At 34.7% G+C, this 72,089-nt stretch overlaps 2 protein-coding genes, 1 long non-coding RNA gene and 1 other non-coding gene across 5 annotated transcripts; 1 reads left to right on the forward strand and 3 right to left on the reverse strand.

The window, feature by feature from the left end:
• Nucleotides 1–5,082: 5,082 nt before the first annotated feature.
• On the reverse strand, nucleotides 5,083–6,500 carry LOC140014656 (uncharacterized). Its single transcript, XM_072065739.1, has 2 exons — nucleotides 6,092–6,500; nucleotides 5,083–5,978 (listed from the first exon to the last, which is right to left on the reverse strand). Exons 1-2 carry the CDS (start codon nucleotides 6,498–6,500, stop codon nucleotides 5,083–5,085), a joined length of 1,305 nt encoding a protein of 434 aa, XP_071921840.1.
• A 21,939-nt stretch (nucleotides 6,501–28,439) lies between these two features.
• LOC113710824 (small nucleolar RNA R71) lies at nucleotides 28,440–28,546 on the forward strand. The gene has a single exon (XR_003453004.1). It is a non-coding gene; the product is annotated as a small nucleolar RNA R71 (small nucleolar RNA).
• A 13,149-nt stretch (nucleotides 28,547–41,695) lies between these two features.
• LOC113709901 (uncharacterized) lies at nucleotides 41,696–43,056 on the reverse strand. Of its 2 annotated transcripts, XM_072066474.1 has the most exons (5): nucleotides 42,816–43,056; nucleotides 42,580–42,731; nucleotides 42,355–42,475; nucleotides 42,027–42,255; nucleotides 41,696–41,955 (listed from the first exon to the last, which is right to left on the reverse strand). In XM_072066474.1, exons 2-5 carry the CDS (start codon nucleotides 42,672–42,674, stop codon nucleotides 41,885–41,887), a joined length of 516 nt encoding a protein of 171 aa, XP_071922575.1. In that variant the 5' UTR covers nucleotides 42,675–42,731; nucleotides 42,816–43,056; the 3' UTR covers nucleotides 41,696–41,884. The 2 variants fall into 2 exon arrangements, with proteins under 2 accessions (XP_071922575.1, XP_027088547.1); XM_027232746.2 differs by lacking the exon at nucleotides 42,580–42,731.
• Nucleotides 43,057–44,101: 1,045 nt separating this feature from the next.
• LOC140014532 (uncharacterized) lies at nucleotides 44,102–52,250 on the reverse strand. Its single transcript, XR_011821301.1, has 3 exons — nucleotides 52,192–52,250; nucleotides 50,905–50,985; nucleotides 44,102–44,249 (listed from the first exon to the last, which is right to left on the reverse strand). It is a non-coding gene; the product is annotated as an uncharacterized lncRNA (long non-coding RNA).
• Nucleotides 52,251–72,089: the final 19,839 nt, after the last annotated feature.

Genomic DNA, 72,089 nt, shown 5'->3' on the forward strand with positions numbered 1-72,089 from the left:
AAGGTAGAAAGTCCAGGCTCATCATCGGCTACTCTCGAAGTAGATGAGGTACTAGCACGCATAGAAGGATGTCGAACAGGTACACGAGTAGGCCCCGGTGGAGTAAACTGCTAGATGTCATCGATCTGCTCCACGACACCCATTTTTTCTAGGCAAACCACATCTAAAGGATCCATTTAACTAGCTACATGCAAATCATGGTCAGAGAGACCAGGAACCTCTAAGTGAACTACCAAATGGGTGATATACGAGTCAAGGATCAAAGGTTTGTTTTTCTTAATTAAAATTGTTTTAAATTGAGACGCCAACCAACACTCCAAATTAACTTTGACATTGTTTTGCATACACCAAATGAAGAAGAACTCAAGTTTAGAAAAGGTCTCTGAACTATCCTTCCTATTTGAATAACTATAAGTCAAGAAATGTTGAACATAACGGGAACTGGAATTCCTGAGATATGAACTCTTTGATTGGCTAGGGTCATAACAATCCCCGTCAACAGACACATCCTTCCATATGTCGATGTGAAAGAAGAAGATGCGCTCGACGTAATCACAAGCACTCTTAGTATACTCCCTAGAATTGGCATACTCACTATCGATGAATTCAAAAGCCAAGTTGAACTGGGTAATTGAAAAGTTAAATTGCTGACTCATAAGTCTAAACCAAATCACATTTGGAGTGGTGACAGAGTATCCCGTAGGAAGATCAAATTCGAAAGTGACATAAAACTCCCTAACTAACTCAACAAATGCAGGACAGTGAATTGCAGCATAAGAGCGCCACCCTATGGCATTGAACATCCTCTCAACATCATCCTTGATGCCCAAAGCAGCCATGGTGAGAGGATCAAGATATTTGCAAGGAATAATCTACCGTTCACAAGATGTTGAATATCGTTGCTTGTCAGCGGTTCCAGTGAAATTCAAATGACCCCAAAGTGAGAGGGTAAGAAGATGTGGACACCCTTGGCCCTACCAAGGCATGTCCGTTTACCTGAAGAAGAAGGGTGGTGGGCAGGGTTAATCATGGGTATAGTAGGTTGAGATGTAGTGGCCTTGGCCATAGGGGATTTGTTCTTAGAGACTAGCTTTTTCTTAACCATGGGGACAACCAATCTAAAAATAACAATAAGCAACGATCGAGAACGAGTGCCCCGAATGAGCAACTAAGGATTAAGGACAGCCAAGCAATCTCAAAGCAATAGTGAACCAAGAACTTGACCCTAGCAAATAATAGAAATTGAAACTCCAGCAGCAATACTCAAGTGCAATAGCAAAAGTGAACAAAGAGTTCTCAATGTCGCTGTCAATTTCCCAGATCAACAAGTAAACATAGAAGGTCCAATTTAGGCAACCCACCAAGCATCACAGTTAACGAGTTTGAGGCAACAAATAGTAATGTTAGTAGGCAAGTAACCACAATTAGCAACTTCAGATGGACGAATAGCAAAGAATCCCCCCAAGCAACAATTTGAAACAACCCAGTAAAAAGAAACTCTAATTAAATTTTCGAGTAGCAACCCAACAATATGAAAAAGAAAGGAACAATTGTACCAACAAGTAGGGTTAGTAGGAATAGAGTAGTGGGGAAAATGGTCACAGCAACGATCGATGATTGAGAGTTGTCAACAACAACGACAAAAAGAACAGACGATCGGCAACGTAGAAGAGAAGGCAACAGTGATAGGGAATTTAACAAGCGGCAGCTACAGCAACGGCAATGAACGACGAGGAAAAGAAATAGGCAATGGTGACGGAGAGGACTAGCGAATGGCAAATGGAGACATGCGGCACAGTTGTCGGCGATTAAAGAAAATGATCGGTGGTGATGAGCGACCAGCAACACGGGCAACGAGTGGCAATTGGTGGTAGACTAGGGCTGCAACGTATGGCAAGCGACAGCAGTAGATGATGGTTTCGGGTGCACAGCGGGGAAGAACAAGAAAAAGGGGAGAAGGAAAGAAAAGAAAGAAAACAGAAAGAGAGAAAGAAAGAAAAGAAGAAGAAAAGGAAAAATGAATTTTTTTTGTTGTCGATTTTTTTGTCCCCCTTGGTTGAGCAAGACATGGGCACGTCTCGTGGATCTAGAGTCTTCTGATTGTGAGATTGAGTAATTTCACATTAGTACGTGCCCTCAAGACGCGGCATGTCATATCACCTGGTCATCTGCTGAAAGTGTTAAAAGAGGAATATGAGCTCTCCATCAACAATACATGGGCACGTCATGTTGATCCATAACCTTCTGAAGGTGGAGTTGGGTAATTCCACATTAGCACTTGTTGGAAGGAAGTTTTTGAACTAATAAAACATCAAAAACAAAAATTAAACACATCAAATTTGAAAAACTTAACATAAACATAATGAAACACATAATAATAATGAACAAACAAATTAACAAAATGAATTGGATTGCTTCCCAATAAGCGCTTTTCTTTAACATTTTTTATTAGATATGATCGAATATTGTTCGAACAATATAAGTGGATCTTCAAGATGTATGATCTCCACCCTCTCCATTGAAACACCTTCATAGTAGGGTTTAAGATGATGGCCATTGACCACGAATTTTTTATCCGTCTGTAAATTCTGAATTTCCACTACACCATAGTGAAAGATATTAGTCACAACAAACGGACCAACCTAATGAAAATGCAACTTGCCAGGAAAGAGTATTAGATGAGATTGATAGAGAAGCAATTTTTGCCCAATTACAAATGATTTCCTAGCAACTTGTTGGTCATGAAAAACCTTAGTCTGCTCCTTATATATTGTTGCATTCTCGTAAGCCTTATTTCTCAACTCTTCCAACTCTTACAATTGAAGTTTTCTGTGCACTCTACCCTCGTCAAGATCCATATTGCACTTCTTTATCATCCACTATGCCTTGTGCTGGAGTTCAACTGGCAAGTGACATTGTTTTTCAAATACCAATCTATAGGTAGACATTCCAATAGATGTCTTGTAGGTGGTCTTATAAGCCCATAATGCATTTTTTAATCTCATACTCCAGTCTTTCCGATTAGGACGAATCATTTTCTCCAAAATTGGTTTAATTTCTCCGTTCGAAATCTCTGCTTGGCCATTCGTTTGGGGGTGATATGATGTAGACACCTTATGAGTCATTCCATATTTTCGAAATAGAGCCGTCATCAATTTATTGTAGAAGTGTTTTCCTTTATCACTGACCATAACTCGTGGTAACCCAAAACGAACAAAATATATAATCGAATGAATTCTGCAATCACTTTATAATCATTAGTTCGGGTGGTTTTTGTTTCCACTCATTTTGACACATAATCTACGACCAATAAGATATAAAAGAAACAAAAAGATGGAGGGAATGTACCCATGAAATTAATGCCTCAAACATAAAAAATTTCACAAAAAATCATAGAAATTTGTAGCATTTGATTTTTAAAAGAAATATTTCCAACCTTGGACATCTATCACATGACTTATAGAACAAGTATACATCCTTGAAGATGGTGGGCCTGTAAAAACCTCTTTCCAATGCTTTACAAGCTGTCCTTTGCGGTCCAAAATGGCCTCCACAGTTATAAGAGTGAAAAAAATATTAAATAGAATTAAATTCACTCTCATTTACGCATCTACGTAATACTTGACCCGCACATTGCCTCCATAAGTAGGGGTCATCCCATAAGTAATATTTAGCATTACTTTTGAGTTTATCTCGCTTTTCCTTTGACCAACCTGCAAGCGATTGATTAGTGACCAAATAATTAATAATATCCGCATACCAAAGAAGAGGAGGATTAGCCAAAAATAGCTGTTTATCAGGGAAACTTTCCCTTAATATAAAATCATCCTTGACAATAGGCAATTGACTCAAATGGTTGCAACTAAATTCTCTGCTCCCTTTTTATCACAAATTTTCAAATTGAACTCCTGTAGAAGCAAAATCTATCTGATTAACCTTGGTTTAGCATCCTTCTTGATTATCAAGTACCGCAGCGTTGCATGGTCAAAATACACAATCACTTTAGATCTTAGCAAATAAAAATGAATTCTAAAGCAAAAATAACTGCTAATAGCTCCATTTCCGTGGTAGTGTAATTTACTTGAACTCTATTCAAAGTCTTAGAGGTATAATAGATCGCATGTGCAGCCTTTCCGGTCCTTTGGCTCAGCACTGCTCCTACTGCGTTGTCACTGGCATCACATATGATTTTGAACAAGAGATTTCAATCCGGAAGTTATATGATGGGTGGAAAAATCAACAACTCCTTCAAGTAATCGAACGCCTTCTGGCATTCCTCATCAAAATTGAATGTTATGTCTTTTTGCAGGAGTCTTAACAATAGCGCTCCAATTCTTGAGAAATCTTTGATGAATCTATGATAAAAACCTACATGTCCCAAAAAGACCTATGATAAAAAATAGCACTCCAATACTATGATAAAAACCTACATGTCCCAAAAAGAAGAGCACTTTTCTCATACTAGTGGGGTATGGTAAGGAAGATATAAGATTTATTTTTGCTTTATCGACTTCAATGCCCTTAGATGATACTATGTGGCCTAGAACTATCCCGTACTCAATCATAAAATGATATTTTTTCAATTAAATACAAGGTTAGTTTCAATGCATCTTTGACGAATTAGAGTTAAATTCTCAAGGCATTCATCGAAAGTATCACCATAGACACTAAAATCATCCCTAAAAACTGCTATTATTTTCTCAATATATTCAGAGAAAATACTTAACATACACCTTTGAAAAGTCACAAGAGCGTTACACAACCCAAAGGACATTCTTCTATACGGAAAGGTACCGAATGGGCACATGAAATTAGTTTTCTTCTGGTCCTCCAGCACTATTGCAATTTGGAAATAGCTTGAAAAACCATCCAAAAAGCAGTAGTAAGCACGACACGCCAATCGTTCAATCGTTTGATCAATGAAAGAAAGAGGATAATGGTCCTTTTTAGTGACTGCATTTAACTTCCGATAATCAATGCACTGGTGCCATCCCATTGGTTTGCAAATAGGAACAAGCTCCCGTCATGATTAGCTTCAATTGTGATCCCTGTCTTCTTTGGAACAATTTGCACTGGATTTATTCATGGGCTATTAGAAATGGTATAAATGATCCCCACATCGAGCAATTTGAGTATTTCCTTTTTTACTATTTCTATCATTAGGGGATTTAGCCTTCTCTGCATTTGTCTGACAGGTTTCGCACCTTCTTCAAGCCGTATTGTATGCATGCAGAAAGAGGGGATTATATCTTTAATGTCAACTATTATCCATCCTATCGTCTCTTTATGGTCCCTAAGGACTCGGATCAACCTGTCCTCTTGACTAGGGTCCAGTTTGGCAAAAATGATGACTGGGAGAGTGTTTTTATCGTCCAAGAATGCATACTTCAAATGATTTGATAGGGATTTCAACTCCACTTCAGGTGCTTGCATCACCGAACGCAACATCTTTGGATGAGAATCGGGTATAAAGAGTGGTGCAAGTTCATACCTTATTGCAGTAGGTGCCATTGACTGTAGCGCTCCAACTATGCATTTCAACTCTGCACCCAATTCCATATCACAGGTTAACCCCAACTCAAAATGTTTGGTGAGAACATTTTGTAGTTCATCCCTACCATCAATCTCAAAAATTTCATGAATCACAGGGTCAATCACACTCATTGCAAAAGCATTATGAGAGTCTAATGGGTATTTCATAGTTTTAAATATATTGAAATGGATCACTTCTCCATCAAATTCCATTGTGAGTGTACCCTGTTTAACATCTATTTTTGTTTCAATTGTGCTAAAAAAAAGTCTCCCTAGTATCACGTGTGATGGATTTAGTGAACACTCATCATTCATGTCAAGCACATAAAAGTCAGTTGGAAACACCAATTCATTAATCTTGAACAAAACATCTTTAAGTAACCCATCGACATATGCATTAATCCGATCAGCTAGTTGAATTATAATACTTGTTTCCTTCAAGAGTCCTAATTTAAAGAAGCATAGATACTCTGCGGCATCACATTAATGGAAGCTCCTAGATCTTGCATAGTCTTTCTGATCTTAGTATTTCCAATACGACAAGGGATAGAAAACATACTTGAGTCTCCACACTTGGGTGAGAGTTTCTTTTGTAACACTGTTGAAACAGTCTCCCCCACCATAATTCTTTCATCACCTCTCAATTTCTTGCGGTTGATGCACAAATCCTTCAGAAATTTGGCATACTTGGGTACTTGCTTAATTGCATCCAATAGAGGGATGTTTATCTCCACCTTCCTAAAAACTTCTAGGATCTCGTTCTCCTTGTTTTGCCTTTTTGGATTCTCTAACCTACTAGAAAAATGTGGTGGGTTAGTATTAGCTTTAAATGAAGAGTTCGAAGTTGCTTCAGGAGTGAGCTTGCTTATTCCTTCTTCTTCCAACTCCTTCTCAATTTGATCTTTGCTCTTGTCCTTCGAATCTACAGGTTTTGACCCTTCAACTCCCTTTCCACTTCTGAGGGTCATGGCACTTACATTCTTTGGATTCACTTCAGGTTAAGAAGTTAGTTTTCCTTCCCTTGAAACTCCAAGCAATTCATCACAGAGGCTATCTGACTTATTTGGTTTTGTAGATCTTGTATAGTTGCCTCTGTCTTTTGCTAGAATTTTACGGTATTAGCAGCCAGTGTCTTGACAAGATCCTCGAGAGATGCTTTTGGAGTAGACAAAGAGGGTTGAGGTCTTTGACGGGTTTTTACTTTAAGTGCAAGTTTAATTCCGAATTATACCCGTTTTACTGCAAGTATACAGGCCAAAATCGTAATATTGGGTATGTATCGGGTCGATCCCATGAGGAGCAATTAAAACAATTATTAGATACTAATTTACTCTATTATCTAGACTCACAATAAATTTTAGCAGAAAATTCAGAATTTAATCCAACTACAAAAATTCTTAACTAGATAAATGCAATTTCACAAAAGGAGTAGAATTCACTAAATATTAAGATCTAGGGATGTAGATTCCACTTATGACACAAAAGATCTAAAACGAATGAATTTAACACTTGTTACTACTCTTGTTTAACCAAGGATCCATTTCCAACAATACCAAAATCACATTCTCATGATAATAATGGGTTAAAACAGATTAGTTTTTCCTAATCTCTTGGTAAATACTAAATCTGTTTTGTGCATACATGAAATGTAGATTTCATCCACTTGAATGTATTTCTACTCTCATGAATATACTACTCAAGTTCTACTTATGTCATTCCATTATTTTTACCATTTCTCAATGAGTAAAAACAACTATAAACCTGCTATTGGTGATCAAACAACAACAAGTAATCCAACATACACAAGTAGATAAGTTAAAACAAGATATAACAAGTATAAATCACAATCACTTCATATCATTTGGCCATAAGGTTCATCTACTCCCTAGATAAAGGAAATTAGCTACTCATGAATGATAAAACACTCATAACTTCATTAATGTAAATCATCATGAATTACAAATACAAAAAGAGTAAAGAAAGTCTTAGCCAAGATATGGTGAAGCCTTCCAAAAATCTCCTTTGTCTTGAACTTAGATGATTACAAGATGAAACCTCAATTGCCCCTTTGCAAGTTTCTAGCTAGAGAGAATATGTTTTTTAGTAAGAATACTAGCTACGTCTGGATGTCCAGACCTCACTCAATGTCTCTGCATAAAAACTACTCAAAGGCTCCATTTTTCCAAGTCAAATTCCAACCCTTGATTCCCAAATCTCCACTTTGTTATCATAGTCAATCACCAATGTTTTTGACTTGAAAATAAGCCACCTTTCTTGCCCTTTTGTCTTCTGAAGCATGTGCACCGAATTCCCTTGCATCTTATAACTGGAAAGTGGTATGAATACAAGAGAAATGGCTGAGCAAATTGCAGAATTTCGGCTACAAAATGCGCCTACACAAAACGCGGCATAAAATCGCGTTTTTAATACTCACGTTTTCACTCTGGCCTTATTTCAACTGCGATTTGCTCCATGATAAAGGCCGAACTAGCTTTTGTACAAAACACAAAAGTTGTATCCCTTTGAGTTAGCTTTCCAATTCTTCAAGAATCATCTCAATCGGAGCTTTGTAACCTGAGATATGATCGAAATACTATCACCTGGTCAAACCTCTGTTTTAACTTCCGACCACAGAATGTAGCTTCTGTATTCCGACTTTTTGTCCATGAAAATGGCAGAATTGGATTTCGATGTCTTCATATGAATTGTAGCTCTCTTTCTTAGCTTTAAAATGATGTAAATATCACCTCAATCCGATAAGTGTAGCTCCAGATATGGTCAAAATACCGAAGAGTGTCAAAACTGACTTGTATTGCATTTCCTCACTTGAACGTTTTTCACTTCATTCTTCTTGTTACCACTTAAATTCATCACCAAATATCTATTTTTCACCTCATTTGACATCCTTTGGTGATTGAATCATCATTCCTGCATAAAAATGAAGTTTTTACAATTAAAATCAATAGAAATGCAATATTACCCACTTTAACCAAAAATATATAGTTTTACCAAAAACCTCTTTATTTTAATTATAAAACTAAATAATCAACTCAAAATTAACTAATAAAATGCGCTTAAAAATACGTAAAATAAACTCTTATCAGTCTTGATAGATGCTATGGTTGGAACCCTTGCTATTTATTAACGGCCAAATTTTGCTTACTTTTCCCATAACTAAAGTTTGGGTGGTCCTTGCAACTCGGATTATACATATTGGAGTAAGGATCATAGTACCTACGGGGCGTGAGTGCATATCCAGCTATGTTCACTTGTTTCGAGCTATCATCTTGCAGCATTGGGCATCCATCGGTAGGGTGGCTAACATCCTTACAAATTTCGCATGTCTTAACTTGCTGCATATTCCCCATTGCTATCTAGTGCCTCATAGAAATTAACTCAGCCAATTGTTCTTGCATCGATGAAATGTTCACCTCATTCACACTAGGAGTTGGAATGTCCTCCCTTGTACCAAATTGCTGGGAGTTTTCAGCCATCCCTTCAATTAGCTCCCATGCCTCTCAAGGGGTTTTTTTTGTTCACTAATGCACCTCTACTGGCAGCGTCAATGATACTTCTATCTCTGTAAAGCAGGCTTTCATTGAAGTACTGAATGAGAAGTTGTTCACTAATATGATGTTGGGGGCAACTGGTATACAACTTTTTGAATCTCTCCCAATATTCATAGAGAGAGTCCCTAGAACTTTGAATGCCACAGATCTCTTTTTGTAAACTGACAACCCGGGATGCAAGGAAGTATTTTTCCAAAAATTTCCTTTTCATCTCTGTTCATGTTGTGATACTCCCTACCGGCAAGTAGTATACCCAGTCCTTGGCATCCCCTTTCAATGTAAAAGGGAATACTATCATCTTATTTTGCTTCTCAGTGACCCAAGGTGGTTTCATACTTGTGCAGACTATTGCGAACTCCTACAGGTGCTTGTGGGGTTCTTCACCTGGCAAACCATGAAAATTGGGGAGAAGGTGTATTAGTCCTGATTTCAATTCAAATGTTATATTTTCAGCAAAATTAGGAAAAGTAATGCATAAAGACTGCTGGTTTAAATCCGGAGCAGCCAACTCCCTCAAGATTCGATTATTATTTGCCATGATAGCTTCCTCTTGCTTAGAATCACTTGAGTAGTCACTTGAAGATTCCAATAAATTCACTGCCAAATTAAGCCCTGGAGAAGCAGTAGATGACTGCTCTCTCTTTCGTATCTTGATTTCTCTTCGTAGCCTACGCGCTATCTTCTCAACCTCAGGATCAAAGATTAAATCACCTGTACAGGAAGAACAAGGCATAAACTAACAAAAATATCAGAAAATAAAATAAAATAAACAAAGAAAAGAAACAAATATTCTACTGCCAATCCCGGGCAACAATGCCAAAAATTTACAGGTATCGAACCTGTGCAATAATAAATTCTTATTCACAAAGATATAAATGAGTATAATAGCAAGTAGGGTCGTCTTCACAGGAATTAGGAAGAAAATTTGCTTCTTTCCAAGTGAAAATTTATTGGGGAGAGTTTGGAAAATTGCAATTAAAAATAAATAATCAATGCAAATTAAAAATAATTGAACTAAAGCAAATTAAGCTTAAATCAAGGATAAATGAACTCTAGCCAAGGAATTAACTTCGAAAGTGGTTCAAACAACTGCTCATTGATGTAAGAATTATTTTATTTGTTCGTTAATAAACAAGTTATAAGTGCCAAACACGCGATAACAACCAATTTTTCCTTATTGTCTCGATAGTTAAGGTACGCCCATCAACTACTTCTCTAATCAAGAAACAACTCTACATATGCCTATAGAATTTAATTCCATTGCATTAGAAATTAGAAAACCCTGTTTTAACCAATAAACACACTACTAGAGTTTATTTAAATTAGATCATATGTCTCCTTAACATGAAACCAATCACGCTAGTTGCCAATAATTCAAAACAATTAAATGATTACAGATTTAACTAATTTAACTGGCATCAATTTGTCAGGTTGAATCAAATATCAGGCACCTTTGATATTCAAACAACTAACAACCATAAATAATTAAATCAGAAAACATACGAATACTAACGAATGAAGAAATTAATAAAAACAGTTAGATCTCACAGTTATTGATGAACCAAATCCTTTGTTATTTCTCGACTAGAAAATAAAAGTTAAGCTACACATCATGGAGAAAAATCACCAAGAGTTTCTTGATAATAATTACATAGGGTTTTTTCCAAATGTGAACAATCAAGAAGAAAAGAGAGAACCAAGCGGTGAGTCACACCTAAAAATTGTTTCTGGCTGAACTACTAATCAAACGGTTTCCGGCTTTTTCTCTGTTTTTTTTTTTTTTTTGTTTCCTACTTGATATCTACTACTACTAAAAAAACGTCTATATTTAATAAAGGAAAGAAACTACAAAATGTACTATCTCATGTTTCCTCCTATAACTAATAGAAATAATTTCCAAATCTTCCACCAAAGGCTCTTCAATATTTGACTCGAATTAGGCAATCTCTGCTACAAATCCCAAATCATCTGGATTCGATGGCAATTGTTGAAAAATCACCCCTTTTGTTACTTTTTTCTCAACTTCCCTACAATTAATATCAAATACCAAATATAAGTAGAATCCGACAATTAAAACAATATTTGGTTAGAATAAAGGGAAAATTAATCATAAATTTTCAACGTATTATACACTTCTTGTAGACATGCATTATTATTTTTTATCAAAAAAAGTATGAAAATAAAGAAATTTACATGTAATTATTTTTATGTAATAACTTAATTTGACTCTTATCTTTATTGAAGTTTTTTAAATTCTGTAGTTATGATTAAGTTGGCTTTTAGGGCACAAGAGTAACACTACCCATGAAACCCAATTAAAAATTGAGATGTTATACATATTGCTTGAGGCTATTATTTGTTATCTCTCTCAATGGTTAATCGATGCCTCCCAAAATTATTACCAACTTGCAATTTGCCTCATAAACCATCAATTACAGTATATTGTTAACTTATTATATCATTCTTTTGCCCGTTTCTAAAGTAAATGTATGCCCAAAGTGCATTACTACCCTCATGCAAGTTTGCTCTTTTTTTGGCGAAATCTTCTTATTCATTTAGGGTTTCTAAAGAGTCTATATTCAGGGGAGGTGAAGCAACGCATCCTTGCCCTCCCAGTTCTACCCCTGCAAGGCAAGGACCGTGTCATATGGCAACCTTCACCAGCTGGATCTTTCACGGTTTCATCCACACTAGAGACGCTTCGGCCTCTCTCCAATCCTCTAATTTCCCGCAAGCTTATATGGGACAAGCGGTTGCTGCTCAAGGTCTCGATCTTCATGTGGCGCTTGCTAAATGACCTACTCCCATTCCCTGACATACTGAGGAGGTTTGGGCTGCACCTGCCTTCCAAGTGCCCCTTCTGCCCTAACGAAGACTCATTGACACATTGTTTTGTAGAATGTCAAGCGGCAAGCCAAGTCTGGGGCTGGTTTGAGCAGGGTCTTGAGTTACACGTAGGCACCTCAGATTCCCTTATGGTTAAGTTGCAAGGTTGGTGGATGCACTCTTCGAGGAGATCGCTAAGGGCCACTTGTACACACTTACTGCCCATGCTCATCTGCTGGGAGCTATGGAAGGCTCGGTACAAAACAGTGCACGAGAACATTGTGTCTTCACCTGCTCAAGTTCGTCGCCAGGTACTAGGGTTACTGAACGGAATTGGAGCTGCTTACCTCTTTCCGCCCTCAGCATCCCAGGAGTCTACATGGCAGCAATTGGGGTAGCATACGGAAACGGCACAGTCACGGAGGAGAATAGGCATCTCCTTGTCCTGGTCTTTGCCACCATTCCCATATGTGAAGCTAAATGTCGATGGATCCTCGCTAGGGAACCCGGGTCTCGCTGGGGTGGGAGGTATCCTACGCAATCATACAGGTAGAGTTCTTAAGGCCTTCTCAACTTTCTACGGATTCTGCACCAACATGGAGATAGAAGCCATGGCGCTGTTGGAGGGGCTCCGACTAGGCATTACTATGAGTTTGCCAAAACTGGTCGTGCAAATGGGCTCTAAACAGCTGCTTCAAATGGTGCAACAAACTTCTCAAGTACCCTGGAGGATAGACACCATAATCAGGCAAGTGCGCCAGGAGATATCAAAGGTAGATGTCATTCTGGAGCATTGCTACAAGGAGCTTAACTCAGCGGCAGACGCATTGGCGAAGGGCGCAGTAGCTCGAAAATGCTCAACTACTTACGACGCAACCACCTTACCGCCACCTGTGAAGGGCATCTCGACCTTAGACATTAGACAGTTCCCGTATGTCCATCTGTTGCGTGCTTTGGACTAGTTGACGGGCTTTTAATATACATACAAGTTACAATCCGATTTACACCCGTTTGACTGCAAGTATACACGTCAAATTAGTAGTTTAGGGCATGTATCGGATCGATCCCATGAGGAGCACTGTATACAAGTACTAAGTCCTTATTTTCTCTATTATTTAGACTTATAATGAATTTGAGCAGAAAAATTATATTGCTACTGTCTACAAATCTGATTTACCAAATGCAAGATACAAATGGAGAAATTTCACTAAAGATTGAATCTAGAGATGTCGATTCCACTTATGACACAAAAGATCGAAATGAATGAATTTAACACTTGTTACTACTCTTGTTTAACCAGGGATTCATTTCCAAAAATACCAAAATCTCATTCTCTTGATAATAATGGTCATAGAACAGCTTAGTTTTTCCTAATCTCTTGGTAAATAACTAACTCTATTCTTGTTCATGCATGAAATGCAGATTTCATCCACTTGAATGTATGTCTATTCTCATGAACTTACAACTCAAGCTCTACTCATGGTATTCCATTGTTTTTACCATTTCTCAATGAGTAATACAAATATAAACCTGCTATTGGTGATCAAACAACAAGAAGTAATCAAGCATGCACAAGTAGATAAATTAATACAAGATACAACAAGTGTAAATCACATTCAATTCATATCACTTGGCCATAAATTTCATCTACTCCCTAGATATAGAAATTTAGCTACTCATAAATGATATAACAATCAAACTAATAACTTCATTAATGGAAAACATCACAAGTTATAAGTACAAGAAGGATAAAGAAAAGCTTAGCCAAGTTAATGGTGCAGCCCTCCAATTTCTGCTATGACTTGCAATAGATGATTGCAAGATGAAGTTTCCAAGTGCTCTTTGCAAGTTTTTCTAGCTAGAGAAAAATGTCTCCAAGAAAGAATGCTAGCTAGAGAGAATGTGTTCTACCAGAAAATTGCTCTCCCGTAGATATCTGACCTCCCCCTGTTTTTTCTCCATAAAAGCTACTCAAAAAGCTCCTTTCCTCTAGTCAAAATTTCCACCTCTGGATTTCCAAATCTAATATTTGTTAAGATAGTCAATAACAAATGTTTTTGACTTTGACAATAAATCATATTGTTCTCTTTTTTGCATCAGAAGCATGTGCCACCGAATTCTCTTACCAAAGATAGCTGGAAAGTAGTGTGAAAAGTAAGAAAATCGGCTGTGCCACTTGTAGAGAAGAAAGGCAGATCCGAGCCCTGGATCCGAGGGGTGCAGTACGATCCGTGCTCGGATCAAGGCTGATCCGAGACCTTTCTCACATGGATCCGAGCTCGGATCAATTGACCTCGGATCCATTACTCCAGAAGTACAGACGAGGGCTCAGATCAATCTTGTTGCACACGGATTCGAGCTCGGATCCGTGTGATCATTTTCCAGATTTTCGATTCCTTCCTTTTTTTTCTTCATTTTTGCTCCTAGTTTCTTTTGTACTTTATCCTCCAAATGATCCTTGCTCTTTCTTTATCTTGTACATGAAGTTCACATGTCAATATCTGTCAAAATATCACAGATTAAAGCATTAATCCGCTCATTTAGCAAGTTTGATTATTCAAACCACACTTAAGCAATTAGCACCAAAAAGAGTTCAAATATGGCTTTAATCTTCTCAAAAATACCTAAAGTTCATGCCAATTTTGCACAAAAAGTACGTTAAATATTCACTTATCAGTAGTACCCCTAATTTTGGTTGTATCGGCATTGCCGTCAAGTTTTTCCAAGTAATAAAAGCAAGTATCTGTTAAAAAAAAAAAAGAGTCTACATTCTAGAATTGATAGGAAGTCAGTCAGTTGGAAAATATAAGTTTTTGAAATTGTCCAATTAATAGCGTTAAGGGCAAATCAGCAAACACTAGTAGTTCAAAGGAGATATAATGCAATTAACCCTTTCTTTAATTGGAAAGTTTTCCATTTTTATGATGCTTCACAAGATAAAATAAACTATTCGACTATGAAAAAATGTACTGGATCTCTGGGGTAGTTCTAAGCGTTCTCCTCAATTACAAAAATAAAAATGATTATTTAGAAAAAAACAAAAGGGCTTTCTAGTTTATTGGGCAACTAGTGGCCAAAGAAGTAACCCTTTGACGAAAGTGAGTACAATTTTTTTTTCTTTTTAATCAAAATAAGACAATAAATTGAATGAGTGGTTCATAATTTTACAAATTAAAGAATTAGAACATCGCTTTACTAAAACTCATATCATTACCCTAAAAGTACAACCAACAGAACAATAGTCAAAAAAACGAAAACAAAACAAGGAAAAACACAAAAAAGTACTACCGGCTGACAATACTAATCCAACCATTCTAAAAATCAAAAAAAAAAAATTACATAGAATATACCAATTTTCAGTTAGATAAAATTCTCCATCATAATTATATTCCAACATTCAAGCTGTGAAAACTCTATTTATATCATCACCAGAAAATCTGTCTGGCCTTCTTTTGGCTTCATTAGTGAGGTATAGGCAGCTTCCTGTTGGGATTAAACCGAGGCATCATCTTTTGGAGCATCATCTTTTTTCTTTTCTTTTTTTTTTTTAACCAACGGGGCATATGCACTGTAAAATAAATCCAACCCCGAAAAAAAAATGCTACTATAACGAAGGCCATTATGATCCCGAAAGTCTTAATCAGTAGGCCGTGTAATGAAGAGTCTTTCGTTGGGGAAGTTTGAGGATCTTTGTCGAGCCCTCAATGGTTTCACGTATTATTAGTGAGAAAGATTAGTATATATAATGGTTAAGATTCATAGGCTAGGAAATTAATTAACGAATTTGGACTAGAAATTAAGACATCTGTCTTTTGGAGACTCGAATAGGGCTTCTAAAATAAGTAACAAGATTTTGTAGTACAGGAAGCACGAGGAAAATTAAGCATTGGAAAGCACATTTAAATGACAAATTTTTTGAACAATGTCTACAAATAAAGTTAAATCCACAGTTAATAAGACATATATAATAGGAAATACAACTTAAATTAGTTAGAAACCAAAAAAGCAAGATGCCAGAAACTTTAAACAAGTATTATCATAAATTTCTAAATTTGAAGGGTACCTTTAAGCAAAGTTCGTATACTTTATTCTTATAATTTTCATAGAAATACTACCAACCACTAAAAGGCCAAAAAAAAAAAAAAAACTAACAAGCAAAAACTGGAAAACATGCGATACACTAATTGAACTACTAAAATTTTCTTGTAATATCATCATCAAAAACTCCACTGTATCTTCTTTACTCATCACCAATCTGGCCTTCTTTGGCTGGGATGTAGCCGGCATCTTTTTGGAATTAAACTGGGGCAGGCTCAGGCTCAGGCTCAGGGACGTCATCTCTTTTCAGACCACCTGGGCATATACACTGTAAAACTGATCCAATCCCAAAAGCCATAAATAGTACGAAAGCGACGGCAATAAGAGCTAGAAAGAAAGGCTTTAAGCCATGGGACCAAGGGTCCTTTGATGGGGGTATCTGAGGATTGTGGTCAAGACCAGGCATATTGTTATATGGCCATGGCAGGGACATCTTGAAGAACGATTACCGTTGTTTGGAGTATAACGTTGGGGAAGTACGTGAATAATGGTTTCGCGTATGACTAGTAAGAGTTAATGCTTTAGTATATATAGGAAAGAAATCAATACTCGCAAAATTTGCAATGTATGAAACCAAGAGTCAAGATTAGGAAATTAAGTTAATTAGCCAAATTTTGACTAGAAACTATAGGACATTTATTTATGGCACTATGAATTTTAAGTAAGTAATATGGCTTATTTAATATAGGGACTCGAAAGGAGCTTCTTTGACTAAGTAACAAGGTTTGTAGAATAGGAAGCACATGAAAAATGAGAAATTAGAAAGTACGGAATTAGATACCAAAACCTTGAGTGTGCACTAGACCAAATTTAATTAAGCAAATTTGGAACTTCTATAATATTTTAAATAAGTGGACTTCTATAATTTAATTATGAGTTATCAAGAAATAAAATATTGTGAGTTAGCAAATTGACAATCAAATTTGTTTTGTTTTGAGGCCTCATTTAGAAGTTCTAGATTCTAATCCTCCCTATCCCTCCTCGCTTCTTGAATACTCACCTCTCCCCTGCCAGGAGGGGAAAAAAAAATATCCAGCATTACTCGATACATCTTAAGATAAACATAATTGTTAAACTAAACAATTTGTAGCAACTAGGTAGACTGGTGATTATAATATGCTTAATTGTCATAATTTAATCCAATAAACTCACGTGACTTAATTGAAAAAGGATTTGTTTTCATCTTACATAGAAGTACAAAAAAAAATCATGCTGAGCATGAAAAGAGAAAAGGATTTGTGGAGCATGTCGAGATTATTTGAAATTTTCAATTAGTCAAAATTAAGAGGTATATCCTCTTTATCATGCACTCTTTGAAAATTTTTAATAAATTAGTCAGGGTCTGTGTCAACCCTCCACCATTCCCAGGTAGTTTAAAAAAAATGTATAAAAATAAAACCAGCTATCCTCAGTAGAAACTAGGAAAACCCAACCACAATTACCCAATTCTTTCAATTTTTGTAATTTATCGCAAGAATAAAAAAGTCTTGTGCCCATCCTCAAATCAGATTTCTTATATCTGCAACTACTGGAGATTTCTTTAATCAACTATTTCATTGTTCGATTCTTAATTTCAAAATCTTATATTCATAAGTGAATGCTTGATATGATACTCGTCTGTTCTATATCTATTTTCATGGTTGATTTAGTTGGTTAACTATTCTACTGAAGAAATCACAAGAAGAAGTAAAGTTTTATTCATCAGTAACTTTTCCCTCTACGTGAATCTTAGGATAGTTAGCTATTTGAGTAGGATTTTTGTCAAACCGCAGCAGTTTGGACGCCGTTGATTAGAGTTTGGGTGCAAGATTATAATATTAAATGCGAAAAGCAACTAAATATAAGATGGCACTTGTTGCAAAAACCACATGACAGATCATTTTGTATTTTTTGAAGCTTTTGCTGTTTGCTCTTAATCGTGATTGTTACATGTTTCTTAGAGCTCCAAAGTTCACAACTAAATACATAATTTGTGCGATCCTCAGTGCTTATGGAAGATTATCATTGGACGTATAATTATATTTCCAAACTTTGCATGTACAAAAAAAAGAAAAAAAGGAAACTAAAATATATAAACAAACCAAAGAGAAGATTGCCAATGATTTCACAAGATTGCGATTTTCGAGTTTGATTTTACCATTCAAAATTTTCAGAATTTATCTCTTTTTCTAGAAATTCATAATATTTTAAAAGCAAAAGAGTCCAACGCAGAAATAACATAACCATTAATACTGCCTATTTCAAATATATATATATATATATATATATAAACTTGTCATGTAACCGTAGAAAACAATAGACCGGCACTACTAATTGAACTTTTTCAGCAAAAACCCTAAATAGATGAATATTTCCCACGTCGAACCGTTACTGATTTTCCTATAAAGGGTTTAGAGGGATGCCACATAACCTTCATCATATAATAATTCATCAGCAAAACTCAAGAACTAGCGCTTTGGCTTCACGATGCAACCGGAGATCGCATTGGCATCAACTATGGCGGCCTTTACAAAATGATAACAGACAACATACAACCAGCAAAAGAATTGCTCCCACAAAGATTAGGCTATCCTTGGTACCCCAACCAGGAATAAAGTGAGGCAACTGCATCTTCATCTTTTGTTCTTGTTGCCCAGGCTAAGAATTGAACCAAGCAAACTTTCTAAAGATAACAAGTACAAAGTTTCACAGCAAACAAAGGAAGGAGAGATCATGCAAAAGATGTACTTTTACAAGTGAGACTAGCTATTTTTATTACAAAAGCGTAGACTCATGGAATGGGAAATTAACACAGCTAATATTAGAAATTAGGAAACAATATACACAAAATATTGTTCAGTAAGTGAAGAATCGAAATTAAAAAACAAAAGTGTAACTTCCAAATCTATTAACAAGACTCAATAGAAACTGAAAATTAAGATACCAAATTCTTCATTTACTAAATTGACATCCTTGATAGTTTACAATACATCCGAAGTAAATTCGAAAAGAAAGTTGAAAAATTATTAAAAAGAGCTAAGCATTGGAATTCGAAGAACAAAGGCAAAGCAAGGTTTGAATACATCAGAAACTTCGACCATCTTCGACATGGTCATTATCAGACCATCTTCGAGAAGGAGAATATGTTGTTTGAGATCTTCAAGTAAGGAGATGACCTTAGAGTTAGATGAAGAAGGCTGAGCTGATGATTTTTTAGGATGGATAGTGAAAGGTGAAACAAATTTAGACTGATCTCGAGGAGTTCTAGGGGTGACAGGAGTTTTGTGGCGACTCTTTGTCCTAGACTCCAAAACAGAATCCTTGTAACACCACTTTCCATCAAAGAATCTCAGATTTTTTCTTTCAAAATAGGCTTTTGAAAAGACAGTGGATGCACTAGCTTTTGGTGACACTCCAGTGAAAGGAATCTTAAAGTGAGCAAAGATTGGAGTTAGAAATTTTTCATAGTAGAGTTTCTTACGGCTATCAGTGCTGATTTTGAGTAAAAACTTGCACATAACAAAGCCAAAGTCAATTCTGATTTTTTCAACAAAACAATAAAACAAGTAAAGCTCCATTTTGTTGGCATCAGTCCTATGACCATCAGTAGGAACCAACAGATTTGAAATTATTGAAAAGATGTTCAAATTTTGAGGGTTGAGATCCTCCAATTTTGCCTCAGCAGGAGTGTTAAAGTGTGTTTGAAAATAGGTCATGAGTTTTGCAACATGAAAATGATGATAGGCAGAATGAAACTCTTCATAAGAGAAAAAGTTTGCAATTTTTTCTTTAAAACCATCTTCAATTTTGATCTTTAAAATAGCATTAACAATGTCAGGATTAAAAGCAATATCGACTGAATTGACTCGAGAAACAAGATCAGTGTGTGAGTTACCCTTCCTAAGATTGGCAAAGAATTGGTAGAGCATATCAGGATAATAAGTGTTGGGAATGGTCAGAATGTGAGTCCATTTTTTAAATTCAAAAAGCTTAATAACTGGTTCAAGGTCAAGCTTACGGAATTCATAAGGGGCAATGGTCCTTTGAGTAATGAAACCTTTCTGTGAAATCCATTCAAACTTCTCCCTAGCATCATCATCAATGAATTTGGGTAATGGAGTAGGTTGTTCTTCAGTTTGAGCCTCAGATTACTTTCTGGCAGGGCGTTTCCTCTTTTCACTGCGTTGAGTGGTTGGTACATCAGTCTGTACACCAGTCCTTGTTCTTGTTGATCTCCGGTGGAAGGCTCAGCAGTTTGCTCAGTAGTTTGCTATTCCTCAGTTTGCTTAACAGAAGGCTCAGTGGTTTGCAGTTCCTCAGTTTGAGCAGTCCGTTTCTTTCTGGCAGACTGTGCCCTTTTTCCACCAAAAGTGCTTACCATTGCACCAAAAGCTATAGCTGTTAGCGAAAGCACAACTTTATTTCCTTAATCACAATAGCAACGCAAAGCACTGTACCACGCTCGGCCAGTATGAGGGGCTGCACCCCTGGGTGCCACGGGTTGGGCGGTTAGTCCCTTCGAGCCGTGATCTGAGAGATGTTGCTGATTAGGCCAACAATCCCTCCCCCAACAACAGCCAGGGAGAGTCGAACCCGCGACTTCGCTCTAATACCACTTGTCTTAGATCCTTTTCTGGGTGATTTCGTGATGAAAGGCTCGACAATCTTAATGTCTTCATCCCTTAATCTGGTAGTGCGTCCGACACTAACAGATTCACCTCTCACTCTGACCATGATGATATGCAGGATGCTTTTGTTGTAGATAGTGATGAAAAAGTGTATGATATGGACTAAGATTGCAGTATGGTCTACAATGTATGCTAGAATCTTTTCAAAAGGAGTGAATTTGAGTTGCTGGGGTTTTGGGTGAGAATTGGGATTTGTGGGGTGGTTGGTAGTTAGAGGAAGTGAAGAGGGCTAATGGACGCGCAAAAGGAATTTAATGGTGTTGGACAGATCAATTTTTTGAAACTTGTTCGGAAGAGAGATGAATTTTTGACATTAGAAAGTGGAGAAGAGAAAGGTTGCGTCCGAGACAACAGTTAAAAATGAACTGAATGAACACGAGAACTGCTTTATAATACACATTTTTTGAGTGTCGGACGGCCGAACGAAGAGAAGCGTCCGACACTCCCGTCCGAACCAATTTTTTTTTTGAAAAAGTGACCAAGAACACTGTCGGACGTCCATTCTAAAGTATCGGACGTCCGATAAAGTGTGACTAGAGAATTTTTTAGAAAATCTTTTCTAAGACGCCCAATTTTGTTCTCAAAAACACAAATTGATCTAGTGGTAAGGCCTTTGTAAGAATATCAGCAATTTGATCGTTTGAGCAAACATATTGAACACAAATGTCACCCTTTTGGACAAGATCACGAATGAAATGATACTTTATGTCTATATGTTTTGTTCTAGAATGTTGAATGGAATTTTTTGTCAAATTTATGGCACTTGTATTATCACAAAACACAGGCACACAGTCATACTCCAATCCAAAATCATTTAAGGTACTTTTCATCCACATCAATTGAGCACAACATGCACCGGCGGCAACATATTCCGCTTCGGTCGTAGACAAAGAGATAGCATTTTATTTCTTACTAAGCCAAGACACTAGGCAATTACCAAGAAAGTGACATGTACCACTTGTACTTTTTCTATCTATCCTACATCCACCAAAATTAGCATCCGAGAAACCAATAGAGGAAATTCACGGCATCTTGGATACCAAAAACCATAGTTCAAAGTTCCTTTCAAGTATTTAAAGATTCTTTTCACAGCAATCAAGTAAAATTCTTTTGGACAAGATTGGAAACGGGCACACAAGCAAACAGTGAACATAATATCAGGTCTACTTGCGGTTAAATAAAGTAAGTTGCCTATCATACCTCTATACTTCTTTTCAGCAACATTTACACCTTCTTCATCCTTGTCAAATTTGGTAGATGTTGCACATTGCAGTTTTGAATCCTCCATTCCAAATCTTTTGAGCAGCTCCTTGGTGTATTTGGCTTGATTGATAAACATGCCTTCTTGAGTTTGAACCACTTGTAACCCAAGAAAGAAATTCAATTCTCCCATCATACTCATCTCAAATTCTTTTTGCATAATAGTAGAAAAATCCTTGTACAAACACTCATTAGTAGCACAAAAAATAATATCAACAACATATATTTGCACAATTAGGAGATCATTGAAACTTTGTTTAGTGAAAAGAGTGGTGTCCACAATACCCCTTTTAAAATCATTCTCAATCAAAAAATCACTTAACCGTTCATACCAAGCTCTTGGAGCTTGTTTTAATCCATACAAAGTTTTTGAAAATTTAAACACATGATTTGAAAATGTTTCATCCTCAAAACCAGGAGGTTGGTCAACATAAATCTTTTGATCAATAAAATCATTTAAGAAAGCACTTTTAATATCCATTTGAATAGTTTAAAATCTTTGAAACATGCAAATACCAAAAATATTCTAATTGACTCTAGTCTAGCTACGGGAGCAAATGTTTCATCAAAGTCTATTATTTCTTCTTGAGCATACCCCTTAGTTACAAGTCTAGCCTTATTTCTTACAACTTCATCTTTGTTATTCATTTTATTTCTAAAAATCCATTTTGTGCCAATAATAGGATGATTTTGAGGTCTTTCAACTAGCGTCCAAACCTTACTTCTCTCAAATCGATTTAGTTTCTCTTTCATGACTAAAATTCAGTTTTCATCTTTCAAGGCATCAACAACATTTTTGGATTCAAAATGTGAGACTAAGGCAAAATTATCCATCAATTGTTTAGTGGAGAAACGAGTTCTAACCTTCTCAGATGGATTACCAATGATAAAATCCTTGGGATGATTTTGAGCAACCTTTCAAGCTCTTGGAAGATCTCTAGGTGTACCATCATCCTTGACATTTTCTTCCAAAGTTTGATCATCATTTGAATTGTCTTCTAGTGGCGTATTGTCTTGTTCATGAATTATGAGTTTCTTGAGTCTCTCTTGAACACCTACATCATCATCCTCACAACAATTCTTGAAAATATCATCATTAGATTCATCAAATGTGACATGTATGGCTTCCTCTATGACAAGAGTCCTTCTATTATAGACTCTAAAACCTTTTTTGTTTTCACAATAATTCAAGAAGATCCCTCATCAGATTTTTTGTCAAATTTTTCAAGGTGTTCCTTGATATTTAAAATAAAACATTTGCAACCAAAAATTTTGAAATATCCAACAATTAACTTTTTATCAAACATTAACTCATAAGAGGTTTTGTTCAAAATTGATTTCAAAAGAACTCTATTCAAAATATAACAAACCGTATTCACGGCTTCGGTCCAAAAATATTTTAACAAATTGCATTCACTTAGCATAGTTCTTGCGGCTTCTTGAAGAGTTCTATTTTTTCTTTTAATAACACCATTTTGCTGTGGAGTTCTTGCAATAGAAAATTCATGAGTGATTCCATTATGATCACAAAATTTTAAAAAATCGTAAAATTTAAATTCTGAACCATTGTCACTTGTAATTTTAACAATTTTCAAACCAATCAGATTTTGAACTTTTGCAAATAGGGAAACAAAATTTTTGAAAGTATCATCTTTGTGGGAAAGAAATATCACCCAAGTGTATCTAGAATAATCATCAACAATAACCAAACAATATCTTTTACCACCCAATCTAGCAATTTGAATAGGACCAAACAAATCAAGATGTAAAAGTTTCAAGGATTTTGATGTAGAAACACATTTTTTTGGTTTAAATGAAACTTTTACTTGCTTACCAAACTGAAAAGCATCACAAATTTTATTCTTTTCAAAATTAATTTTTGACAAACCTCTAACAAGTTCCTTTTTTGGAAATTTCTTTTAACAAATCTATGTTGAAATGACAAGCCTTCTATGCCACAACCAAGGGTCTTCATTTTCAACTTTAAGACATTTAAATCTAGAGGAATCAACATTTTCAAGAATAACTACATAGATGTCATTTATCCTTTTTCCCTTGAAGATAATATTAAATTTAGAGTCAAGAACAAGACACTCATACTTCTTGAATAATACAAACAGATTTCTATCACACAATTGACTAACACTTAACAAGTTATAGCTCAAATTATCAACAAGAAGGACATTATGAACAAATGTTTGACCATTCTTACCAACATCTACTATTCCAACTGTTTTGGCTTTGTTATCATCCCCAAATATTACTTTTCCACTTGATTTTGACTTGAGTTTGATGAATTATAATGGATCACCGGTCATGTGCCTTGAACATCCACTATCAATGAACCATTTTGATTCCTTAATGATGTTCAAGAAGTTCACCTACACAAAAATTCACAAGATAATATTTGGTACCCTTTACTTTTTGGGTCCTTGAAAGTTAGCATTATGTCTATCTATCCATATGCATTTCATGTCATTTCTCATATTCTTCCTTACATAGCAATTACTCTTCATATGTGACCAATTTGACAACAAAAACTATACATAGTCAGCAAATTACTTGTATGGATAGGTTTAACGAATCTAACTTGTTTTTTCCTATAAATGGTAAATTCGTTTGCACTAGAATTCAGCCTTTTTCTCATGAGATTTTGATTCGTTCCTTTGAAAACAGTTTTGTTTCTTGTGTTGAAACAAATCATTTAGACAATCTATTCTTTTTTCAAGTCACTTTGTTCCTTTTTAAATAAGTCACAAAGTTTTGTTTTTCTATCAAGCTCATAAAGTAGAACAGTTTCATTCTTTTTGAAGTGATCATTTTCATCTTTCAGATTCTTGTTTTGTCGAAAAAGGTTTGCATTGTCTTGAATAAGAAAATTGATCTTTTGTTTTAGTTGCTTATTTCTAACACAGGATTCTTTCAAACTATCATGCAGTCTCTCAATGAAGGAATTAACATCTTCATGAGATTCATCATCACTATTGAGTTAAGAGTTGTAAGTAGTTACCTCATCATCACCAATGATCATGAAAGTCATTTGAGCAGATTCTTCTTCTTCTTCAACATCACCGTTCGAGTTGCAATCATTTCAGGTGATCTGAAAGTTATTGAAATGAGGTTTTCGTTCATCATTCCTTCTCTCTTCTTTTTCATTGGGCACTCATTTATGTAGTGTCTCAATTGGTCACACTCAAAGCACTTATCAGTTTGCTTCTTATTAGCCTCTTGCTTTCCTTTGTTTCTTGCATTGTTGAACTGATTTGAAGATGAATTGCCGGGTCCTCCCTTTCTGATTCTCATTTTGTTGAGGATTCTTTTGAAGGTTCTTGTGATAAGAGCAAGATCATTGTCGTCAACTTTTGCTTCATTCCATCCAAGGAATCCGAGTCTTCTTCATCTTGAGATACTTTTAGAGCAATGCTCCTTCTCACCTTTGCATCCTCTTTCTCTTATACCTTGGTGTTAAGTTTCAGCTCATAAGAGGTTAGAGAATTAATAAGAGATTCAATAGGCATAAAATTCAGATCCTTAGCCTCTTCAATGGCAGTCACCTTACTTTCCCAATCTTTAGTCAAGGCATTTAAGATTTTTCTGTTTTTCTCACCTAGAGAGTATTCCTTTTTCAGAACTTCTAGGTCCTTAATGAGTCATTGAATCTACAGTACATCTTATCAATGTTTTCATGAGATTCCATCTTGAATGATTCATACATGGTAATTAGGATAGATTTCTTTTGTTCTCTTACATTCTCACTCCCTTCATGGATTTCTTTAAGTTTATCCCAAATCTTTTTAGCAGACCTACACCCTTTGACTCTAATGGATTCATTTGAATCTAAAGCACTATACAACATATTCATAGTTTTTGCATTCAAAATAAGGTGGGTTCTATCATCACCAGTCAACTCATTTTTTATTTTTGGTTTTGGTCTATGAGTGACATCATCTATTATAGAGGCATCACATGGACCTTCATTAACAATAAACCACAATTCAATATCAATAGATTGCAAGAAGATAATCATTCTCTCTTTCCAACTCACATAATTATATCCATTAAACATTGGGGGTCTAGTGACCGATTGACTTTCAAAAAACATGGCATTGTTGGTTGTCATTTTTACTCCAAAGTCGATTGAACTTAATTTCTAGGAGATCAAACTCTGATATCAATTGTAAGAATCGAAAACAACCTAAGAGAGGTGAATTAGGTTATTTAAAAATTAATTAAGTTTCGAGACACTTTTTGACTTGATATGAAATTTACCCTCTTTTCTAAATGACCACACAATGAACAATTGATTAAGAAAGCAAGATTGCTCGGAAGTAGAAGAGATAATCAATTTATATTTGCAAGATTGTAAGTAAAAGAGAAAGAATGGCAAATTAAATACTTCCAAGCTCCTCTTGATCTTGAGTATCGCTTTATAGAATAAGTCTCTTCAAGTTGATCAAATACAACCAATCTTTGTGTACAAAGAAAGGATCGCTTCCTCCTTGCCCCAAACTATTAGGAAGTTTTACTATCACCCGAATAACCCTCACAAAGCTACACTATTGAAGTATTATTCTCACACAAGAAGAGCTTACACAAAATCCACACAAACAATAGTACAAATCTTTCTTGAAGAGTATTTTTTCTCTTTAAAATCACTGTAGATCTTTTGTAGTCTCAATGTGCAAAAGTAGTTTTGAAATGGTTGACCATGCTCTATTTATATAAAACCAAAAAGTTCATCTATTAATGCTTCCAACGGATAGAAGGCAGCTGAAAAGTCAACTAGCCGTTGGTAGTGTCGGACGTCCGGTAGACTTGTTTCTTGCGTCCAACAGCAGGCAGTGAGCTCAAGAAGTTTTCTTCAATTCTTTCGGACGTCCAGTACCTTCAATGTTTGCGTCCGAAGGTAGATAGTGAAATTGAGAATTTTTCTTTAATTCTTTCGGACGTCCGGTGCCTCCAATGCTTTGCGTCCGAAGTGTCGCAATGTTTGTCGGACGTCTGGTGCTTTAATGTTGTGCGCCCGATCGAAGTCAGTGAACTTAGAATGAATGACTTAATATCTTCGGATGTCCGATGGTGGAGTTCTTCATGCGTCCGAAGTTGCGCAATGATTTTCGGACGTCCGATCCAGTCTTTACGAGCGTTCAACAGCTTTCATCACTTTTTGCCTCTTTTACTTGTACTTAATCTTTGAACCTAATTTGTTTCATTGCTGAAAAGATTTTTGAGGAGATATTAGTAACATCCATTTGTTTTGTAAACATAAGAAACTAAGGACTAAGATTTACAATTTCTAATAAAAGTACGTCCTATCCTACAAGGGATAGTGAACATACTTGGGTCCCCGCATTTGGATGAGAGTGTCCTTTGAAGAACTGCTGACTTGTTCTCCCCCACTATAACTCTTTCATCTCCCTTCAACCTCCTTCTATTAACGCACAAGGCCTCCAAAAATTTTGCATATCTTGGTACTTATTTGATGGCGTCTAATAAGGGGATGTTTATTTCTACCTTATGGAATATCTCTAAAATCTCCTTCTCCTTATCTTGCTTTTTCGGCATCTCCAACCTGCTAGTAAAAGGTGGTCTATTAGATCGAACTTTATTCATTGAATCAACAGTTACCTCTAAATTTGTGCTTCCCATTCCTTCCTTCTCAAGATCCTTCTCAATCCGATCCTCATTTTTATTCTTCGAAGTCATGAGTTTAGGTCCCTCCACTTCTCTTCCACTTTTTAAAGTCATGGCGCTTACATTCTTCGGATTTACTTCAGGTTGAGATGGCAACTTTCCTTGACCTTGAGATTCCAAACGGTTAATCGATATTGCCATCTGACTTATTTGATTCCGTATCTCCTATATGTCAGAGTTCGTCTTTTGCTGATGCTGAGCAGTGCTTGTGGCTAATTATTTCACCAGCTCTTCCAGAGAAGGAACCGAATCTGAAGAGGAAGATTGCGATCGAGGTTCGTGTTGTTGCTAGTACCTTTGCTGTCTATTTAGCATGAAATTCTGCTGTCTATTTCCTCAATGGCTAAGATTCGGATGATCCCTCCAACCTGGGTTGTATGTGTTAGAATATGAATCATATTACCTTCTTGGCGCGGGCGCGTGATCAGCCAGGTTTACCTGCTCAGTGCTCTCCTCTTGAAGCGTTGGACACATATCTATATGGTATCCTCCATTGGTACAAATCCCACATGCCCTGACTTGTGGTGCATGTCCTATAGCCAATTACCTAATGAAAAATGTCAACCCAGACAACTGCTGCTGGATAGATAAGGTCTCCACCTCATTCACTTTATGCGTCAGGATATCTTCTCGTGTACTAAATTGCTGTGAGTTCTCGGTCATCCTCTCAATCAATTTCCATGCTTTTCTGGGGGTTTTATTAACTAATGCCCCTCCATTTTCAACATCAATAATGCTCCTATCTTGGAAAAATAAATCCTCATAGAAGTATTGAATTAGCAACTGCTCACTTATCTAGTGTTGAGGACATTTGATGCACAACTTCTTGAATCGCTCTCAATAATCATATAGAGACTCCTCAGGGTGCTGTTTAATATCGCATATCGCCTTTCTTAGACTGACAGCTCTAGATGCGGGAAAATATTTTTTCAAAAACTTCTTCTGCAGCTACTCCCAAGTTGTGATACTACCTGGTGGTAGATAGTACAACCAGTCCTTGGCCAAATCCTTAAGGGAGAAGGGGAATGCTCACATTTTTATTTGCTTCTCAGTAATCCTTGAAGGTTTCATACTTGTGCACACTACGTCAAACTCTTACAAGTGCTTGTGGGGCTCCTCACCTGGAAGACCATGAAAAGAGGGTAAAAGATAAATTAGACCAGATTTCAACTCAAAAGGTGTGTTATTATCTAAATTTTAAAAAGTAATGCATAGGGGTTGCTGATTTAGATCAGGGGTAGTCAACTCCTTTAATGTTTGTGCATTAGCCATGGCAGCGTCTTCTAGATCAGAGTCACTCAAGGTGTCACCAAAAGAGTTTGTCGGTTCGACTTCTGGATTGAGTCTCTGAGCAACTGACTGCTCCTCCCTGTGTTGTCTGGTCTCTTCCCTTGTTCTACGCACAGTCTTCTCTATTTCAGGATCGAAAATTAATTCGCCTGTACAAGAAGAGCGAGGCATAAACTAGAAAATGCTAGAAAATTAAAAGCAAAATGAACTAAAAAAAACTAAATTAACTAACACCAGTCCCCGACAACGGCGCCTAAAATTGACTGATTATCAGTCCTGTGCAATAATAAATTCCTGCTCAAATTAAATATAAATTTTGTATCTAGTTGCAAGCAAGGTCGAATCCTCAGGAATGGGGTGAAATTAATTTCTTCTAGAGTTCAGGATATAAAGGGATTTTATAAAACCTGACAATACCTATGCTACTTGAATATAACAAATAGATAAAAGTTAAATGGCAAAGTATTAAGACTCAAATAATATTTGACAAACTCTAGTCAAGAGCAATTTTGGAAATGGTTCTCCTAATTGATCATCGATGTAAGAATAATTCACTTACCAACTAATAAATAAGTTATAACTGCCAAACAAATGATGACAGTCAACTTCTCCTTAAATTATCGATAGCCAATGTACGACCGTTAGCTATTATCCTAATTACGAAATAACCCTAAGTACAACCGTAGAGTTCAATTTTTCAATTGCCTTACGAATTAGAGAAACCCTATTCTAACCAAACAACACGCTATGAGCGTTGTTTCAAATTAACCAGTATATTTCCCTGACACAAACCCAATCATGCCAGTTACCACTAATTTAGAATAATTAAACAATTATGGAATTAATTATTCTAATTGGTTTTAGGTTATTGAATTAATCTAAAATCCGGACTCAGGATAATTGAATAATACAACAACCACAAGAACATAAAGCAGAAAATATATGAATACCAGAAAATAATAGGAAAAAGTAAAATCTGTTTGATCTCACAATTTCAGTCGAACCAAGTCCTCCGTTGTTCTTTGACTACAAATAAAGATTTAGTTCATCTCTGTTGAGAAAGTCCCATGTAAAATTGCAAAATTAACTGTTGAATGCATTGTCTCTGCAATTTTTTTTTTTTCGAAACGTTAGAAGCTATTCATTCATTTGAAAAGGAAATTACATGTACGAGCAACGGCTCGAAAAACACTTTACAACTAGTGCACATCAGGCACCGAGGAAATTCCATTCCTCATCCACTAAAATGCCAAAGGCATAAGAACTTAAGGCTCTAGCTCGTGTAATACTATCTTCATTAGCCAATCTAAACAAGCACATTCGAAACAACTTTTGCATGCTCAGTATGTCGTCTATCAAGGTAGCTAGCCTACTGTTAGAGGGGCTATTGTGTTTTATCTGTCGCATAAGGTCCTGGCTTTGGAACTGGATCGTTATTCTGCTCCACTGATGCTCTAAAGCTTTGCACAAGACCAGATGGACAGCCACTGCTTCATCTATGACTTTGTCACCCTTACTTCGCTCCTTGAGTGCCCATTCCGCAAGTCTAATACTTGGGTACTTGGTAGCTGTGACTCCTATCCCCAGTGGTTCCTGACCATTCTGGCTTGTTGTAGCCACCTCCAGCATTGTCTCTGCAATTGAGACGATGAAATCCAATCGAAAAACAAAAGAACAAGACAAAAGAGCAAGTCTCCAAACGTCTCTAATTGAGATGAGACAATCCGATGGAATAAGAATAGAACAAAACAAAAACAGATCTACCCTTTATGTCTCTACTGATTGCCTTTTGAAAGCTACTAAAAAGAATAAAAGGAAGAGTCCTAATAAGATGCTAGTCTGCTGCACTTGAATTAGTAGATAAGGAAACAATTCCAAATTGGTCTCTTGTTTTCTTCTACCACTCAAACTCTCCTATTAATTGCCATCAAAATTGATTTGGTGAATCCCATATTAACCAAAAGCATATAGCCGGTAATTCCATCGGTTGGTAGATTTTGTGACCCCACTTTGCAACACTGGACGTCCCGCGTCAAATAGCAAATGTAGTGAGAAATTTGCACATTTTTACCACTTTTTGTTCCAACTCTCTACGATCAGCACAAATTGCTAAAAGTGAATAGAATCCGTCAATTAACGCACATTTGGTAAGATAATAAGAGAGAATTAATTATAAAATAAATGACAAAATCTCGACCTATCAAAAATCACTAAACCCTCACCTCAAAGGTGAGGATGAAACCTGGACTTGTTTGGCTCATTTTGAGCCATTTGATCCTCCTCCTTCCAGAATTTTCTTGATGATTTCTATTGAGGTGAGGTGGCTCTTGTACTTGGGAGCTTGGAGGAAAAGAAAGGGAAGCAAAATCGCATCAAAATTGCCCCAAAAATGCCAGCTACAGTGTACTGTTTCTGGTACAAGAATGCAGCTGGAGGAGAAGATGACACGCAACAGAATTTTTTTTTAACAAAAATCAGATTTTTTTTCATTCCCATTTTTTTCTTTTCCTAAAAAACAATCAAACCAAAAAATGATTTTGTTTAAATAAATTCTTCTTTTTTTTTCTTTTTTTTAAAATAAAAGATAACAATAATAATAATAATAAATTGAAATAACTAAAAAATGAAATAAAATAAAATAAAAATAAACAAATTAGCAAAATTTTTGGTATCTACATAATATACACAAAAATCGTAGAAATGTAAAATATTTGTCTGCCTCTATATTACGCTCTGCTAGGCATGCCGAGTAGTAGCTTTGAACCAACATATAATTTCTTCTGAAGCAAAGCATAATTAGAAAGAGAAAAACTACAAACATAATATGCACAAAAATCGAAGAAATGTAAACTATTTTTTCTGCCTGTGTATTTTACTCCACTAGGCATGCCCAATAGTTGTTCCGGAGCAACATAAAATTTCTACTGAAGCAAAGCATAATTGGAAAGAAAGCCAAAAAGATGAGACCTGGCCTCGAACCAGTTCGTGCAAATTCCAAAAGACGTAAGTTTCGATGGCATCCAAACCTCCATATTTGAACTTCTGATCTGCCTTTCCATGTTTCCAATAAATTTCCACACACTTAACACGAATAGTTTGCAAAAAGCGTATAAATGCATGTAAAAATTAGTACTAATATGTTTGAAACTGAACTCCAGGGGAGGAGAGCTGCACGGACTTGTGGAGTGCTGCTAGGATAATGGATGGCACCGGAGATCAGAACTTTCGGTCTGCCATCGATCACTAAAGTACGTTGATCGAACGTAACATTGGCAGCGAACAATGCCAAAACGGCAGAAAGGAAAACAATTATGAACAGGAACAACACCATTGTTGTTGTTCCTCTCATTTTCTGCAAATTTAGCTGCTTCGTTTTGCTTTCTCTTTTTTTTTGGTTTTAAAAAAATGCTAGTAGTTTTTCTGGGAGGATATTAAAATGGTAAGTAATTAATACTAATAAATTGAAATTTTAATGGCTGGTATAAATTTCAGTAGTAGAAGTAGATGGCTTTAAGTAGGGAATCAGGAGGAAACAAAAGAGTGAAGGCAGGCAGCTATGGTGAGCCGAGAAGGGTACCCATCTGTTGTTATACATCTCTTCTTTTTTGTTTAGATGATTGCATTGATTTGGATTTTTTCGTGTATTGGCGAGTGACGTGAAGACTAGCATCGTCGTCTTCTTCTTCTTCAGAAAGTTGTAATACCAGTGTACTTCTATTGGAGATTGCGTAACCACCAGTGAAGGATGAAATCAGCTTAGTCAAGCTTATTATATGTCAGAGGGAGCGTTACTTATGGTGAATTACGCCACGTTTTGCGGGGTTGGAGGAGGGTGAGGAGGAGGATGAAGTCCTTTTCTTTTTAAGTGAATTTATACACTGGCAGAAACGAACGAATGAATGATTGATCAATGGTGGTGGGCTGGTGGGCCACAAGAAGGAGATGGCAACAGGTGTTTCTTATTTTTTTTAAGGAAAATATTTGAATGGGTTCGGCTCTAGTTTCCTTCTTGAGAAATATTCGAACCATAAGTCGCTTACAGATCGTCTACTAATACAAGTGCTCAAATCGATGGAATATCGCTTACCAATATAGTTGTTATATTAATGGTAGGATTTGAATATACAATTTAAAGTAATCAATTCTTACGACTTAAAGCCAACTTGATGCTTCTTTTATTAGTAATGGAAACATGGTATCTCCCTGGAATTGTTAATAAGGCAAGACTGAATTCCCGAGACATTTGGAAATAACTTAGCTAGGAGGGTTTTTGAAAATAAATTCTGGAAAACTGAAGATCTAAATGGTGCCTAAATGCTCTCCGCTCGTTGCAGATCAATTGGACTAAGCGACTTATTTTTTAAACGAATAAAATTTTGATTTTCTTTGTTTGCGTCCCTGAATAGTTTGATTGATATTCTAATTGCCCTTGCCATCTCATCCTCACCAATGATAAATAAACTAATTGGTTTGTGTTTTTTAAATGTGACGTGTGTATGCTAAAAAAAAAAGTGATTAAAAAATGTGTTAAAATAATATTTTCAAAATTTTTTGACAAAAACTTACGACCCAAACAACATAATTAAACAGTGAGTTGCCTTTGTTATTTCGTGACATTTTGGATAGCCATTATTTGGCTCTAAATTATTTGCTTGTATCACAGACACAATTTTTAACATATCTTTTTATCTTTCAAATTATCTTTTTATCTCATATACACCACATCACATAAAGTGTTACAGTAATTATTTTAAATAATATATCAAATAATCATCTATCCAAACACACTCATTATGTTCCCCTTCGCATTTTTTCTTGAATTTATGCACAATGGAGTGATCCCACTAGCTCTTGCGATCTCATCTTTTACATGGTCAAAGAGATGCATAGAAAAACACTACTTTAACGATTGTGTTGGGAATTACCTCTCTCAAATTCCTATATAGAGATGGGCGTGGGTCGGGTACCCGCCCCATCCGTTATTTGGCTGACCTGACCCGTACCTTGTGGGTCAGGCATTTTCTGACCCTTATTCGCCCCGCATATTAGCGAGTACCCGATTATAGAATATCCGCTGAAATAGGATCGGGTCAATGGGTACTCGCCCCACCTCATTTATTATTTAATTTTTTTCAAAAATAATTTATATTAATTTTATTTTATATTTTGCACATTCATCTATGATTCAATAAAGATTTTTTTCTCAAAAAAAATCTCTCACCAAGAAACAAGCATGCGAAGAGAGTACAAAATAAAGGAAAAAAATTAAAAGAATTAAAAATCAATAAAAGTTTGAAATAAGTAACACATATTTCTAAATATGTGTTCCACATTAATTAAATTCTGTTCTATAAAACATAAAATCATGACTTCTACAAATGAATCTTGTAAATAAACTATAATTTCTCATATTTGTAATGGAATTTTGTTCAATGAAATTACTTATTTAGCTCTAAAAATATTATTTTATAGTATGTGTATAAAAATAAATAAATAAATAAATATATATATATATATATATATATATATATATATGCGGAGCAGGTTGGGCATCTACGGGTTTTTAATTATTTGACCTTAACCCGCCCCACATCTGAGCGGGTACCCGACCCTCTTTTCATTTGATCAAATAATACAAATCGGATATCTTATAATTTTCGGATTGGATTAGATATCGCGGATTTTCTGGTTAGCAGATAATTTTGCCCACCCCTAGTTAAAAGTAAGATTGGATGGTCGCTGTGAGTATTGTTAGACAACTCTATCCAGATATTTACTAATGTGAAGATTTTTTCTTTCATTTACCTCACATTGTGAATAGTGGTTTTAGGGTCCTTGAATCTTTCAATAATGAAATATTTTATCTCGTGAGATTGTGAGAGAAAATACAGTAAATGGATTTTAAGAGGCATATGGTAAGTGAGTTTGAAGCCAAGGAATGGATTTCAATTTCATCTATACTTATGCATAATGTTTGTTTAAGGTCAATCGGAGTGAGTTAGTAATTTTCATGATTACCTATTAAAGAGCATGATTTCACTTATCCATTATTTTTCGTTACTAAAACTCATTGCTGTAAAATTATCAAAAACTCTAAGTTTTTATCAAACTTATTGTGATAAAGGCAGAATTGTAGTTTTGGTTCCTCATGTTTGGTCTTTGTGCCAAACTGGTCCCTAATGTTTCGGTCAAAATAAATCTAATCCCTAAAATTTGTGATTTTAGGCAGATTTAGGATAACTAATAGAAATAGAACAATGACTAATGGTCAACACTAAATTGCCATTAGTCAATAATTTTGACTTTACACATTTGGTCCTCAATGTTTTGATTTAAATCATTATCTTTTCTTAATTTTTAAATAGTGATATTATTTTAACATGAATTGAGATGCAACTTAGAATGAAACAGCATTAAATGGCTAATAATCATTCTACTTACACTTTTTTATTTTTATTTTTATTTCATTTATTCATACTAATAATATATCATATGTTTCTTTTCTTTTGCATTGTTAGCCACAAATAATTAATTGATAATGAGTTTTAGTATTTTTATATCTAATGATAATTAAAAACTTAATTAAATATCCCCTTAAAACATAAAGAATATATACTTTTTGTGAATTAAGTTGATCTTTCTTGTGGCATTTTAATAGGTTATCAATTGAATTTGAAATGAAACTGGCATTTCATACACCTTATGTGGACCACTAAATGATTATCAAGGTACATAGATATTAAAATAAATGCCTTAAAACTACATTATTGGAATGTTAGTTTTTTAATTGGCAAGAAAGATAACGAAACATAAAAGATATTTTTTGAAAAACTTTTCAAATTACTTCACATATTAAAATATTTTTAAATATTATTAGCATGAGTAAATGAAATAAAAATAAAGAATAAAGAATAAAAAGAATTTTAATTAGAATTCTTATCACCCATTTGATACTAACCATTCTAATTTGCATCTCAATTCATGTTAAAACTCTTAATATCACTATTTAAAATTTAGAAAATATCCATTTGAATTTGACCCTTTTTCATAAAGCAATTTTTCACAAACAATACTACAATAATACACGAACAAAAATAACTCCTAAAATACTCCAAAATTTTCAAATATACCTAATTAAAAAAAAAAATCAAAGCCCTACCCTCTTTTTCTTATTTCATCCATCACCCACTACCACTACCCACCACCACCACCTCTATCCATCACTGCCACCACCGTCCCTCTCCCATCTCCCTCTTCCCTTTCCTTCCCCGCCTCTCTCCTCACCCCATCCTTCCTCTCCTTCTTCTTCCTTTCTCCTCCTCCCTCTTTCTTTCTCCTCTCTTCTCCCTCTTCATCCTCCCTACCCCTCTCCTACTGCAACCAAAAAGAGGGAGTGGGAGGGGGGTCATGAGATAGGGGTAGGGAGGAGAGAGGAGGGACAAGGGGAGAGAATGGAAGAAGAAAAGGGGGACTAAGAAAACGAGAAGAGGAGAGGAGGAAAATGGAGAGAGAAGGAGGGAGGGAGGAAAAGGAGTGCTGGTGGTGGTGGTTGTTGGTGAAGTTTTTGAAAATTTTCAAAATACCTCACTGAAATTTTAAATCTTAAAAATATCCCAAAATATATCCTTAAAAAAATCACTAAAAATATCTATAATAAAAGTTTTTTACATATATTGTTACAGTAAAATATTTCAAAAAACACTCCAAAAACAGCTAATCTAAATGGAGTTATAATAATTCAAAATCAAAACGTTGGGAACCTAAAGTGAAAAGTCAAACTTAAGGACTAATGGTAACTTCATATTCATTGTCAATCATTGTTCCATTTGTGTTAGTTATACTAAACCTTTCTAAAACCACAAATTTTGGGGACTAGATTTGTTTTGGTTAAAATATTAAGGATCAATTTGGCACACATGCCAAGTATTGGGCATTAAAATTGCAATTCTCCCTTATCATGCCTATACTTGTAATAAGAGTAAGTTTTATATAAACTGATAGTGTATACACTTACCGTTAGATCCATGACATATGTGCAAAAGTTAAATTTTAAATTCAAATTTTGCATATTTATCATTCATCTAATGGTATCAATATAGGAAAGATTTATTCAGTAATAATAATGATGGTGCGATTTTGATGGTTGTACATGATGTAAAAGCAATCGCAACGCATCTAAATTTTTGCCATTGTCTAGGTTATTGATCTCAAGGGTTTGTTCAGGTTGTCAAATTTTTCAAACATTTTTTATTTAGATCATTAAAATATTTTTAATTATTTTTTATCTCACATATATCGTATAATATAATTACCATTGGTAAAAGATGGAGCCATAAAACTGAAAAAAAAATGAAATTCAAGATTAAAATATACATGCTTAAATTAGACTTCTACCCCAAAAAGATCAGAAGACAGAGTAGAAACTTATCTTGAACATTGTTCCAATTAACTATTAAAATAGTGTATTTCGGTTCTCAGTTTGTTCTGGGTAAATCTAAATTTTCGAGGTACATACCAAGAAGAATAATTTAAGCTCAAAATTTGTTGTATCCATTAGCTGCTCATTGTTCTTCAAGTTTTACCATGCTACAGAAAAATGTCACAAAAAAAATTAAAAAAATAAACATAGAAAATGTAGAGCTTGTTAATCATTGCTGGAAGCAAGCATACAAGAGCAGCACATATGACTTTGCTTCTGCTGTTAATTGTTCTTTTTCGCGAACAATAGCTATGTTGCATGGTTGACGAAATTTTATGAGATAAAGTATTTGACTATCAATTTCACTGCTACTTAAAAGTTGTGACATTAATTTCAATGTTCGAATTTCATAGGCACTACATACGGTTTTTTCTTGTTACCGAAAATATGTAATCCAAAACAGAAATCATATGAAAAAGAAGATTTTTGTATTCTTATATTATAGAGCTTCGAGACAAGAAGTCATTCATAATTCCCAGAATATATCTGTAATCCCTATCAAGAGATAGCAAAATAAAAAAAAATGAAAAAGGTTAAGTAATGTGGTAATCAGATGCCTCTTAATATATCGAATAAAAATATTATCACCATAGGAATAAATATTAAATACCCAGCAACGTCTAATTCTACTATAATCATTGTTTGGAATTCCCTCTGACGTTTTCTTTGTCTCTCCCAAACATTAGAGGAAATTCCAAACAATGATAACATCCAAACAATGAAAAAACCATTAGAGGGAATTCACTCCTAACTTCTCATAATGAAGCATTTTTTTCGTCCTCCGTTACTCGTAGTGAGGTTTCAATTGATCAGGAAAAATCCATATGGGTCATATCACTATACCGGGGCACCTGCCGGAGATGCCGCTGGTGCAGGGGGGATTGGCCGGCGGTGCGGCTGGCGCTGGCGCTGGGGCTGAGGGTGCAGCCGGGCTCGGAACTGTGTTCATCATCAGGCATGAATACCCTACTAAGGCAGCAAGATATAAGACCTACAACAACAATCACGGCTGCAATGAGATACCACTCTTGTTTTCCATCCATATTTAGATGTTAACTAGGTGGGTATGACCGCGCTAAGCGCGGTGGATCAATGCAATTATGCCTTGTCTTGTATTGGTCATTGAGGGTTGGTGTGATGTTAGAATAAAAAGAGACATGTAAATTGTATAGGTTGTTCAGTTTAGATTAGTGAAATAGGCTGAAATCATATAATGAAAAGTAAAAGCAAGAAAGGAGTAAATGTAGGCGAGTGGTGTATATGATAGCTGAAAATGTTAGAATGGAATTATATGAAACTGTATATGGAATTATATCTAAAGTTTTATTTATAAAGTAGAAGGTGATGATTTGATAAATTGGATATGAAATGGTGGATAATGGTAAAATATATTGTGGAAAATTTTTTGCTTTTGAAATGTATGGTATCATATTACAATGTAAAATTTTTTGGTAAAATAAATGACAGTTATATATGAAGTAGGTGAACTATTACTAAGATGGATAAGAAGGTAAATGTTTATTAAAAGGAAATTGTTATTGGATGTAAAGTTTAATTTGTAATTGATTTTTATCTTTTTGTAGTATTTTTAGCTATGAAATCATGTTTATTGATCAATCACAGAGTATTAATAAATAAGGATAATATAGTTCATGAATAATGTTACAGATACAAAAAGTTAATGACTAATTGTAATAATAAATTGGCTAATTATAATAATGGATATGAAATACAGGGTACCAAGGGAAAATTTTTTCATCGCCATTGCTGTTAAATATTAAAACAGTAAAGACGGTCTTCGATTCTGGAATGAAAATAAGGACGTCATTGTGCTGGAGTTGATGTTGAACAATGAAAGCTTTCCAATTTTTTTTTAGCCGCTTGCCTTTGATTCCAATTTCTGTTATGTTATCTCCAGTTTTGAGAGCTATAAGTGGAGTTTTTTGTTCATTGAGAAAGTAGTCAACAAATCGTGGGATAATCTGATACAAAAAGTAAAAGTTAGTGAGCTAAGTTGAAGGAAATGAGTTAGGTAGGGAATAATTTAAGGAAAATATAATAAGGATTATTTACCAATGTATACGGGTCGGCTGAGTGAAAGTTCTGATAGAAGCATACTGAAGTGGATAAATCTTGCGAAAAATGAGGTTGAAGTGAAGATGTCACTATTTCTTCATGAATTGGCGGATTAGCATGAACTGCACATAAGAAATATTTTTGTTGGAATAAATAATGTAAGATTGGAACATTACTATGAAATAGAAAGGATAAAGATGTATTATGAATGTATACAATTTTGCTGAAGATGAAGGTTGGTTAGAGGGACTGTCCAGCTGAGATTAACTTGTTGTTGCAATTCACAAAAATTAATAACATCAAAAAATAAATTCCCAATATGTCGAAGCAATAGTATGTGATGTTCATTAGTAATATTTTCTTCACAATATTTATCCCATCCTGCTCCAAACGAGTCAGCATTTACTGTAATATTCCATTGTTTTGTTCCGTGCATGAAGGTAATTGTGTGACGGCCATGTTGAGATAGTAATGATTTGAATAGAGGAGGTAAAACCTGCATATGATATTAAGATAACAATATTTTAGATGAAATGTAAATTAGAGAAAAATTTGGAAACGTATGTTGTTGAACTAAAACGAATGTACCTGGCCTCTATTTTTGCATCGGATGAGAAAGCAACATCTTTGTGAAATAGTATTTGCCATTTTGAAGAAAATTCAGGTTTGGATTTGTTGTGGTTGGTATTTCAATCTGAAGGAGTTATGAATGTATGGTAGGAGTAGAGTTAGGAAGTCTAGGATAGAAAAGATAGGTATATATAGAGAATGATGAAATTTAGAAAAAAAAAATTTTAACGAAATGAATGTATAAGAACAGGAATAATTAATCAAGATGGTTGAAATAAGAACAGGAATAATTAATGAAGGTGGTTGAATATGTAGTTGGTGCATGTTGTCAGAATAATAAAAATGAGATAACGTTGCTGTAAATGAGAATGATTCAGGAATGAGCACGTGGTTTGGTATGTGAATCTGTATTTTTATACGTGTAAGAAAGGTAAATTGAAGAAGAAAGATAAATGGAAACAATTTTGATAAGATAAAACATTTAACTTGACAAATAAAGGATTTTGCGTGGAGAAGAAAAGAGTGTTATGTAATCTTGAAACAAGGAAGAGTATAGTTAAACAGCGGTTATTCTATTAATTCTGGCAATGATAAGTTACTGAAGAAAAGACAGCAGTAATACTATGATTTCTTGAAATCGTAAATGGCTCAAAAAAAGCTTCAAACAGCTTCATCATGGCCATGGAACTATTACAGACATTGCTTGTCGACTGTTATTTAGCTAGTTACCCTTCAAAGAGTTTATTCTACTGCTGAATCAAACACTATCCAGTAAGTCAGAGTTTGTAAAAGGTAACCTTAACTTCTAGAAGAGATATTCAGGCAGAATACACTAAGGAGCACAATAAAACAGTAAGGCCAGAGAAAGAGCAAGAAGTCGTGGCAACACAAGTCCCTGGTGATTTAATTAGAGACAACATAAAAAGTTGCAACCAAGGAAATTGCTATCAGAAAAGTTGGTCTATCGGGTTAATACTGCTCTATGTTCTAAATAGGCATTGGCATTGGCATAAGAACTTATCGAAATAGGAGAAGGTATACACCTAGTTAATGCGCTGCAAAACACCACTATTTGAAGCCAAAATACTCCATAACAAGAACAAAAAAGCAAACAAAACTACAAAAGTAACACCGAGCCATTATGATAGATCAAAGGATACCAAGAACCAACTTGTGAACAAATTCCGTTTGATACTTCCTGTCATTTCCCTATTGCACATTGTGATTCCAAAACTAAAGCAAGATATACATGTTAGGGAAACTGGGAAGCCTATCAGCAAATGACACACATAAAACTGCTTTCTGGTGATAAAAAATGTCTGGCAGGATTGCATCAGGACCATCATTTGGGTTCTATATATAGTTTAGCAAGAGATATAGGTTGCTATATTGTAATACCCTCCCCGCCTCAAGTTCTTATCTTATGTTATTCCATCTTTTTTCCTGTGATATTTTTACACAAGTTAACTCCAGTAAAAGAATCACACAATTGCATATAACAGATGGGAAAAACAAAGCTCCAAAATAAGTAGTATGTCTACATTTAAAGAAATGTAATTCTGAAACAAGGAACAACATAGTTAAGTAGCAGTCATTTTCTGATTTCTGGGAATCATAAGTTGCTAAACAAAACACAACAGCAATACCATGATCTCTTAAAATCATAAATTACTGAACAAAAAGCATAGAGCAGCAATTTAGTTTGAAAGTAGCAATCCTAAGTTTCAAAAGAAACTATAGAACATGAGAACTTAGTTCAGTTTTGGCTTCTTGCTGCAGCTAGTTCCTTCAAGCTGAGAAGCATTTTTTTCTGGTTCTTCAGCCTAATCAAACTTTTGATTTAGTGAAAGACGAATCTTTGAAGTTGGATTGTTTTCTTCAGTAGTTAAAGTGCCTGGAGAAGAATGGGATTAATTTGAAGTAAGAAAAAAGGATTATTTATCTGTGATAAGTATATTTATATACCTGAAGTTGTGGTCTGTGAAGGGCCATCCTGATTATGAACTGATAGAAAGGGAATGATTGATTCATTGACAGAAGAAATTGGGGTAGCAGCATCGGCAATCTCAGAATAATAAATGATTGTATATCGCTGCTTTGTATCTGCAACTTGAGTTTGTACTGGCTTAATGTGTACCAAGAACCACTTTGAGTCAAGTTCTTTGTGGACGATTTCAAGTGGAAGTTCAATGTTCTGTGAATTAGAAAGTATTTAAGAAAAAGTTTTCAGAAAGCAGAGAATATGGTTTCAATTTGTGATTTAGGATAAGTGAATAATAAGTTGAACATGAACCTGCTTAAAGTGTTCCATTATTTCAAGAGCATTGAACGTCAGCAGTTGTTCAGCTTGTTCTCCAAAGATAGAAGCTGTGATAACTCCAGTATGATCCCGTAAATCCACATCAAAGCGACACCTGTAAAAATGTTTGTAAATAAAAGTTTAGCATGTGTAAAAAGTGATGATGATAGTAAACTTTAAAGCTTTTTCGAAAAAAAAAGATTGGTTTTAGTAATGAACCTTGGTTCAGCAGGATGTTTTTCTTTACAAGTATTACAGCTAAAAATGACTTCATGTGCTGCTGCAGTACCTCGATAACATTTTTTGCAGCTCATATATCAGTATTTTTGAAATATGTGCTAGAAACTGAACTGTGCTTTGACCCATGTACTCTAAATTCAGAAGTAAAAAGTATGAATATGTTGTTTGATAAATAAATGTACCGTAAAATAAACTATCAGTGAATATGTTTATACCTTGTGGGTAGGATTAACATTGCAAATTAAGGTGGTCTTTTGATCTGGTTTCAATGAAAGTTCTGGATTGTATCTGGTATAAGTTTTCTGTTCCAGAATAACTGTCAACTCCTTGCTATTTCTTATTGCCCTATAATAAAATAAGGTTAAAGAAGTAAAGAATAAATTATATTGCATGAATCATGAACTGCTAAGAATGATAATGAAAGGGAAGAGATAAATCAAAACCAATTCTTTAGTTCCCTTGCTTCTTGAACCAGAGGATCAACGAGGATTGCAGAATCAAACCATGTGGACAAAGAAACACCTATAGAGAATATTTATTGACTCAGGATCATTTGTTAGAGAGACTTATATATGGATATAAATGTATCAGATAATGGTTAGGCATTAAATTGTAAGTTACCATTGTAGTTGTTGACTTTTATCCTTCGGGCAATAATAACAGGATAGTTGTTCATGGCAGAAATTATCTGTTCTCCTTCTTTTTTGATGAAATCATCCCACATAGAAAGTACAACAGTTTGCAATCTACTATGAAATAAATAATTAGTATTTAATAAGATATATGTAAGAGGAGAAATTATAACTACTGATCGTTATATATAAGATGAGAATTGGACATCTTACTTTTCATTCACAAGCACAAACTTTTGAACAATAGACTCTCTGTAGTGTGTAGTAATTGCCTTTTTCTCCAATGCTTCAATAACTATTCCAAGGACATCTGGAAAAAGGAAAAATTTGTTGAATATTTCATGCAGAGATATGCATATTATTTATATAGATAAAGTAATGAGATATACCAACTGATTTAGTCTTATCGTCCATATACTGTGCCAAATCTGTAAACTTTGTATAGTTGAACTTGACAGGCATTATATCTTCATCATCAAGAACCTCTTCAATAACAGTTTTGCTTGTGATTGTCCACTGATGAGTTATTTCAGCAGTCTGATATTTTGGTAAGATTGGCTTCACTTCAGCATTGGATATGTTGTATTTCTTATAAACTTGAAGGATTGAGCTCATTCTAGGGATGTCATTGTTGAAAATAATGCCTTCAACTTTTGATCCCTGTTGTATTATAACATAAGTTACCACAAACTAACCTTCCAAATAGCATCAATAAGACAGACAACTCGAATGCAGAAAACAATAGTATCCTTATATAACCTTTTGATAATGGAATAGAGGAATTTAATTACATACCACAGTCCATGGTTTATACTTTTGCAAGAACCATGGCACAATAGGCAATAATATTTTCTGCGAAACAATTTGTGTACCTCAACGTCAATAAATATGAACTTTTGCTTTTTTGTTAGGGTGGACATTGATTGAGTAACTTGCTGTTTTTCTTGAACTATGATTTTGCATGTCCAACTTTGCATTTCAGGCATAATTTCTTTTATTGTGAGCAACTTTTCCATTCTGCATTTTCATGTATACAAAGGAAGAAAGATATCAGAAGGATTCATATATACAGCAACAATCATTCTTGAAAAGGAAGAAAGTTATTATGGCCATAAAGTACCATATTAGTCAAAGAGTAATGAATGGTTAATCTGTATGATATACCTAAACCGTAATAACATCAGTGCTGAGTTAGCTGAAATATTTCTTGGAATACAACATTTCTAGTCTTGCAATCAACTTTAATGTCTCCAAAAGTTCCAGGCACAATGAGAATTTTAACTGCAGCTGATGTTTTAGCTCTAGATAAGGCTACGTACAACTGTCCATGAGAGAAAACCGGCTCACGAAGGTAAATCCCCACATAATCAAGAGTTTGTCCTTGAGATTTGTTAATTGTTAAGGCAAAGCAAAGCCGAACAAGAAATTGTGTTCTTATAAATGGGAGGCCGTTCTTTTCACTATCAGATGTTTGAAGAGGAATTTTAGGCAAAAAGATTCTTTTCCCTTGGTGCTGGCCAAAAGCTATTTCAGCACAGATTGTATGCTATCTGAGCTCTCTACAGATGAGACGTGTACCGTTACATAATCCTTCTACAGGGTTCAGATTTCTCAAAAGAATGAGGGGACAATTTTCTTTAAGCAACAACTTGTGAGGAGGAAGACCTTTTGGATTTTGTGAATTGAGAAAATCTTCATAATCTCCTTGATGACACTGATCAACAGTTTTATCAGAGCTAATATAAACATGAAGATTTCCGGGAAACCTTTTTATCATGATATCATTTAGCTCATCAACCGAACTGTTTTTTGGAGTAAGAATGCACCTATTGATCATAGTATAAGGATCATTTGAATAAGCCAATAAATCTGGAAATACAGATTTTATCAACCTGGATATAAGAAAAGTAAATCAAGATACATATAAAGGGCAAATTTAGAAAGACAAGAAGTAGTAAAAAGAAGCATAGTTGAATAACAATTTTATAACCTGTTTAGAGATTCTTCTTTTTCATAATATGGAATGACCATGTCATTCGGTAAGGTTATTTGGCCCTGTGCATCAACAGGCTCTCTTCCTTCACCCACCCTTAAAAGAAACTCTGAGAATACTGGGTCCAAAATGGCCCGCATATTTTCTGTTAGTTTCAACATATGAAATTGATTCCATAGAGGTGAATTAGGAAGGCTAGCTTCTATGAGAGTTTGTTTTGAAGCTCGCTCAATCACAGGTAAAGTTTGTCGAAAATCTCCTCCAAAAACTATCACCTTTCCTCCAAATGGCAGCTCAGATTCTATTATGTCTTTAAGCAAATGATCAAAGGCTTCAATAGTTTCTTTTTTGGCCATTGATGCTTCATCCCACAATATCAGTTTTGATTCAAAAAGTAGTCTTGCAACACTACCTTGCTTACTGAGCTGGCAAGTTTTATTTGTTGACAAATCCAGCGGTATTTTGAATCTAGAATGGGCTGTTCTTCCACCTGGAAGAACAGATGCTGCTACACCGGATGTTGCGACTACAATAGCAAAAGTGACCTATAGAGAAAGGTTTTACCAGTTCCACCCGGACCATCGATAAAGAAACTTTGGCCAACAGAAGAAGAAATTGCATGCAGAATTAAATCGTAAGCATGCCGTTGCTGAGCATTCAATTTAAAAGGCAAAAGCAGATCTTCTGGTAATACTTCAATATTCCTTTCACTGTCAATTTCCTTTGTTAACTGTTCATGATATGCACTTCTAAAACTATCTGGAACTAAATGGTAATCATCAATATTTTTACCCATCTGTTCAAGCAATCTGCTAATATTTTTCAAAACTTTACTTCTGATTTCAGCAGAAGAATAGTGATAAAGTTCTTGTGATCTTTGATAATCACTACATAGCTGTTGTTCAAATTTGTCCCAGAGTAATTTTGGATCAGTGGGTGAACAATGAACAAGAACAGTAGCAAATAACAGTCTCAATGATGATGGCATTTGAAAAATTGCTGCTTCCTCAAGCGTATCTTCTATATATGTATCCGACTGTAATAGACCAAGGTTCAAAGCAGCTTCCCTGAAGCAATTCATTTTTTGACCATTAACAGTTAAAAGGTCATCAAATGACGTAGGTGCTCGCACATGATTTAGCAACAGTCTAAGATAATACCTTTCTCCTTCCTTAGGACTAACAGTTACCAATCTTCCAATAACCTTTTTACGTTTTCTCTCAGTCCAAATTTTAAATTTAGTGGACCAAACAAAATGCTCAGGAAAGTCTCTATAAAAGCATTTCAAATTTTCAGCTTTTGAGTTTGCTTTGTCTATTTCAAAGAACTCGGTTAGCATGGTCTTTGAAAAATCAATCTTTCTCATCAATTCCAAAAGATTTGAATTTTTGTTGAAACTGATAAGCTGCTGACCAGGAAGATGAACTTGAAGAGAATAAACTGCTGGGGTCATCTCATTTAATCGGAATTCATAGATTTGCCAAAATTCTTCAGGGGGTGAAATCCATCTTCCCTGCTGGAACTCTTTTATTTCATTGACATCATCAGACCTTTCTCCAGTAACAATCTTAAAACTAACAAGATCATGTCCTTTGAAGATATATTTGTATAAATATTTCACCAGCTTCAAAGTAGAACAAACTTCTACATTCATGTGGCAATCAAAAAGGGCCAATAGATAAGGACAATATGGAATAATCCATCTATTGTCAAGCTGATATCTACGCACCTTTATCTTTTTATCATCATCTCTTCTCCTATAACATGGATAACTGTCTTCAGCATGGACCGTTTGTTCGCAGAAATTTTTTGGATAATGATTCTTGCATGAACCGTTCCTCATACATGGGCTTGTTTGATCCATAACTCCGCATGGACCATGAATCATGTGTTTAAGAACAAGAGAGTATAGATGAGGATATTGATGAGGATTAGGGAGCTCGGCAGATACTATCCTATCATAAGATTGAGGATTCAACAACTTGAACTGTGGTTTCAAAATTAATAATAAATGAGCATGAGGAAATCCTCTTTTTTGGAATTCAATAACATAAACACATGCAGCTACCTCTTCAAAGATTTTCTTATCTAAAAGTTCAGATTTAAGCATTTCAAATTTTGATCTGAAAACTCTAGATAAAAGATCTGGTCTATCTTGAGGTTTTTCTATAAATTGCAGGTTGTCTTGAATTTCTTTCCACATCGGATTGCATGTCATCGTAAGAAAAATATCAGGTTTTCCATACTTTTGAACCAAGGCCATGGCATCAAGATATCGACGCCTCATATCTCGTGGTCCGCCTATGAATGAAGCTGGTAATATCACTTTACGACCAACCTTTGAACCTTCAGTCTGGCCTACTGAAAGACTATCCATCACTCCCTCAAGAATTTCAGTCCGAATATCATTCTGTCTTTTTCGTTGAAAATCCAACCTAGAAGTTTCAATCTTTACATACCCATCAACAGAAAATTGCTGTAATAATCTAAGTATATGCAGCAACATGGATTCATCGTTATCTCTAATTTGAAATCTATAACAATATTATTCTCTAGTCGAGACAGTATATTCCTCTTTCTTGCCACGGTCAGCAGCTATAAAAAGGAAAGAAACAATATATGAATGAAGAAATGTATTTATTTTAAATAATATTCAGAAATTTGAGAAGACAGCATGTGCACTTGCCACTTCTTTCCAGATCAATCAAATCAGAGGAGTGTTCAACAGAAAATGGATCAATATTAATTTCATCCTCACATAAAGCATCACCTCTTTTTCTCTTATAGACTCGTTTAATTCCATGGTGCCATCCAGATTCACCCCGAGGAAATAATAAAGGATATTGTAAAGGGTCATAACAACCGTAGTAGTGCTGAATCCTATGACTTGTATTTGAGTGACTATAGACCAGAATATGTGCTTGTTTATCAAAAGACTCATCATCACTTTCAGTCCATATTGCAGCAACTTGAGAAGTAGAAGGAAGATTATATACACGCTGGTCTAGAGTTGGGTAGCAACTAAGAGCAATGTTGAAGTTGTTAATATTTGGCACATCTCTGAGATCTTTGAAAAATCTAGCATAAGGATTGTCAGAAAGAATATCCATCAACAACCTTAAAGTGCTCTTACGCAACTTGTCACAGCTAGCTACTCTTCTTTTGAGTTCCTCATCAGTATCAAAAAAATATAGCTGAATTCCAGAAGACCTATCACCTGATTGTGATAAGCTATTGAGAAAATGATAAACTTGGCCTTGAACACGAAAAGTATAAACACCCTTCGTATTCTTTGTTAATTCGGAATCATATTTTGCAGCAAAAGCTGTGAAAGCCAAGTTGTTATTATAGGTACGAGCTAATTTTCTAAAATGCTCACTCTCTTCATCATTTCCTGTGAAAAGATGCTTGAGAGCATAAGGCATGCGAGAAGCGACAATAGAGATTTCCCCTTTGGAACAACAAAAAGTATGAGGTTCTAAATAAAATCTCTTAACCCCACAATATTGACAGTTAGGAGCATCAGGAAGGAGTAAAGGTGCATCAGGAATATGATCAATTCTTGAAAGATATGTCCTAGCACTACTACCATTTGCCCCTGTAGATGGATCAATATAGTTGATAGAATAACAAAGTCCAGTTTTCCAAGAGGGAGAAAATAGTATAAAAATGACTTAGACAGTATTAGGGTCACTAATAAACGAAATGCAACCTGGTACGCGGGCTTTGTTACGAACAGGATGGCTACATTTTGGCCTGGGAGGAGTAACAGTAGCGGTAAGATTACAACGATTTCTGTGTCTTTTTCTTCTGTTGGCAACATCAGCCTTTGCTTGATGTTGCAGAGCTGAATTTTCATTGCAAGGCTGGATAACTACAATAGTAAATCTTAATAAGATCTCCATTGCAGAATATCTTGGTATAGATATATTACAGATATGGTGGATAGTGCATTTTCTTTTTTTTTCTTCTGTGATCAGAAGAAACCAAAGAAATAGCAAAAGATATTGGCAAAGATAACAATTTAAAGAACCAATATTATACCTTTAGAGAGACATCTAGGTTCAGAATCAACTTGAGTAGAAGAAGATGCATGGTCTGTTGAAAAGTGATCCAAAGATTTGCAGTTGATAACATTATTGATTTCTGAATTTGGCTCATTCATATGATGAAAAGCATTGTCTGAATTCTGATTCTGAATATTAAACCTCTGGTTAATCTCATTAGGCAGAACTGTACTGTTTTGAGGACCCCGAGTCAATGTTTTTGACGAGGTGTTCTTGCGTTGCTGCCTAGAAGATTAAACAGTAGACCAAAGATTAGAAATTGGAAAGCATTCTTCTTTTTGCTTGTCAGTAATATTTCTTAGCTGAGGATCCAATGTAATAGAAGAAGGAATAGAGTTTACTGATGAATGACTTAAAGATTCAGAGCTGATACATGTTTGAAGATCAAATTTTGGCTTATTCTTAGCAGAAAGGATAACAGTGTTTTTTTTGAGATAAGAGATGGTTTTGTCAATACAGTATTCATGTACCTTTTCCTAGAAGACTGTGCTGCATGATAATCATGAGAAGATCCACATTGTTCTTCTTTTTCCATAATCGTACCAGTTTTTTTCCTACCTCTTCCACTCCCTAGCTCACCGATAAGTGAAGTTTCTGTAATGTATATAAATTAAAGGCTGGATTTGTAGCAGGATAGGATGCCTAATTAAAAATAAGGCAAGATACTGGTATAACAATAGAGTGACAAAGACATGGCTGATCTGTAGGGAAAAATCAGGCTGGATATACCTTCAGGAATAATAAAAAGTGGATTTGATTCAATGGGAACAACAGAAGGAGGAGTAGGACCAGAAACATTAGTGACAGCAGCTCCACTACTGGTCATGTAGTCCAATCTCTCTTTAATCAGAACATCCTGATCATTAGCAAAACCAATCGACCTATGTTGTAACATTTCATTCAGTGTAACATCGTTGTTCCGACTATCCTGAATGTTACTGTCTCCACGTGAAGAAGAATTAGGGAAGAATACACCTGTTTCAACATAACCGAGTGGAACACTACGAACAAAAGAACGCGATGATTCTTTTCTTTTCTTTGCAGCCCTAGCTTCATTTCGGCGACGTAAAAGCGCAGCCTTCTCGTTTTGGGGCATTTCTGCGTATCGTTTTCGGCGTATTGCATTTCTATCCATCTAACTTAATTAACCAAGGAACAAGGAACAGAAAATAATTTACAAAAGCACAGGCAAAAGAAAAAGGAGACAAAAGAGAGAAAAATAGTATCTAAAACCAACATAACAACGAACAATAAAATTCAACTAACAGAACCAGGAAAGAAATCGATATACAGTAGAAACAGATGTAAAGATTAATATCTATTGAATACAACAGGAAAATAAAGGAGTATATGAAAACTAATCAATAAATGACATCAAAATACGAAAGATCTATCAAATAATTATTGGACAGACTCATATCCTTTTGCAAGACTTTAAGAAGAAACAAAAACTGCCAGAACAAAAACTAAACAGGGGGAAAAAAGAACAAACATGTAACCTACAGCAAAATTTAAAAAAAAACAGGTTGCAGAGTATTTAACAGAAAATATCGAAGAAATAAAAAACTGGTAGAACAAAAATCCATAAAAAAAGAGAGAAAGATCAGCTAACCTGAAACAATTCAAGCTGCAGATATATAACAGAAGATGAAGAAGAAAGAAAGTTCTTTACAGCAACCACGGACGAAGAAAACTGCACGCAAAATGTAAAGAGGAAATAGGAGAAAAATGCAAAACACAAATAAGAATAAATAATGGACAATTGAAAGGTAGAACAAAGAATCAAAGAACACAAGAAATTTCTTGTAGGTGACAATTAGCATCAAACAGCTTCATCATGGCCATGGAACTATTACAGACATTACTTGTTGACTGTTATTTACCTAGTTACCCTTCAAAGAGTTTATTCTACTGGTGAATCAAACACTATCCAGTAAGTCAGAGCTTGCAATAGGTAACCTTAGCTTGTAGAAGAGATACTCAGGTAGAATACACTAAGGAAGACAATAAAACAGTAAGGCCAGAGAAAGAGCAAGGAGTCGTGGCAACACAAGTCCCTGGTGATTTAATTAGAGATAACATAAAAAGTTGTAACCAAGGGAATTGCTATCAGAAAACTTGGTCTATCGAGTTAATACTACCCCATGTTCTAATATTTACCGAACGGCCAAAAAAATCAAACTGGAAAAGGTGAAAGGCAAATAAAAGGCATTGGCATAACAACTTATCCAAATAGGAGAAGACATACACCTGGTGAATGCCGTGCAAAACACCACTATTTGAAGCCAGAATACTCCATATCAAGAACAAAAAAGCAAACTAAAACTACAAAAGTAACTTCCAGCCATTATGATAGATCACAGGATATCAAGAACCAACTTGTGAACAAATTTCATTTGATACTTCCTGTCATTTCCCTACTGCACATTGTGATTCCAAAACAAAAGCAAGATATACATGTTAGAGAAACTGGGAAGCCCATCAGCAAACGACACACATAAAACTGCTTTCTAGTGATAAAAATACCTTCGGGGACTGCATCAAGACCATCATTTGGGTTCTCTATATAGTCTAGCAAAAGATATAGCTTGCTATATTGCAATACCCTCCTCCTCCTCAAGTTCTTATCTTATGCTATTCCATCTTTTTTCCTGGTTCTATTAGCTCCAAAGTTGTACTTTGCAATGAAAAATTCAGGTAAAAGAAGGGATTTCCAAATCAGTTTCTAAAACCGAATAATCCAAAGACCATATGTTTAAATCCATATACTCCATCTTTGAACTATCAATCACCATTATTTGAATAAACCGAGGGAAAAAAAGAACCTAGGTGGCTCAGGTTCCTATCAAATCTGCAAAATTGCACAAGAAAGAAATACAAAGGGCAAAAAAATGTTCACCTTGTTCTGTCTATTCTGATGGATAAAACGCTGGTTGGCAGCTACCTCATCTGACCAATCTTTATGAAAGAGAACAAAACGAAGAAGCAACTTCGAAGGAACAGAGCAATAAAAAAGAAAATGAGAATCGAACAAAGCAACTGCCAAAGACAATCATGTAAAAGAGAAGATAGGATGTTGTGCTATAAACAATGATACAAAAAAGAAATGCAAAAATTAAAGACATCACTAACCATTAGCACAAGAAGAAAATACCGGCAACAATGCATAGCTCTACCTGCAGCGGTGGGTTGGACAGAGCAAAGAAACAGCGGTGGGTTGGACAGAACAAAGAAACTGCTACAGTCCTCCTTCCAATAGCCGTCAACAGTGATTAGAGTTATGGTTTTTTACAAATACAACCCAAAGGTAAATAGGAATTGACCTCCTGACATGAACATGAAGAAGAAGAAGGAAACGGTAAGAACAAAATGAACTTGTTATGGCCGGTAAGAAAATTATAATGGAAGGGCAAAATTGTAATATAACTGTCCTTATGGTCAACTAAGCTCAGTTATTACAATGATGACAATCAAGTCCCAACACATTGGGAAAAGCCGAAACAGAAATGCTGCTAAAGGGGTCCAATCGGGTGCAAGAAAAGTGAAGGCATGCAGCATTCATTTGAAAAATAGAGTAATAACATTTCCATTCGGAATTTTTGTTTGCACAAACAGGGGCAATCCTCACGTACAAGGACGACCATAAATCGTCCAATAATATTTTGCCACATCATAAAAAAAACAGCTCTCTTGGCACACCTCTACGCATTTAGTACATATGTGTTGATAAAGACTAAGGAGCAATAGAGAATAATGCAAAACAGTATTGTTTTTCTATTTTTTTGGTGTGACAAGTGAGAAAGCCTGTGTGAGATATAAATAACCAAACCAGACTTGTAGAATTGGAAAGTAAGACAATTGAAATTAGAAACTAACATATTGGGTGATAAGAGTTTATTTTACGTATTTTTAAGTGCATTTTATTAGTTAATTTTGAGTTGATTATTTAGTTTTATAATTAAAATAAAGAGGTTTTTGGTAAAATTATATATTTTTGGTAAAAGTGGATAATATTGCATTTCTATTGATTTTAATGGTAAAAATTTCATTTTTATGCAGGAATGATGATTCAATCACCAAAGGATGTCAAATGAGGTGAAAAATAGAGATTTGGTGATGAATTCAAGTGGTAACAAGAAGAATGAAGTGAAAAACATTCAAGTGAGGAAATGCAATACAAGTCAGTTTTGACACTCTTTGGTATTTCGACTATATCTGGAGCTACACTTATCGGATTAAGGTGATCTTTATACCATTTTAAAGCTAAGAAATAGACCTACAATTGTTATGAAGACATCGAAATCCAATTCTGCCATTTTCATAGACAAAAAGTCGGAAAACAGAAGCTACATTCTGTGGTCGGAAGTTAAAACAGAGGTTTGACCAGGTGTTAGTATTTCGATCATATCTCAGGTTACAAAAGTCCGATTTAGATGATTTTTGAATCATTGGAAAGTTAACTCAAAGGGCTACAACTTTTGTGTTTTACACAAAAGCCAGTTCAGCCTTCATCATAGAGAAAATCGCAGTTGAAAGAAGGCCAGAGTAAAAACGCGAGTAAAGAAAACGAGAGTTTATGCCGCGTTTTTTGTAGGCGCGTTTTGCAGCCAAAATTCTGCAATTTGACTCAGCCATTTCTCTTGTTTTCATACCACTTTCCAGCTATAAGATGCAAGGGAATTCGCTGCACATGCTTCAGAAGACAAAAGGGCAAGAAATGTGGCTTATTTTCAAGTCAAAAACATTGGTTATTGACTATCCTAACAAAGTTGAGATTTGGGAATCAAAAGGTGGAATTTGACTTGGAAAAATGGAGCTCTTGAGCAGTTTTTATGCAGAGACATTGGGAGATGTCTGGACATCCAGACGTAGCCAGATTTTCTGATAGCAAATTCTCTCTAGCTAGCAAATATTGAGAATAGAGACATACGGGAGAACTTGGAGGGTGCAGAAATGTAGCTCTTTCATCTTCTGTGTGTTAGATTAGTTTAGTATAGAGTAGTATAGTTCATCCATTCTTGTATATTGGCTAGATTAGGATGAAGATGGAGTTGAAGCTCAAGTGACATGGGTTACCTTTTCTCCAACTCTTTATCTTTTGTATCAGATTCTTAAGTTTAGTTAATATACAAGTTCTGGATTTTGTGTTCAATATGTGTCTCTAAAGTTTATGCCTTGGGTTTGGTTGAACTTTTTATAATTGTTAGTATTTGTTATTTGGTTATTTGATTGCTATGATTTGAGCAAGTTATTTAGCACTTTGGCTCTTTAAATCATGATTAATCTGGTACAATTGATTGTGATTATCTAAGGTGTTGTTTCTGCAATGAAAATTGAGATTTAACATTAGTTCAAGAAGTGCTAAACATAGGGAGTACACTCACGAAAGTAGAGGTGCACCTATGTGATTTTTAGTGATTCATTTCATGTAATTTCACTGAAGAAATGAATTTGTAGCTAATTTCATAACCATGAGAATAGGTATGGATTAGTTATAAGTATAATTGATTCACTACGAAAGTAGGATTCAAATGCATAAGGAAATTATACCATAACTAGCCTAGATGTAGTACTCAATGATCCAAATATAGCACTTGCATGAGTAGTTAGGGATACCACAACCTAAGGAGCTTTTATTTGTTATTTTGTATAATTTCAGTAGATTAAATTTGTTATAATTCATTGATAGTCTAAATAATAGAGAAACTTTAGTAATACCGGTAATTGTTCACTCTTCCCTATGGGATCGACCCGATATATACCCTAAACTATTAATTGACCTGTATACTTGTAGTGAACGGGTGTAATTCGGTTTTTTAACTTGTACGTATGTAAAATACCCGTCAAGTTTTTGGCGCCGTTGCTGGGGAAGAGTTGGCAATATCGGTGTGAAGAGCAACTTTATTAGTTTAGACATTTCATTAGTTATAGTGTGAATGTTATTTTCTGTTATTTTTGTGTTTTATGTGTGTATGTGTTTCATTATCTATTTTTCTTACTAATTTTGCTTTTGAGGTTGTTTAAAAGCAATTTTAGGTGATGAGAAGGGTAGGTCAATTTGAAGGACAATGCTTGAGAAGTGGAAGATTGGCAATGGATGGTTACCAAGTGCAAAGCTCTTTCATCAGGGGTAAGCAAGAATTTACTGAATGTATGTCTTTTGAAGATTGTTTAAGGTGCTTAAAGGCTAAATTTGATGTTATGATGTTATAAGTTCAAATGGACACAATTATGTATGAAATTGAGCAAGGGAGGAATGTTAATGCTTTTAATTCTTATCATGTGATTTGTGACTTGTGTGGAGGTTATCAGGCTACTAATACATGTATGTAAGCACAAAATGTGGATTATTATGATGAATTAGAGCATTACAATCCCTGTTTTGATCGATATAGTGCTAATGCTTATGGTTGGAATAATCAAAGTACTTATAGTGATTATTCATATTTTTATGATTACCAACCTGAAAGTGTCCAATATAAATCAAAACCATCTTGGGAGTTGGCAATAGAGAAGTTAGCTAATACACCTCTGCCTTGGGAGTTAGAAAGTGAACCATTAGCTAATGATTCTAATGCATCTTGAGAGCTAGCTGTAGAAAATTTTTCTAATCAATTTGATTTAGCAATAGAAAAGCTAGCAAATGCAACTTCTGACCGTTTTGATAGGATTGAGGAAAGAATAGATGAATTAGCTTATCACTTTGGTAAAATACATGAGCAATTGAATGCATTGTGTAAAGTTATTTCCTCTAAGAATTTGTAAAATGATCCTAGCATGAATGGTGGGAATGTTGTATGTGAAAATGGGTTGCAGTTTGATGAAAATGATGAATTTCAAGTGTGTTTTAATGAGTAAATATCCATTTCACATGATAATATCTTTGGAACTAACTTTGAGTCTCAAGAGGTGAGTTTTAATGACTCATTTTTCACCCCTCTTGAGGAGTGCATTGAAAGTATAGGTTCTAAGGGTATTGCTGCCCAAGATACTCTCATGGCATTTCATTTGGTAAGTTCTCAAGTGGTGCATATTCAAGGTAATATCTATGAAACACATGAAATAGGTAAGTCACTTCCATTTCTCATATCATTAGAACATGTGATTTTTACTATAAAGTCACCTTTTAATGATCCACAACGACCTAAAATAGTGGATTATTCTTTAACCAAGCCTCCTTGAAAAATGAGGTTCAATAGTCGAGCCAACGACTATAAACAAAAGCGCTTGTTGGGAGGCAACCCAATGTTTTAGTACCTTATGTTATTTTGGTGTGATTTTATGTTTAAATTATATGTTTGAGTTATTTTATTATTTTTCATTTGTAGGTATTGAAAATGGAAGCAAAAGTGACCAAATGAGGTGAAAAAGGCGAAGTTTGATAAAAAAACTAAACCCCTCGATTTGTGTTAAAGATGTTTTTGATTCGTTAAAAAAGGGTAAAATGCATGTTTTTATCATTCTACATATGCGCACATTGATAAATTTCGCAAACAAATGATTTATGATGCATTTTGAGTGATTGGGGTACTATTTGTAATTTTTCAAAAATTGAATTTCTGCTAAAATTCGCAGCAGAAAATGCGTTTTCCAAGTGAACGCGCCACTAAGTCACGTATCTCAGAAACGCGTTTTCAATTCTGCACCTGCAGAAAAGAAAACGCGCCTTCAAAACGCGACTCCAAGTCGCGTTTTGAAGGAAGTCGCGTTTTATCGCCTGAATCACAGATCAAAAACGCGCCACATGAAACGCGACTTTATGTCGCGTTTTCTCAAATAAGCGCGTTTTCATTCCTGCAACATTTGTGAAGAAAACGCGGCTTCAGAAAACGCGAGTGTAAGGATCGTTTTGTGCCGCGTTTTCTGTCCGAATATCAGCTTCTTGAAACGCGATTTCCAGCTTTTCTTCTTCTTCAAACTTCATCTCACAGACGCGTTTTTCTTCTTGTTTCACTGCCCAACTCACAAATCTTCAATTTTGTTCCATAATCTTGCTAGAAAACATCAACCCAACACCCTTTGAGCTTCATACAACCTTTTTAACTGATTAAAATCCAAGAAAAACACCTCAAATTCAGTTTTTGAAGGATTGAAGGTTAGGGTTCTTCAACTCTAATTTCTTCAATTGGAGGTCAATTGGAGGTTGTTTCATAGGGCTTTTGACATTTTTAGCATCACCAAACATTCTTCTACGTGATTGAGGTAAGTTTCTTCATCAAATCATTTGATTTTAGAAAGTCATATTTTTTATCCTGAGCTATCTGACATCTTTTAATTTCAAAAATTTGATGATATTTATAACTATTTTTTATTTTATTCATGCTTGTTAAGATTGTTTAAGCATGTTTATATGTTTAAATGTAGCAATTTATTGGTTTTCTAGTGATTTAAAATTCACAATTGCTATATTTGGGAAAAATTGAAAAATGGATTTAGGATGTTTTTGAGCTATTGGTGATGATTAATTATGGTTAAGAATGGTTAGTTGATGATATTTTAGCATGTGCATTGTGTATAGTGAGTAATTTGGTTGATTTGGTGAGTTAATTGGTTTAATTTTTGCCTAAACATGATTATAGCTAAAAGCATATTATTATTGTTAATTCTAAATAGTTATAATCATAATTGTTGCTATTTTCACTAATTGGGTTATAATTATTCCATATCTTGTTTTAATTGGTGATTTTGAGCAATTTTTGGTATGAATTATGGCTCTTCTTGTTCGGTCCTTTACATTAGTTATTGGACGAATTATCACTTGAAGGGACAAATTGGAGATTATTTGAATCATTTTAGGATATTCATTGCCAAATTATGAATTGTGTCAAAATACATGTGGTTAATTGCAACATTTTCTTTTAGGTACTATGCCAAGAGGAAGGCGTGTGATACCTTCATCCTCTAGTAGTGAGGAGATGGAGGTGACTGAGGAGGAGAATTCACCTTCTCCTCCACCAGTTAACCGTCGACCTGGTGAGGGCACTTCCCGTGGAGCGGGAAAATCGGTATTTGACAGTGCTAGGTTTAACACTCGCAGGAATCAGGAGTGGCATGAGGCGCGTGCTAATTTGGAGTTTTTGTTCGAGATGCACGTCAGTCCACCAGTTGAGATGATGTACAACATCTCAAATGCTTTTGCTTAGCTAGGATGGGCTCCGATTCTCACCCTTCCAAACCATTACTACCCCGACTTGGTGCGCGAGTTTTACGCCAACATTGAGAGTAAGGCGCGCCATAGTGGAGAAATAGTTGAGTCCTGGGTACGTGGAAGACGAATAGTCTTGTCACGTCAAGATTTGGCCGCTATTTTGGGGTGTATGGATGACGGCCGTCCAGTAGATTTGAAGAAGAAGTTTGTTCCCCCGAATAGGAGGTGGGATCCTTCGTTGGCCATGGCTAGGTTTGGTCTCGAGTACCAACCTTTTCGCTCTACCAGAAAGGAGACCATTTTGGCGAATGTATTCGAACCTCGTCATCGGCTTATCATTTATATGATGGCTCACAATGTCATTCCAAAGAAGACGGGGCACACGGAGGTTTGCAAGAGCGATATTTACTTCCTTGATTACATGTTCCACAACCGAACTTCCCCGTATGCTCGAATTTCATTACCTAACATCATCATCAGCCACATTAGGTCTACGGCGAGGCGTAAGAAAACTTCTTTCAAATTATCCTTTCCTCGTCTACTAACCTTGATCTTCCCGCGTTTTGAAGTTCGCTTGGAAGGCATGCAGCGGGAGTATGTTCCGCCACGGGCTGAGATGACTATCACTACTCTTCGCCGCCTTGGTATTGGCAAGGGGGACATTCCACGCCCTGTTCAGGAGCGGAGACAAAAGGCTGGACATGGTCGGGATGAAATTGGACCATCTACTGCAGCACCTCCTCCTCCTCCACCACAGACTAATTGGCAGCGACTTTTTGACCATATGGAAGACTTTGCATTCCAGTTTGCTGACGTCAGGAATCGTCTAAGCCGAATTGAAGATCATTTGGGCATTCATCCCCGCCCAATCGTGATGCAGAGGATGACGATGATGCTGAGGGGGATGCCTAATTTGGCACACTGAAGATGCCATCTTTTGTTGCTAGATTTGCTTGCCTTATTGTCTTATCTTATGGACCTTAAGTTGTTTAACTTCATTTTATATTTTCTGTTTTCTATATGGTAGGTACTTGTATTTTGACAGTGGTTCGTGATTAGTGGCTGATAAGGATCTCGACCATTGACTTGGGGAGTACTTCTTCTTTTCTTTTCTTCTTTTGTTTCATTTCTTCCCTACACATTGAGGACAATGTGTAATTTAAGTGTGGGGGGAGAAATATGTGTGGTACTTGTGGTTTTAGTTGTGTTTGATATAATTCTTGTGCTTAAATTGTGTTTCTTGTGGTTGCTGACAGGGAGTTTTAGTCCACTTTTAAGGGGAGACTCTGTCAAAATTTTTCCAAAACCTTATACATATATATGTTATTAACCATAATAAATAAGTAAAATTTTGTCACTTATCCTTTTGAATAAATATATATGGTTTTGAAACTTCTTTTCTCATTGAATTTGGAAATGACTATTATGTGGTTATAATTTTTACATCTATAGGAAAGTATATCTAGTAAAATGGAGAAAATTATGCCTACATTTTGCATATTGGATGAAAATTCTTCTTTTTATCTGATTTGATAAGTTAAGAAATTAATATGGTCAATAAGTGTCATACTTTTCTCATGATTATTCTTAGAGGGAATTTTATTATTTCTTCATATATATTTATATATATATATATATATACAAAAAAAAGGTTATTCTACTCCAATGATTTTTGTACTAAGTAACCGGGAGTCTTCATCTACAAATGTCGGCTTTCGCGTAAAACGGTACTTAAATTAAGAGTATGAAAAGCAACTTGAGTATGTGAAATATTGAGTAACCGGTGATCTTCATCTAAAAATGTCGATCTTCGCGTCAAAAGGCATTTTTCACAACTTAAGTAGTATTTAACCCTTAAAATGTGCAGAATATAAAAAAAAAGTAAAAAATACAATAAATCCCTCTTTAAGAAAAATAAGAAGTTGATCATGAGATTAGTTAGCATCTTTATTGACTATTGGAGTTGCTTGCTTGCGAAATTGGATAAAAATAAGAAGTTGAGTTGAATTGGTAAAATTATGGTATACTTGGCTCTTCTTTGCTTGATATTATGAGTACTTGAAGTTAATGGAAAGATCACATAAGGGTTATTTACCTTGATTCAAGGAAATGGAGTTGAAATACTACATATGTTTATTTTCAATTTTTGGATCATTGATGGTTGGAATTTTATATTGCTTGAGGACAAGCAATGATTCAAGTGTGGGGGTATTTGATAAGAGTTTATTTTACGTATTTTTAAGTGCATTTTATTAGTTAATTTTGAGTTGATTATTTAGTTTTATAATTAAAATAAAGAGGTTTTTGGTAAAATTATATATTTTTGGTAAAATTGGATAATATTGCATTTCTATTGATTTTAATGGTAAAAACTTCATTTTTATGTAGGAATGATGATTCAATCACCAAAGGATGTCAAATGAGGTGAAAAATAGAGATTTGGTGATGAATTCAAGTGGTAACAAGAAGAATGAAGTGAAAAACGTTCAAGTGAGGAAATGCAATACAAGTCAGTTTTGACACTCTTTGGTATTTCGACTATATCTGGAGCTACACTTATCAGATTAAGGTGATCTTTACACCATTTTAAAGCTAAGAAATAGACCTACAATTGTTATGAAGACATCGAAATCCAATTCTGCCATTTTCATGGACAAAAAGTCGGAATACAGAAGCTGCATTCTGTGGTCGGAAGTTAAAACAGAGGTTTGACCAGGTGTTAGTATTTCGATCATATCTCAGGCTACAAAAGTCCGATTTGGATGATTTGTGAAGCATTAGAAAGCTAACTCAAAGGGATACAACTTTTGTGTTTTGTACAAAAGCCAGTTCGGCCTCCGTCATAGAGAAAATCGCAGTTGAAAGAAGGCCAGAGTGAAAATGCGAGTATACAAAACGCGAGTTTATGCCGCGTTTTGTGTAGGCGCGTTTTGCAGCCGAAATTCTGCAATTTGACTCAGCCATTTCTCTTGTTTTCATACCACTTTCCAGCTATAAGATGCAAGGGAATTCGCTGCACATGCTTCAGAAGACAAAAGGGCAAGAAATGTGGCTTATTTTCAAGTCAAAAACATTGGTTATTGACTATCCTAACAAAGTTGAGATTTGGGAATCAAAAGGTGGAATTTGACTTGGAAAAATGGAGCTCTTGAGCAGTTTTTATGCAGAGACATTGGGAGATGTCTGGACATCCAGACGTAGCCAGATTTTCTGATAGCAAATTCTCTCTAGCTAGCAAATATTGAGAATAGAGACATACGGGAGAACTTGGAAGGTGCAGAAATGTAGCTCTTTCATCTTCTGTGTGTTAGATTAGTTTAGTATAGAGTAGTATAGTTCATCCATTCTTGTATATTGGCTAGATTAGGATGAAGATGGAGATGAAGAAGGAGGAGTTGAAGCTCAAGTGACATGGGTTATCTCTTCTCCAACTCTTTATCTTTTGTATCAGATTCTTAAGTTTAGTTAATATACAAGTTCTGGATTTTGTGTTCAATATGTGTCTCTAAAGTTTATGCCTTGGGTTTGGTTGAACTTTTTATAATTGTTAGTATTTATTATTTGGTTATTTGATTGCTATGATTTGAGCAAGTTATTTAGCACTTTGGCTCTTTAAATCATGATTAATCTGGTACCATTGATTGTGATTATCTAAGGTGTTGTTTCTGCAATGAAAATTGAGATTTACCACTAGTTCAAGAAGTGCTAAACATAGGGAGTACACTCACGAAAGTAGAGGTGCACCTATGTGGTTTTTAGTGATTCATTTCATGTAATTTCACTGAAGAAATGAACTTGTAGCTAATTTCATAACCATGAGAATAGGTATGGATTAGTTATAAGTATAATTGATTCACTACGAAAGTAGGATTCAAATGCATAAGGAAATTACACCATAACTAGCCTAGATGTAGTACTCAATGATCCAAATATAGCACTTGCATGAGTAGTTAGGGATACCACAACCTAAGGAGCTTTTATTTGTTATTTTGTATAATTTCAGTAGGTTAAATTTGTTATAATTCATTGATAGTCTAAATAATAGAGAACCTTTAGTAATACCGGTAATTGTTCACTCTTCCTTGTGGGATCAATCCGATATATACCCTAAACTACTAGTTGACCTGTATACTTGCAGTGAACGGGTGTAATTCGGTCTTTTAACTTGTACGTATGTAAAATACCCGTCATTGGGAATTGGGATACTCAAAGTTTTGAATAAGTAAATTACCAAAAATCCTATCACAATTGAAATTAGAAACTAATAAATTGGGATACTCAAAAGTTTTGAATAAGTAAACTCCTAAAAGTTTAAGACTGTAGTTAATTAACTTCTAAATCATTGCAACATTGTCTTCAAGAAAAGGAAACACAAATAAATTCTGAATAAAACAACAGCAAGTTAGATACCAAAAGCTTCAACTTTAACTGACAGAATTCAAATTGCCTAAAAACCACAGAATTTAACTTGCATGAAAATTTATGTAAAACTTCATTAAAGCAAACTAGCAAAATTGAACTCGAATAAAATTTCTATAACTTAAGTTGTTTGTGTTTAGTAGTGATACAAAATATGTCTTATGGAAGTGACATAGGTGTGATGGAGTTGAGGGATGGAAGCAAGAAAAATTCCGATGGAAACCAAACAATAGAAAAAAGTTTGGGGAGAGGATGGGGAGGGATTGAGAGCTTTAGGAGACACTAGTGACCAAAGAATTAAGCTTCTATTCATAACACCATTTTTATGAAGGTTTTGATATCTAATTTGCTATTTCGATTCTTCCTCATATCGTAGTGTCTTCTAATATGACAAGAGTTGGTGAAAAAAGTTTCATTCTTCGACGAATTCACATGTACTTTTGGGATTTTTTTTATGACTAATTCAGAGGTTTTCCACTATGACTTGCAAAAAAGAGTTTGCATATCTTAGTGGCCCGTTCTTCAAATATATTGAAATTAAGTTGGATTCGTGGTATATAAGCACAAGATTACTCCAATAGGACTAAGATCTTGTTGTTCTTTCTATTATTTCGCTCATTTTTACGAATGAAGTTTATTTTACACTGTCCTTGCAGTTTTATGAGATAAAATAAGGACTAATTCCAGTTTGTACCCCTGAACTTATAATATTTCTCACATTCCATCTTAAACTTTAATTTTAGATATTTTCTAACATAAACTCTTAAGTTTGTTCCATTTAAGTTCAATCAGTAACAATATTAACCAAAATAGCGAGATAAAGTACGGTGTAAATTAATAACAATGTGCCAATTTGTTCTAATTGCTATCTTTTGTTTCCTTTGTTGTCATTGATATGATCCAAATGCTAATATTATTAGCAAAATTAATCTTATAAAAGATGGTGCAAATTAATTATATTGTTTTGTTCTAAATACCATCTCTTGATTCCTTTTCACTACTTTTAGTACATTATCATTGATTTACAAGGTCCTCTATTTTGTTAAGTTTGTTAACATTGTTATGGATTGGAATTCAATTAGACAAGCTTGAGAGTTTAAAATGCAAATTAAAATTAAGAGATCATTAAAGAGTAAAGTATCCAAAATTGAAATTTAGAGTGCAAAGTAGAAAAATGGCACAAATTTGTGGGTACAAAGTGGAGTTAGTCCATAAAATGAGCATTTGACTGTCAATTCCTCTTCTACTTAATGCTTGTGACGTATCAATATTGGCTTTCAAAAGGCGACATTTACATATAGATTTTCCGTGTTACTGAAAATATGTAACCGAGACTGCAAATCATATTGCGAAAGTGAAATTGTTCTATAATTAGAGTTTGGAGATTCCAGACCTAATTCCCACATTTTATCACCATAACGAATTAAAAATTGAAAAAAGTGATTGCGATTAGATGACAACAGGGTAGGTTTGGGGTAGAGAGCGCTCTCGTATCCCCTGCCTCGTTTTTCAAAAGCTCTCCAGTCCCTTACCGCCAACCCTGTGGCCTATTACACCAACTCTAACCATTTCTTGCTACCCCTGTGATTTTACACATGTACACTACTAATAATAAACTTAATAAGCATTCTTATAAATTTTTAGCTAAATAATTTAATGTGAAATAAAATTTAAAAATTATTTTGGTATTGTGAATTATTTTCTTCACATTTGATTTTATGTAAAATCTAAACTAGTTATCCTTTTATCATAATAAATTAACAAAAAAGATTACATCATTTTACCACAAAAAGATTATTATATAATCTTTCCTACACTAATAATGTGTATACTATCAGTTTTGGATGAATGACAATTATACAATATTTGAATTTAAACTTCAACTTTTATACATATATCATAAATAGCAAGGGTAGAGCTATCATCCTTATACCAGTGGCGGAGCCACATGCTATTGAGGGTGGGCAATTGCTGCCTCCCCCCCCCCCCAATGACAGGTGCTGAGCCTGTGCAATAATAATAAAAACCTAACTACCACCAATAGCAGTCAATAATCAATTCCAGGTACTGGAGCAGAAACTCTAGATGTGCAATGAGTTACTTGATTCACCCTGGTTCCGAAGAGTTTGCTTAATCCGATATACCAGAATTAATTAACTGCCAAAATTTACTAACTAGTAGACAGTGGCAAGCAGGGTCGTCTCCTCAAGGACTGGAAAAAAGTTCGTTCCTCTCGAGTCAAGACAAACGGGGGGTTTTAGGATTAAATGCTAATGAATTGCTAACTGAATAAATCAAATGCGAAAATTAATTAATTGACAGAAATAATTGGGAAAACTCTAGCCAAGGATACACTTCAGAAATGGTTCATGCAACTGATCATCGATTCAAGTATAATTCCAACATTCATTGATAGATTGGTTATAGCTGTCATACACGCGATAAACAACTAACTTTTCCTTACTTTTTCGATAGTCAATGTACGACCGTTAATTATTTCTCTAACCAAGAAATAACCCTAGGTACGACCGTAAGATTTAATTTCTACATTGCATTAAGAATTAGAAAAGTTCAACCCTAACTAACAAACACGCTACGAGGGTTTGTTTAACTTAGATCATATGTTTTCCTGACACAAACCCAATTATGTCAGTTGCTACCGGGACGGAAGTAATCGAACAATTTCGGATTCAACTACCCCCAATTAGCAAATAGCCTATGTGAATAACTAAATATTGGACACCTATTCAATTATACACGATAGTTACAACAACAATTAAAAGCAGAAAACATACAAATACCAATAAATGAAGGAAATAGTTAAAATAATTTAGATCTCACAGTTGTTGCTCAACCAAATCTTCAGTTGTCCCTTTGACTAGAAATAGGAAGTTAGTTCTCCATTAATGGAGAACAATCCACGCAACACAATTGAGAAAAGCCGTCAATTCTTGTCTCCCCAAAATCGGTCAACAGAGAAAGAAAAGAACAAGAAATATCGTTCCTTCGTTTATTTCTAGCAAAAGCATAAAGAGAGTCTGATGTCTCTCCAATATTTCGGTCAAACAAGGGAAAAAGAATAAGACCAAGTCAACAATTGTGGCTTGTTTCGTTTGTTTTCTCCCAATTGTGCTAAGAAGCCCAAAAGTCAAAGACAAGAGAAAGTACAATTCTCCTCTGCGTTTTTAGCCTCCCAAAAGAAACAGTCCTACAATCTCTCACATTTCCTACTTTTTCTCCTAACTAATTGGTATCCAAATACCAATTACTTCCTAAATAGCAATCCTATTACAATTCAAACTTCTTCAGCTTCTGCTTTCCTTTTGGAGTGACCCTACGGATTTTCCAATTTGTAGCCAGCTACTTCACTCAGTTTTGGAAGCTTCCACGTATGCAAATCATCCCGAGAATCCGGCCTTGAAGGTTGGAGTTAGGCGTGGGCACGCCTAACTATCAGAAAGTCTTCTGGAATGTTGTTTTTCAACACCTTTTCTTCACCACTTCCTGCAATTAACACCAAACACACAACCTGAGTAGAATCCACCAAATAGTGCGACATTTAGTCAAAACAATTATGTAATATTAGCAAAATATCTCACTAAAATGCACCCTATCACCCCCGGCCCCTCCCCCACTTTGAGAAAATTTTTTTTTAGACTTAAAAATTTAGAAAATTTCAAAATTTCTCTCCATTCCCCCCCTCCCCCCGCCCACCAAAATCTTTAAAGTTCTCTTCTCTAAGTGCATTGCCCCCAACATCAAAAAAATTCTCTTTTCTAGTGCATTGCCCTCTCCCCCTTTCCAACCTCAAACAATTAAAAATTTCATAATTGCTACCATTTACAAGAGTGTTAAACATGTAGATATTAATACAAGTATAAACTCTGTCGATGTTTTTAAACACAAATTGGTAGAGCGATTTTTATTGCCAAATTTGAGTATAATTTAAACTTTAAAACATATTTTATATAATTTACCTATAGTGGTGGACCAATATAAATAAATTATAACAACCAATATTACAAAGGAACTCAAAAAAAATGTTAGGAGTAGCGTTGGAAATGAATCGAGTCGAGTTGAGTTTTGAACTTATCAAGTCTAGCTCGACTTGTTCATGTATGGGCTCGATCTTGAACTCGAGCTTGACTCAACCAAGGAAAGGCAGGCTCAAACTCAAGTCAGCAAGACTCGTGAACTGAAACTCAAGTTTTTGACCCTCGAGTAGCTCGAATTGTCAACTCGAGTTGCGCTTGATTTTCTAGATCACAAGTAGCAAAAGTCAGCTCGAATTTGTATTTAGGAAATAAGAATTATTGTAAATTGTAATTGATAGAAGGGCAATTATGTAGTTTCATATGAACTCCAACTGATTGAGTGACTCGTCGAGCTATTGAGCCTATGAAAATACTACTCAAACCAATGTTTTTCAGAACCAGACCGGACGGCCGGTTCAACCGGTTGGACCGCGAACCGGACAGGCCACTGGTCCGGTCTAGAGCTAAAACCGGAGAGTAATGAAAAATCGCTAGAAACCGGATGATCCGGACGAACCGTGAAAAACCGCTTAGACCGGGAACCGGCGGTTTTTGAAACTTTTCGAAAATAATGTCCAGATTGAGGCCAACAAGAATCGAACACCAAACCTTGCGAATACAACAAAGAGTCATTACCATTTAACCACAGCCAACGGACGAAATTTTTTTGTGTAGATATCTACTTAACTTCAAGTGAAAAATTAAAAATACCCCAGCCTAAACCCATAACTCCTAAGACATATCAGACTTATTTCTTTTTAATGTTCAACTTTCTCTTTCTCTTCTCTTTTCTTTTGCCACTCCCTTTTTAATCAAAACTCTTTAGTTTTAATTTATTGATATTTTCTTCCATCTTTTAATTTTTTTTGTCCATTAAATTGAAAAAATTTAAAAAAATTATTTTCTTTAACCCTAAAAACTAATTATTAAATGCCACAACCATTCACTTTTATCTCATTTTTTGTTTCTTATCAAGTTTGCATTGCTATTTTCGATTCTCTTAACTTCTTTCAAACTCCAAATATCTTTTTTTTTAATTGCAATCTCTAAATCTCAAAAACGAAAATTAAAATTTAAACTCACAATATCTAAATTCTCATAGACGTGAATTTTGTATAATTTCAAAATATTGTGGTAGTTTTGGGTTGGATTTAAGATTATTTTTTGGTAGATATAATTGAAATTGAGATGAAATTTATTTGTTTCAACTTATAATTTAAAAAATTTATTTCTAAAAATCCTAATTATTCAAAAATAGTAAACTTTTCATCATATAAAGTTTTAAATTAGCCCAATACAAGTCTTATTTTGTGCATATATATATATTTATATAAATTATTTTAAAAAAAATTCATTGAACCGGGATTGAACAAGTCCGACTAGTTGAATCTTGAGCCGAACACTTCACCGGTTCAAGTAACGGTCCGAGTTTTAAAACATTGACTCAAACTTGACTCGTGTATGATAAAGATCAGCTCAAGTTTAACTCGAGTTCAGTGTTTGATCTCGGGTCGAGTTATGAATTGAGTTGATCACCAGTGACTCGTGAGCTGGTCAAGTTGTATGTAGCCCTAGTTAGGAGTACATAACGTAAAACATGTGAAATTTCAGTGCATTGGTTTTTCTATTTGATGCTGTTATTACTTATCATGTATCCAGCATTTATTTTTCCTAGTGACAATTCTATGGCATTATTGATTACATATTATACGATAAACATGCTCAGAAGACTAAACAATTTCCAGAAATATTGCCAGCTATTAGATTTTTCATAAAAATAAATCATATTGGCAACGTGTAGAATATTTACACTTCTTGTAGACATGCATTATTAATTTTTATAAAAAAAAAGTTAGGAAAATAAAGAAATTTATATTTAATTATATTTATATAATAACTTCATTTGTCTCTTATCTTTATAGAAAATTTTTTAATTCTTTAGTTATGATTAAGTTGGCTTTTAGGGCACAAGAGTACTATTACCCACGAAACCCAATTAAAAATTGAGATGTTATACATATTGTTTGACGCTATTATTTGTTATCTCTTTCAATGGTCAATCGATGCTTCCCAAAATTATTACCAACTTGCAATTTGCCTCGTAAACCATCAATTGCAGTATATTGTTAACTTATTATATCATTCTTTAGCCCATTTCTAAAGTAAATGTAAACCAAAAGTGCATTACTACCCTCATGCAAGTTTGCTCTCTTTTATTTTTGGCGAAATCTTCTTATTCATTTAGGGTTCTAAAGAGTCTACATTCTAGAATTGCTAGGAAGTCAATATGTTGGAAAATATAAGTTTTTGAAATTGTCCAATTAATAGCGTTGAGGGCAAATCAGCAAACACTGGTAGTTCAAGGGACATATAATGCAATTAACCCTTTCTTTAATTGGAAAGTTTTCCATTTTTATGATGCTTCACAAGATAAAATAAAGGGAAAATCGTTCAAAATGTCCCTCACACTTTGCAAAATGACTTTTTTCATCACTTACTTTTAAACGTAAAATTTTATGTCCCTTATAAATTTACATTGGTCAAATTTGGTCCCTATCTAAGTTTTCGATTAGTTTTTAGGCGGAATCCACCACGTGCCTTGCATGTGATCATTTTTAAGGGGCAAAATTGTCAAATCAAATTTTATATAATTTGATTTGTAGTCCCTCGCATATTACAAGATGAATTGGTTCGTCATTCACATTTAACAAAATGAATTTCTTTCATTCCTTACATTTCAAAAAATGAATTTTTTCATCCCTTATTAACCATGTGTACAAATAGTTTTTTTTTTAAACTCATGCATATATCTATTTGATTTCACCTGAGCAGTACGAATAGCATTTCATATATCTCTATTTGATTTTACTTAAATAGTTTAATTGTAGCTGCACACATACTATTCAATAGACATATATATGGGTTTAAAACTAACAATTTTATTTTAAACCTAAGTGCAAATCTATTTGATTTCACCATGTGAACCTAATCAATATTTGTGACCTGTTCTCTTTTGGTAATAATTTATTTATTGAGTTGTATAATAAGGTCATCTAATTAATGGGTTCTAACTCAAATTCTATAGTCATGCTAATAAATTGCAGTTTAAATCTGAAGTATCTATTCGCCACTTTTAAAACCAATAGTTGAATTACTTGTCTTGTGATTGTTTTAAAATTTAAAAGTGCCAATCACTTACTTCTTTTTGTCATACTTTTTCTTTATTTATTTTTTCTGTCCAAAATTTAATTTGATATAAACACTCGATAATGTTTAGGATTAAATGTCTTCTTTGTTTTCAATTTTCGAGTAAAAGAAAATGAACATGAGTGAAAAGCTAACAAATTTTTTAAAATCCATCTATATATATTTGATTTCACCTGAACAGTACGTTTAGACAAAATTAAAAAGAGATATATTACATGCTATTCGTACTGTTCAGGTCAAATCAAATAGATATATACATGGGTTTAAAAAAATATTTGTATACATGATCAAAGAGGGATAAAAGAATACATTTTATAGAATGTGAGGAATGAAAAAATTCATTTTGTGAAATGTGAGAGACTATGGATCGAATTATATAAAATTTTATTTGATAATTTTGCCCTTAAAAAATGATTACGTACAAGGCACGTAATGGATTCCGGTAAAGAACTAGTCGGAAACCTAGGTAGGGACCAAATTTGATCAATGTGAATTTATAAGGGGTGAAAAATTACACTTTTAAAAGTGAAGAACTAAAAAAGTTATTTTATAAAATATGAGAGACGTTTTGAACAATTTTCCCTAAAATAAACTATTCGACTATTAAAAATTGTACTGGATTTTTTGGCTAGTCAGGGCATAGGCTCTGGGGTAGTCCTAAGCGTTCTCCTCAATTACAAAAATAAAAATGATTATTTGGAAAAAAAAAAGGACTTTCTAGTTTATTGGGCAACTAGCGGCCAAAAAAGCAACCCTTTGACGAAAGTGAGTACAATTTTTTTTCTTTTTAATCAAAATAAGACAATAAATTGAATGAGTGGTTCATAATTTTACAAATTAAAGAATTAGAACATCGCTTTAGTAAAACTCATATCATTGCCCTAAAAGTACAACCAATAGAACAATAGTCAAAAAAACGAAAACAAAACAAGGAAAAACACAAAAAAGTACTACCGGCTGACAATACTAATCCAACCATTCTAAAAATCAAAAACAAAAAAAAATACATAGAATATACCAATTTTCAATTAGATAAAATTCTCCGTCATAATTATATTCCAACATTCAAGCTGTGAAGACTCTATTTATATCATCACCAGAAAATCTGTCTGGCCTTCTTTTGGCTTCATTAGTGAGGTATAGGCAGCTTCCTGTAGGGATTAAACCGAGGCATCATCTTCTGGTGCATCATCTTTTTTCTTTTCTTTTTTTTTTTACCAGCGGGGCATATGCACTGTAAAATAAATCCAACCCCGAAAAAAAAATGCTACTATAACGAAGGCCATTATGATCCGGAAAGTCTTAATCAGTAGGCCGTGTGATGAAGTGTCTCTCGTTGGGGAAGTTTGAGGATCTTTGTCGAGACCTCAATGGTTTCACGTATTATTACTGAGAAAGATTAATATATATAACGGTTAAGATTCATAGGCTAGGAAATTAATTAACAAATTTGGACTAGAAATTAAGACATCTGTCTTTTGGAGACTCGAATAGGGCTTCTAAAATAAGTAACAAGATTTTGTAGAACAGGAAGCACGAGGAAAATTAAGCATTGGAAAGCACATTTAAATGACAAACTTTTTGAACAATGTCAACAAACAAAGTTAAATCCACAGTTAATTAGACATATATAATAGGAAATACAACTTAAAATAGTTAGAAACCAAAAAAGCAAGATGCCAGAAACTTTAAACAAGTATTATCATAAAATTTCTAAATTTGAAGGATACCTTTAAGCAAAGTTCCTATACTTAATTCTTATAATTTTCATAGAAATACTACCAACCACTAAAAGGCCAAAAAAAAAAAAAAAACTAACAACCAAAAACTGGAAAACATACGATACACTAATTGAACTACTAAAATTTTCTTGCAATATCATCATCAAAAACTCCACTGTATCTTCTTTACTCATCACCAATCTGACCTTCTTTTGGCTGGGATGTAGCCGTTATCTTTTTGGAATTAAACTGGGGCAGGCTCAGGCTC

Source organism: Coffea arabica, chromosome 9e, assembly GCF_036785885.1.
Source record: "Coffea arabica cultivar ET-39 chromosome 9e, Coffea Arabica ET-39 HiFi, whole genome shotgun sequence".
NCBI classification, from domain to species: Eukaryota; Viridiplantae; Streptophyta; class Magnoliopsida; order Gentianales; family Rubiaceae; genus Coffea; species Coffea arabica.

Coding starts and splice junctions, on each gene's coding strand:
- LOC113709901 (XM_072066474.1), bottom strand. CDS start 42,674: ATGAGCTGCAAAAAATGTTATCGAGGTACTGCAGCAGCACATGAAGTC. Junction 42,476..42,579: donor AAACATCCTGCTGAACCAAG/GTTCATTACTAA, acceptor ACATTTTTACAG/GTGTCGCTTTGATGTGGATT. Junction 42,256..42,354: donor TAATGGAACACTTTAAGCAG/GTTCATGTTCAA, acceptor TCTAATTCACAG/AACATTGAACTTCCACTTGA.
- LOC140014656 (XM_072065739.1), bottom strand. CDS start 6,500: ATGACCCTCAGAAGTGGAAAGGGAGTTGAAGGGTCAAAACCTGTAGAT. Junction 5,979..6,091: donor ACCCAAGTGTGGAGACTCAA/GTATGTTTTCTA, acceptor TCTTTAAATTAG/GACTCTTGAAGGAAACAAGT.